Here is a 71,360-nt window from a genome sequence, read left to right as displayed (position 1 = left end):
AAACAAATAGCAGACCAGTTTCAAACACCAAACAGATTTGGCTAAGAGCTAACAGATTTTAGGAGATACAATCATCAAGTTTTAGGAGGTACAAACACCAGTGAACCGCACAAAAACTATACAAACATACACCCACTAACAAATTGAAGGAGATTGGGACTCGAACCTGGATTTTGGAATGTAAGGCTAAGAGCTCAGCACGTTTCTTGCGGAGTTTCTCCATAAATTCCACATCGTCAAGGTACTTCAGAAGATAAACACACAAGAAATAATTAGTCAACTGGTCAATCAATTTCCCACAAAATGGTTCTTTACCACACAATTTATGGCATTACATCAAATGACTTTCTTATCCTTTCCTCCTCTTCTCTCAGTTCTTCTTCTTCATCGTCGTCTTCCTGCACCCGAGGAAAAAACACATAATTAACGTTGGCGCAGCAAAACAAATATGCCACTGCAAAAGATGGACCACAGGTAAGTAACACTGAAGATACTAAAACGCTAGCTATTATATATGTTACCATACCTTGTTCTGGGCGTCGCGACACACCTCGTCGTTACATGTATCATAACCAAGGGAGAGATCAGTGTGGCCGCAATCAAAATGAGTAGGGGGGTGCTTCAGATGAATACTTCCATTGTTCGTACAACCATGGCAGTGAACATCTAAAGGAAGATATGAGTGAGATTTGTCATTTAAGTGCAAGATAACCAGCCTGGCTCAGATACACGAGGATAGCTGAATAAGTGGCAAAAAAAAAGCATGATTGCAGCAGCACATACAACTGGTTGTGTGTGAACCAGTTCGATTGCGATATTACAAACATAAAGCTATGTATGGTAGAAGATGGCACAAAATGGGCAAACAGTCAATAGTAACAGCTCCACAATAACCAGAAACACATTCGCAGTTATATCTATCAGCTAATTTCAAACTGTATTCCAAAACTGCTTAATTAATATAAGAGTGTATACTACCCTTGCCGTCAGGGTTAACCCCGCAGAAACTGTTGAGAAAATATCCTGCCGCAATGTTTTGACCTATATCTAACAGCTAATTTCAAACAGTATTCCAAAAATGCTTAATTTAAGATAAGAGTGTACACCACCCTTGCTGTTAGGGTCGATTCTGCAGAAACTGCTGAGAAAATATCCCGGCGTATCGCTTTGATCAAGTGTGACTTCAGCGAAGAATTGATTGACACTGCCCGCATCATCATCAACTCCTTTAGTTTTCATAGTGATATTGCGATGGTAGTACCATGCATTGGGACCTTCGCAGATTGATTGCCAATGCACAATATCTTTGAGTTCATACTCGAAACCCTAGAATGAGCATGGGTTGGATCAGTAACGTTGCATGCACAAAGCATCAGTTAAGGGACGACTACGAGTAACGTTGCGACTACGAGTATCTTGCATTGTTAGGCGTGAGTGAAGGGACGACTTGTCATTCCGCTCCCTTGTAATTGATCCCTCGCTATCTGCGCCGCGCGCCACTCCGGCGCCGGCGGCCACTGCTCCTGCCGGTCGCCGCTACGGTGCCGGCAGCCACCCCTCCCCCCTCCCTTCCCCCCGCCCCTCCTTCAGCGCCGCGCCATGGCTGAGCGCGTGGCCCTCTCGGGATCTGGTGGATCCAGTTCCAGTTCCCCACCGGCGCCCCCCCCCTCCCCTGCGCTCGCTGCTGGTGCCGGTGGTGGGCTCCGCCTTGGGACCCCTGGGCCCGGGCGGCCCGACGGTGCCGGCAGCCGGCGACGCGCCGTGGCGGACGAAGCGGGGGCGCCGGGAGCGTTGTCGCCTGGCGCGCCCGCGCGCGCAGGGTGCGCGCACTCTTCCGGCCCCTAGGCCGCCGCCGCACTCGCGGCTGCTGGCGCGCTTCTTCGGCTGCTGCTACAACTGCGGAGAAGACGACCACATCTCGCGGGAGTGCACGAACCCAACCAAGTGCGTTCGCTGTGAGGGCACCGGGCACAGCTCCAGGGAGTGCCCGCTGCGACGTGGCTCCTCGTCCGGTGGCAGCTCCCCCAGGCCGCCTGCTCGTCGGCAGCGTTTCTCCTCTCCGCCGACGTCTAGGCCGCTGCTGGGTGCGGTCCCCCCGCCCCCGCCGCTGGGCCCCCCGCCACCCGGGGCCGTCCGGCTTGGGCGCTCTTGGAGCAATGTTGTGCGGGAGGGCTCCAGTGAGGGATCGGTGGATGGCCCGGCTTTCGCCATCCCCTTCGCCGGGCTCCCTCCCGGGTGGAGGTTGTAAGGCTGCCGCCGGCGCAGCGGGTGGAGGAGCCATCCTGCTGCTACCTTGAGCGCTCCGAGGAGATGGAGCGGCTGGAGGCGGAGCTCGCGCGCGCGGTTGTGGTTACCATCGTCGGAAATCGCCCGGCGATGGATCTGGCCAGTGCGGCGGAGGCTCTTCATGCCGCGTTCGACGTCGGGCCGGCGTCCATGTCCATCCGGGCCTTCTTCCCCGAGGACTTCCTGGTGCTCTGCGACTCCATTCACCTCCGGCAGCGCATGGCGGATCGCGGTCGGGCGGACGGCCCGGGCTTCACACTGACGCTCAGGCCCTGGATTAGACAGGCGCAGGCTACGGCGGTAAACCTCCCCTTCCTCATTCCGCTTGACCTCGTCGGAGTGCCGGCCAACGCGTGGACGCGGAGGACGGCGGACGTCATCTTAGACGGCTATGGGTTCGTGGTGGACGTGGCGGAGGAAAAGTCGAGCCGTAACGACATGTCTCACTTCTGCGTCTGGCTTCGCACGGCGGACCTCTGCCGCATTCCGTCCCGCAAGCTCCTCTTCGTGGAGGAGCCGGCCCTGCCGTCCGCGCCGGCGGCGCGTGGCCGCCCGAGGGTTTCCTCTCGGGCTCGCGCTGGTACCCTGCGGTACCCCATCGAGATCCGTCGGGTGGGCGACCTCCCGGCGATGCCTCGCCCGCTGCAGCCTCCCTCCTCACCACGGCCACCGCCGCCACCGCCTCCTTCCCCGCCTTCCGCTGATGGCCATGGCCCCGATGCTGGCTCGTCGGGACGCTGGATGGAGGGTGGCTCGTCTGCGAGGTGCGTGGAGGAGCCCAGCGGTGGATATTTCCGGCGTTCCTACGCCGGGAAGGTGGACGCGGTTCCGGATCATCGTCGGCGGGCGCCTGCCGGCGCTGGCGTTGGTGACATCACGCCGTGTGGGGCTGGCTCTATGTGCATGCCAGGTTGCGCTGCCATGGGGCCCGTTGAGGCCATGCGGGCTTTGACCACGATGGACTCTGGGACCTGGTACCAGGAATCGCGGGTACGGACCGGCCTCGGGCCCGCCTCGGGCGGGTCATCCGGAGTGGATATAGATCGGATGGATGTTGGACGCACTCCCTCTGCATGTAGCGGCTCGTCCGTCCAATCCGCGGAGGTGGGCAGTATGATTGCTGCTCTACGTGGCAGTTCGGCAGGGGCGCGCGGGCGCTCTCGTGATGCTTCTGCTGCCTCCTGGTCGGCCTCCTGGGCGGTCCGCAGCACCGGCTCGGGCGGGGTCCGCCTCTCAGTTGACCTTGGCCCCGCCTTCGAGGCATCGGTCTCCCCGCTGCATGCGCGCTGCTCTCCCCAGGCAGACCCACGCGGGCTTTCACCAATAAGTACCCATGCAGCTCTGGCCCACCCAGCTACACCCCCATGCAGCAGCCCCTTTGATCCCGCTTCGTCACCCCATATGCTGGCCACCCCCGCTCGAGATTCTGCATCCGGCCCGTCCACCCCGCCTACCGTGCTCGAGCAGGTCCTATCTCAGATCCGTGATCACATACAGGCCCCCCTCTTACCGCTCCCTGATGTGTAGCGTGGCCGGCGCAAGAGGCCAATCATTCCGGACGAACTTTGTTGCCGCAGCGCGAGGTTGCAGCAAAGTGCCAAATCCCTGCCGTCGTCGTACATCAAACAGGCCCAACGGGTCTTGATGTCCAAGATGGGCATCTGTGAGCTGGAGGATGAGCCACCGGTGGACTGCCTGCAGAAATATGCGGAGCTGTTTCGGAGCCCGCTGCCTCAACACCGCATCGACGCCCTAGTGAGGCTCTTCTCCTTAGATGTCCCTCTTGAGGAGGCCTCGCTGTCTCTAGAATTCTAGAGGATCGGACTGGTGGATTGTACGCCTTGTAATGGAGATTGCTAATCATAACATTATGGTGTGGAACGTGAGGGGTCTCAACAGCGCAGCTAGGGGGGCTGCCATGAGAAGCTCGGTGGAGGACGCCTCGGCGTCGGTAGTGTGCCTTCTGGAGTCAAAGCTCGAGAGGGTGGATCAGCGCCTGATCCACTCGTTGCTTGGGCTGAAATTTAACGCGTTCGTGGCCCTTCCTGCTCAAGGCACGGCCGGCGGAATCATCATCGCATGGGACTCCACGATGGCCACTGTGCTCGCGTTCCGGATCGACCAGTTCTCTGCCACGGTGGAGATGATTTTTGGGGAGGGCAACCAGTGGACGCTTACCGCAGTTTATGGCCCAACCGACGACACGTTGAAACCTATGTTCCTTGATGAGCTCCGGGCTATCAGGGGGGCTTGTGCGGGACCCTGGGTGGTAGCAGGAGATTTCAATCTCATTGTTGAAGCGGCGGACAAAAACAACAACTTGATCAACAGGCGCATGATGGGGCACTTTCGGCGCCTCCTAAATGACTTGGAGCTTAAGGAAGCATGCCTTATTGGACGAAGATATACGTGGAGCAATGAGAGGACTCGCCCTACCTTGGAAAAGATAGACTGTTGGTTCTCCACGGCAGATTGGGACACCGAGCACCCAGGGCACTTGTTGCAGGCCTTGTCCTCCTCCATCTCCGATCACTGCCTGCTTCTCATGTCAACCAACGTCTCGTTCCATCACAAATCGCGGTTCCACTTCCAAAGTTACTGGCCCTCTCTTCCCGGGTTCCATGATGTCGTCGCAACGAGCTGGAACTCGCTGCCCCCGAAAGCCGACCCCTTCGTGGATCTATTTTTACGGCTAAAGGCCACTGCTAAGGCGCTGACCAGGTGGAATCAGGCCAAGGTTGGCAACATCAAGAGCAGATGCTGCTGGCAAACGAGCTCATCCTGTGCTTCGATCAGGCGATGGACTCCCGACCCTTGTCAAGCGGAGAATCATGACTCCGCAAGCAGCTCAAGAGGAAGGTGCTCGGGCTGGCGTCTCTACAGCGGACCATAGCCCGGCAGAAGTCGCGCATCTCGTGGCTAAAGGCTGGGGAGGCAAGCGAGGCGTTTTTCAGGATCTATGCGAGCCAGCGGCGCCGGAAAAACCACATATTCAGGCTGAAGTGTGGCGCGACAGAGGCAACATCGCGGGCGGACATGTGTGAGATGGCAGGGGACTTTTACGAGGGCCTCCTGGGCAGGCCGGTGCTGCGGCAGCACACGCTCCGCCTGGCTGCTCTCGAGCTGCCGGCGGTCGACACTACGACGCTCGAGGCCCCCCTTTCTGAAACCCTAACCTGGAGCACTATAAAGGCCATGCAGCCTGACAAAGCCCCGGGGCCTGATGGATTCACCACGCGTTTTTACCAGACATGTTGGGCCATTATCAAGGAGGCGGTGATGAAGGCAGTGCAGGCTTTCGATGGTGCGGATGGTAGGGGCCTGGAAAGGCTCAACGAGGCCTTCATCGTCCTGCTGCCCAAAACAGAGGGCGCTACAGACATCAAAGATTTCAGGCCCATAAGCCTCATTCACAGTTTCGCCAGAATCCTCGCAAAGGCATTGTCGACTGAGCTCGCCCCGCTAATCCCAAAGCTGGTTGACCGCAATCAGAGTGCTTTCATCTCCGGTAGGTCTATCCTGGACAACTTCATGCTCGTGCAACAGTCCATCCGCACCCTCCACCGCAAGCGAGCGCCGGCTATCATCTTCAAAATCGACATCGCCAAAGCCTTTGACAGCGTCTCATGGCCGTTCCTCCTTGAGGTGCTATCGCACCGTGGTTTTGGCCCAAGGTGGATCGGACGGATCTCCACTCTCCTCTCGACGGCTAGCACCCAGGTGCTCGTCAATGGCTCGGCCAGCACTAGCTTCTGGCACGGAAAGGGGCTGCGCCAAGGGGATCCTGTCTCTCCAATGCTGTTCATCATCGTCATGGATGTCCTCACTGCCATGTTCAGGAAAGCGGAGGAAGCGGGCGTCTTCTCCTCGCTCCATGCGCTAGGGGTGCGCCATCGCCTATCGCTATACGCTGACGACGCCATCCTACTGCTCAGGCCTTCGGCCGCCGAGATGGACGCGGCAAAGGGAATCCTAGAATGCTTCGGCGAAGCCACGGGACTTCGCTGCAACTTCGCCAAGAGCTCCATCTCCTTGATCCGCTGCAGTGTGGACGACGTGCAGGGCATTGTTCAGGCGGCGGGCTGCGCCGTCAAGGAGTTGTCAATCACCTACCTTGGCCTTCCCCTATTGCTGCGTGCCTTGACCCGTGCAGAGCTCCAACCCCTTGTGGACAGGATTGCTGCCCAGCTGCCTACATGGAAGGCCGGCCTCCTCCGTCGGGTAGGCAGATTGACGCTGGTAAACTGCAAACTCACAGCGATGCCTATCTTTCACCTGATGGCGCTGGACCTCCCACCATGGTTCTTCAAATGCATCGATAAGCTGCGTAGGGGCTTCTTCTGGCGCGGACTCGAGGACGCCAGGGGCGGGTGTTGTCTCGTGGCTTGGCATATTGTTTGCTCCCCGAAGCCTCTGGGTGGACTGGGCGTGCTCAATCTGCGGCTTCTGAACCAAGCGCTGCGGTTGCGCTGGCTTTGGTTTCAGAAAACGGTGATGGATAAGCCTTGGGCAGGCCTGCAAGTGGGCATCTCGGACATGGCCATGTCTCTTGGCCAGGCGGCGCTCAGGTGCACCATCGGGAACGGGCGCGGAGCTAGCTTCTGGCACGACTCTTGGCTCGACGGCCGCGCTCTAGCGCTAAGGGCTCCTCATCTCCTTCATTTTGTCCAGCCGGCCGGCAAAAGGATGAGCGTCGCGGAGGCCCTGCATGATCATGCCTGGGTTCATGCAATTCGTGGGGCACCAACTGTGCCGGCCATCGCCGAATTCCTCGACATCTGGGAGGACGTGCGGCATGTCACTCTTTCGGAAGCGCCAGACATGTTCTCCTGGCGGCTTGGAGTGGCCGGCATGTACTCCTCCCGGGACACTTACGCCGCCTTCTTCCTGGGACGGGAGATCGCGCCATGCGCGGACCACATCTGGCGATCTTGGGCGCCGCTCGAAGTAAAGATCTTTGCATGGCTTGCGGTCAGAGCTAGATTGCGGACGGCCGATCGTCTGGCTCGTAGAAACATGCCGCACACTAGACTGTGCCAGCTGTGTTGCCAACAGGACGAGGATGTCAACCACATGCTCCTGGGCTGCGTGTTCGCGCGCGAGGTCTGGTACCGCGTTCTACTCCCGCTGAGGCTGCACAGATTCACCCCGGACGGTACAAAGCCGCTAGTAGAATGGTGGCCCAACATGGTGGAGACCGCACCGGCGAGCCAACGAAGACATCTCAACACCACTACCCTCGCCACTTTACGCTTCATCTGGCTCGAGCGTAACAGCCGCGTCTTCGAACGCAAGGTCTCTTCGGCCGCCGCCACGGTAGAGCTCATTAGGGCGGAGCTCCGGCTTTGGATTAGCGCTAGGGTTGTAGGTGGATCCCCTTTTCAGGTTCACTAGTACTTGCAGTAGTTGGCCCCTAGGCGGAATTACCTTGTAATGATCCTCTGTCTCGGTTCCTCTCCTTCTATCTTAATGGAAAAGACATGCAGCGCTCTTGCATGTTCTTGAAAAAAAAAACAAAGCATCAGCAATAAAATACGGTAATCCTGGTAGTGGGACTGAGTGAGGGCGAGCGGGGTGGAGAGAGAACGAACCTCATCGTCGTGCTTCTTGTCCAGTAAAGCTTCAACCAGTCTGTGCACATTCTCCGTTTCCCTCTCGGCTATTTTCAAACTTGTGGCGACCTTCCTCGTACCATCTGACCACTCAAGAGATTCACGTATAAGACGCTCCTTTTTTGTTTCCTTGGACCTAATTTTAGATCAGACAGAGCATACGATTAATAGATGTTACGTTCTTCAGAGAAGGTAAGAGATTCTCTTTTTTTTTGAGAGCGAAAAAGAAAGAGAGCTCAGAACATTACGTGTCAGTGCTACTGTCACGAGCATAGGTATGGAGAGCACTTGCAATTGCATCAAAACTCTGGAACGGCCGACCTGGCAGCTCTGGATATGAGTGATACACTCCTGAACGATCCACTCTGACGTAGACTGGTGTAGGCAAACGGAAATGCCTCCAGGCCATAACATGGTCGGTGTTCCAATAAGGATTGGGAACCCTGCAGTGGGAAGGCTCGGTCGATGAGTACAAGAATGATTGTATGTTAGATGTTAGAGCGTCTGCAGGCGCGTCAAAGCCGCCTCATACTCTATCTGGTCGGGAAATTTCAATCTAGACAAACGCCTTAAATGAGCCTCAAATGACCAGGCTTATTGTCTTCCCTTGTATCCAACCAAATATGGGACGGACATGAGGCGTCTGGGCAGCATGAGGCAGCTCGACCCCGCCGCAAATTACACTAAATTCATCAAACCCTTCCTCATCCTCCCGCTACCCTTCAACCTTTCCCGCGCCAGAGCTCTCATCGTCCGCCACCCTCACCCCTCCCATCCTCACCATCGGCCCCGACCCGCCGCCGTAGATGTCATCCAGCTCGACCTCAACCGTCGCGATGGAGACGCAGTCTGCCTCATCCGTAGCCGTCCCTTCCTCGGCTCCGTCTTGCAAGGCGGAGAACGTCGCCCAGAAGATACGGCGGCGGCGGCAGCCGAGAGAGGGAGGCGGCGGCGGCGCAGGGAGGTTCAGACATGGTCGAGCAGCTGTCTCCCCCGCCGTGCCCGGCACCCCACACCCTTTCCATCCGAGCGTCGACGTGGATTACGTCGTCTGACGCCGTTGAGACAGAGGAGGATTCAACGGTCGGCTAGGCTATTCCGGACAGCTTTTCGCCGACGCATAACCTGACAATGGACGTATGTGACTCGCCGCAGCTCGTTCGGGCGCGGATGAGCACGGGCACCAGCGGCACTCAGGCTGCGCTCGACATGTTCGATGGAATGACCGAACAAGAGTCGGTACATTTTTTTTGCTCCTGTCCGATCAAATTTGTGCATAGACCACTAGTTCATTTCGCACATGACCAATGCTTGCAAACCATGATTACGTAGGAGGCGTTCATGTCGAATATGATCAATGACAATGAAGATCCGACCGGAATGGAGTATGAATTGAAGGGCACCACTGCATTTGAAGTTGGGGCAACATCCGATCTCAATCCGAGCAAGAAATAGAAGAAGACCAAGACAGCGATGGTAAGAGGTCCAGCATTCTCAAGATATGAGGACTATCATGGCGTGATGTGACCTGGAACCTTGCCGCGAGAAATCGGACTGAAATTTAGCTACGAATCACCGTCAACAGACAAAACAATTCGATTTCGACAAATTACAAACAGGAAATGATTAAGGACCAAGAGCAAGATCTTACGTGGAAGGTGGCGTCCGCCCTTTCGGCTCAACGGATCTCATCTTTACCGGCGGCGGTGGTGTGAGGTGCCCCATCCTCTCTTTTCGCTGCTGCCTGGCCTCAACAGATCCGAACCTTGCCGGCGAAGGCGTAGCTGGGCCCAGGCTACCAGGGCGTGGGGAAAAAAATTAAGCCTATATGCTACTCCTTCTGTTCATTTTTATAAGTCGTTTCAGACAACTGAAAATAAGCTGTTTTACAAGCTGTCTGAAATGTCCAGAGCGTCTTATAAAAGTGAACAAAGAGAGTAGAAAATTTCAGAAGTGGCTAGGGGCGTAGGCGCGCCCAGCCCAACACTTGGCCCCCTCGTGACCCGATCGAACACGCAACCAGCTGCCGTTCGAGCAGGAGAGAAGAAGCCACCCGCCGATCGCTGCTCAGCCACCCCGTCCATCTGCTCGTCTGATGAGGCGGCTGTTAGGTTGATCTCTATCCCGTTCGAACCCAACGGGTCGAACGGTCCCTTGACTCGCGTCCTGATCGGGGGCGCCCAACCAAACCATGGTTGGTGGGTCCCTGTGACCCGCGCTATATAAATAGAGGTGGGGGCCGGGGCATGACTTACGAGGTTAATCGCTGCCATAATCCCTACCGACACTCCCTTCTGATCTAGGGTTAGCGTGGCGCTCACGGGAAGCTCCACCACTGCCGCCATCTCTCTGCCATCACCGGCCCCTACTTCAGGCCGGCGCTGGATCGAGTTCGTCTGCAGCAGCAGAAGGTAGGTGTACCAGAATGATCTAACCTATCCGATCCAAAGCAATCTATCAATGGTATCAGCCAGATCGGGTTAGATCTTTTTCGGTAGAAAGAATTCAAAGCAAAAGTATCATCCTTCCCCAAAGAACCCTAGAAGGGCAGAGAAAATCAAACAAAAGAACAAAGTTTTCACCGGAGAAGGGCCTCGGGCCTTCGCCGGCAAAGTGCGCCGCCACAAGGCCGCGCCTGTTCCTCTCGATCCCGTCGCGCATCGGCAAGCCGAGGCGACAGGGACGAAGAACCTACCCCGAAAGGGGTAAAGAGCACAGCAGCCACGCCGTTCGACGGCGGCGCGCTTCTGCTAAGGGAAACGCGTCACCGGCGAAGGGGAGGCAACAGCGCCACCATCGTCGAAGGGGAGCAGAGCAGGATGCAATTGTGTGTCTCCCTCTCTCTCTGTGAAAGGTGGCGCGAGGGGAGCAAGGGTGGCTTCGACCTCGCATCTCTCTCTCTCTGTCTAAGGAAGTAAAGAGAAGAAAAGGTGCTCGCGCGACGCCGTGGCGACGCCGTCTCCGGCGGCCGGCTGATAACCCACAAGTATAGGGGATCGCAACAGCTTTCGAGGGTAGAGTATTCAACCCAAATTTATTGATTCGACACAAGGGGAGCCAAATAATATTCTCAAGTATTAGCAGCTGAGTTGTCAATTCAACCACACCTGGAAACTTAGTATCTGCAGCAAAGTGTTTAGTAGCAAAGTAATATGATAGTGGTGGTAGCGGCAACAAAAGTAAAGACAGCAAAAGTAATGTTTTTGGTATTTTGTAGTGATTGTAACAGTAGCAGCGGGAAAGTAAATAAGCGTAAATCAGTATATGGGAAACTCATAGGCACCGGATCAGTGATGGATAATTATGTCGGATGCGGTTCATCATGTAACAGTCATAACATAGGGTGACACAGAACTAGCTCCAATTCATCAATGTAATGTAGGCATGTATTCCGTATATAGTCATACGTGCTTATGAAAAAGAACTTGCATGACATCTTTTGTCCTACCCTCCCGTGGCAGCGGGGTCCTATTGGAAACTAAGGGATATTAAGGCCTCCTTTTAATAGAGAACCGGAACAAATCATTAGCACATAGTGAATACATGAACTCCTCAAACTATGGTCATCACCGGGAGTGGTCCCGATTATTGTCACTTCGGGGTTGCCGGATCATAACACATAGTAGGTGACTATAGACTTGCAAGATAGGATCAAGAACTCACATATATTCATGAAAACATAATAGGTTCAGATCTGAAATCATGGCACTCGGGCCCTAGTGACAAGCATTAAGCATAGCAAAGTCATAGCAACATCAATCTCAGAACATAATGGATACTAGGGATCAAACCCTAACAAAACTAACTCGATTACATGATAAATCTCATCCAACCCATCACCGTCCAGCAAGCCCATGATGGAATTACTCATGCACGGCGGTGAGCATCATGAAATTGGTGATGGAGGATGGTTGATGATGACGACGGCGACGAATCCCCCTCCCCGGAGCCCCGAACGGACTCTAGATCAGCCCTCCCGAGAGGTTTTAGGGCTTGGCAGCGGCTCCGTATCGTAAAACGCGATGATTTCTTCTATCTGATTTTTTTCTCTCCGAAAGCAAATATATAGAGTTGGAGTTGGCGCCGGGGGGCAGCCGGGGGGGCCACGGGGTGGGGGGCGCGCCCTAGGGGGGGGGGGGGCGCCCCCCACCCTCGTGGACAGGGTGTGGGCCCCCTGGTCTTCATCTTTGGCGAGGATTTTTTATTATTTTTGCTAAGATGTTTCGTGGAGTTTCAGGTCATTCCGAGAATATTTGTTTTCTACACATAAAACAACACCATGGCAATTCTGCTGAAAACAGCGTCAGTCCGGGTTAGTTCCATTCAAATCATACAAGTTAGAGTCCAAAACAAGGGCAAAAGTGTTTGGAAAAGTAGATACGACGGAGACGTATCACCGGCGGGGCCCTAACGCGCTGTCACTCGGAGTCTCTCTGTAACAGTAACAGGAGGCGGTTTTAGAAGTGGCAAGAGAAAGGGGAAGGAAGAGGATGCGCGTGCGGTGCGATGGCTTCCGCCGGCGGCGGCGACCGGACAGGGCGGCAGGGGCGCAGCCCCGTGCTCAGCCAGTGGGAGCGGCGAGAACGAACCGAGCGGCGCGTGGGGGAGGAAATGACTAGGGTTCCCCTCGCCCCTCACCGCATCGATCGATTTTGATCAAGCGAAAACGACGCTGGTCCGTCGGATCGCTATGGAAGGGCTTGATTGAAACCCTAGTGCGGTCGCTGGCCATTGGGCTGAAAGAGGAGGCACGAGCTGGGCCGAGGCCACCGGCAGCGGGCGCCGCCGCGCGCACTGGGCCAAGGCCAGTGATACGTCTCCAACGTATCTATAATTTTTGATTGGTCCATGCTATATTATCTACTGTTTTGGACTATATTGGGCTTTATTTTCCACTTTTATATTATTTTTGGGACTAACCTATTAACCAGAGGCCCAGCCCAAAATTGCTGTTTTTTTTGCCTATTTCAGTGTTTCGGAGAAACAGAATATCAAACGGAGTCCAAACGGAACAAAATCTTCAGGAACGTGATTTTCTCACCAAACGTGATCCAGGAGACTTGGACCCTACTCCAAGGAGTCAAAGAGGAGGTCATGAGGGTGGGGGGCGCCCCCCGTCGTGGTTCTAAGTCTGACAGTAATGTAGGGGGGTAGGTATGGAGAGGCAAGATCTTAGCTATAGAGTAGTTGTAAGCACACGAGGTTTACGAGTTCAGGCCCTTCTCGGAGGAAGTAATAGCCCTACGTCTCGGAGCCCGGAGGCGGTCGACTGGATTATGTGTGTATGAATTACAGGGGTCGAACCCTTTACACTGAGGAGGAGGGTGGCTTATAGAGAGTTCGCCAGACCCCTCTGGCCCTCAGTTATGCAGGGTTTCAAATACATTAAGGTCGGGCGTTACTGGTAACGCCCCTAATAAAGTGCTATGATGACCATAAAAGCTACTTAATGACCGACTGTTAGCGTGTGGAGTGACTTTAGGTCTCCTGGCCGTCGAGTGGTTGGATCTTGGTCGAGTGATTGCTTCTTGGTCGAGTGTCTTCGAGTATGTTGAGTGGAACACCTCCAAGTCGATTGAAAAGGTGATTTCTTCTAGAGATGTCCTTGGGTAGGGCAGTTAGGACAGGTCCATGACCCTACCCTAGGTACATAGCTTCATCATTAGCCCCCGAACGGATCGAGGTTTGAGTGGGGAAGGAGTTGAGAACTTCTCCGACTCATTTTTCATGCCATGAGCATATCTTGTTTCGGATCAATGAACCTGAGTGATGACGGCAACTTCCTTTTCAGTCGCCTTGATCCATTCTTAGTTTTTTGTCGAGTGAGTTTCTTTACTTGAAAAGCTCTGAGTGACGGTGTGGAGGAGATCTTTCGTCTGACAAGTTGTTCTGCTGCCCGCAGATTTCGCGGGATTCGAATTTTGGGAAGCGCGCGGGATGGGGGAGGCCGCAGTAATCGGATGGGATAGGGCGGAGCCGCCTCGATCTCCGCGCCACCTTTTTCGCCACGTATCACGCGCGCGATTGTTAGGGGATTTGACAGGATCGTCCGGGCCTACCAGTCAGCCACTCGGAAGCGACCTCATATAAGGCGTCGGACCGGGGTTTCTTGAACAGTGCGTTCTCATTTCCTCCTCTCCTCTTCAGGCTTCTTCGTCGCGCTCGCTCTCGCCCCAGCGCCACCGCTCCATACGCGTCTCGCCGGCGACGATGGGGAAGGAGAAGACGGCGGCTCTGGAGCGGGCGAAGAAGGCGACGGCAAAGGCGAAGGGGAAGGCGATCGGTCGGGGTGGATCTTCCTCACGAGCCGGCCTGCCGAAGGGCTGGATCCAGGGCGACTGGATCCACTCGGTGATCCGCCAAGAAGACCTCGACGACCTAGCCGACGGAGGACTGATCCCCCATGGATCGGCGTGGCTTCCGGGGAAGGAATCCGAGCCGCAACCTCGGGAGGGTGAGCGCATTCTCCTTGCCACCCACATCGACCGTGGATTTTCCTTGCCTCCTCACCCTTTCTTCCGGGGATTTCAGAATTTCTTTGGGGCACAACTCCACCACTCCACTCCCAACACAATCGTGTATCTCACTGCTTTCGTGTCTTTGTGCGAGAATTTCTTGGGTTGTCGGCCTCACCGGGGTCTTTTCAAGCACATTTTCACCTGTCGTTCTCAGACGGTGAAAAAGGCCAATCCGAGTGACGAGAGAACACAAGTGATTCAGATGTGTGGGGGTCTTGGTGTTCAGATGAGAGGGAAAAGTTCCTTTCCGGCCATGATTCTTCCCGACTCGGTCCACGGATGGCAGTCGACCTGGTTTTACTACAAAGACCAGCCGACGCCAGGGCAGTCGACTGGCCTCCCTCCTTTTACCATGGACCGAGTGAGGAAACCCTCTTATTTGAAGGTGCTCCCGGAGGAGAAGGCGCAAGTTAGGGTGCTGGTCGAACGAGTGGTCCAGCTTATCCGTGACGGGGTCACTGGTATGGATCTCTTGGAGGTTTTCCTTCAGCGGCGCATCCAGCCTCTTCAAGCTCGAGACCATCCGATGTGGATGTATTCGGGTCTTGACGACACCACTCAGATTCACCCGGAGGAGGTCGATGATGACACACTGGAGGGGTGGCTGTCGGGCATCATCGGAAACAAGGACAACCCCAGGGGAGCCAGGAGAGTTCCTCCATTCGACCAGTCCCACAAACCAGAAAAGGTCTGATTCTGAGCTTTTGATTATAATCTGAATTCACTCGCGCAGCTGTCTTTACTGCGTCGACTGACTTTATTCTTCCTGCTTTCTTTTAGGCCCTTATCGAAATGTACTCAGTGCCCAACAGAGAGCAAGAGCAAGATCTGGAAGGAGAGGCGAGCGGCGGCGACAGTGGCGAATGGCATTCTGATGGAGAAGAGGACAAAGAAAGCGACGACTCAAGTGACAAAGAAGAAGTCGAGTCGCCTCCTCGCAGGGAGAGGCGATCCAAGCTTGACCAAGAACGACCGAGCGCCCGTGAAAAGGCGATTGCTCAGACTGGTCAGTCTTCAAAGCGTCCTCGGACATCTTCACCAACCCCAACTGAAAAAGTGTCGAAGCATCTCAAATTTGCAGAGTAGAAGCCTCGGAAGGCGTTGCCGAAGATTAAGATCGACATCCCCGTCGCTTCTGCGTGAGTGTCTCCCTTTGTATTCACTCGACGCTCCGTGCTGTTTATTTTTTCTTGATTTAACCAGACGAACTTTGGAACTGGTAGCGCTGCTACTTCCGGGACCTCAGCTTACAGAGATGAGGATGAGGTAATGGAGGATGCAGTCACTTCCAATCTGGGTATGATTTCTGTCATTCTGTCTTTATTTGGTCGACTCAACTGCAATGTGTACCATTGGGTGATGTGATTTTGGCGATTGATCTTTGAACAGCTCCTAACATTATTGACCTCCCCGATGATGATGATGAAGAGCCTGAGAGGCCTTTGACGAGGAAAAATAGGAAAGCTCCTGCAAGCAAGGTGCCACAGTCGACGCCGATGGCGGAACCAGTCGTTCAGGATGCTGGTGATGCCAATCGGGGTTCTGTTACCTTCGCCGTACCATTGTCGAGTGCCCTACCTTCTTCGTCGACTGCTCAAGCTCCTGCCCACCCACCTTCAGTTTTTGCGATCCATCATGTCCCAGAGGACGAAGTGAATGCTGTCAAGGAAGCCATACGCCAGGCGGGCATTATGATGGAGAAGGTGAAGATGGTGCGGGACGCCAGTCAGGCCGCCTATGACGCCAGCTCGGCTCTCCAAAGCAATGTTCAGGTTAGCTGGTCACCGCTTGTTCTTGTTAGGATATGCTATCTGGAGACTCTCTTTTCGAAAATCTTTGCATCTGTACACCCACTGGGTGCGTCGATTGAATTTTTGGACTAGTGGGGGCACGCTGAGTGCACCCATTGGGTGTAGTCCCTGAGACTACGGTGGACTGCTGGCAGTCGACTATAGTCTGTGTATTTTGATTCTTTCGCTCGATCTGGTCTGGCCGTGTCGAGTGTAAACCGAACCGGTGGGGGCACGCAAAGTGCACCCACTGGGTGTAGTCCCCGAGACTACGGTGGACTGCTGGCAGTCGACTGCAGTCTTTGTATTTTGATTCTTTCGCTCGATCTGGTCTGGCCGTGTCGAGTGTAAACTGAACCGGTGGGCGCACGCAAAGTGCACCCACTGGGTGTAGTCCCCGAGACTACGGTGGACTGCTGGCAGTCGACTGTAGTCTTTGTATTTTGATTCTTTCGCTCGATCTGGTCTGGCCATGTCGAGTGTAAACCGAACTGGTGGGGGCACACAAAGTGCACCCACTGGGTGTAGTCCCCGAGACTATGGTGGACTGCGGGCAGTCGACCGTAGTCTTGGTATTGATTGTCTTTGTCGTTTTTCGCTGTAAAATAACTTCCCCTCCCTGTTTGCAGAAATCTTGCGATCTTGGAGCTCGCTTTGCTGACTTGGAGAAACAGCAGATCCAGCTAAACCTTGACTTGGAATTGGCCAAGACAGAGCTGCAAAAGGCCAAGGACGACACCAATGGTAAGACGAGCTTGTCGACTGGTTTGTCTTAGGCTTGAGTACCCTTCTGCTCTTTCTGAATCAAGCACCATTTCTTTGCAGAAAAACTGAACAAAGCTCTGGCGAAGAAGGATCAGGATTTGGCTGCTGCTCAAAAGAAAGCTGATGACAGAATCGCTCTGGCTGAACAGAAACTGGCTTTAATCGGCCAATTGGAAGAAGAGAACGCCAAGATGAAATCTGCCCTGAACGAAGCCAACAAGGAGTGCACGCGCTTGAAGAAGGACAATCTCAACCTGTACGAGAAGATGGAAGGCATCGCTCGCAGGAGGGACGATCTGGAGAGCTATCCGAGGAGCCTTGCCAAGAAGTTGTTCATCAAGCTTGAAGGTATACATTTTGTTCTGACTGATGTTTTTTTTTGACTCAGCATACGAAAATTGACTTATCCTTGGATCGCGAATGCAGAGTTTTGCCAGAACTTTGAGGAGGAGACTGGGCGGATTGAGCCAGGTTTGGACCCCATCAACTCTCCCGTGAAAGATGAAACTGCCATGAATCTGCTCCGACTGGAATCCCGCATCGACGGTGTTGTGGACTACTTGGCTCGACTGAAGGTCGCCACGTCACGGATCGACACGGCACTTTGGCCAGGGGCCATGCTCCAGAATGATCTCGAGTCTCTGATGACTCGACTTAACGAGATCCCTGGTCGAGTGCAGGAGTGGAAGAAATCTTCTGCCCGGTGTGGTGCTGATGTGGCTCTGTCTTTGGTTCGTGTCCACTGCAAGGAGGTGCGACAAGATAAGATGGCAGCAATCAAGTTCGCCAACACCCAGAGGCATGACTTCCGATCTTTTATGGAGACTTTTATTGCTGCAGCAAATCGGATCGCCGACGACGTCGACCTAGACGAGTTCGTCGAGCCTGCCAGTCCTCCTCCTGCGGAGTGAACAAACTTTTATGCCCCACCCACCTTAAATTTGCCTCGGAATGCCGAGTGGTTTTTGTAACCGTTAAACTATTTCGGGCTGAATGCCCGAGCACTTCGATCTGTAGTCTGGAACCTTTAGGATTTATCTGAACTTGGTTTATCATTGAATATCTTCATGAATTCTCCGTCGAGTGGAACTCGTTCTTCACTCGAGACAACTTTTGTATTTGTGGCGCAGCTCCGAAGGAGAAGGTAGCAGTCGACCTGCACCTCGTTGTCCTTGCGGGTCGGGATGGAGCGCACGTTGTATTTGTGGCGAAGCTCCCAAGGAGAAGGTGGCAGTCGACCTGCACCTCGTCGTCCTTGCGGATTGGGATGGAGCGCACGTTGTATTTGTGGCGAAGCTCCCAAGGAGAAGGTGGCAGTCGACCTGCACCTCGCCGTCCTTGCGGATCGGGATGTGTTTCGTACTTAGGCGAGTACTGGACTGCAGCTAAGCCTCCGAGTGGGAGGGTCGCTCTCCACTCGGTAGGATTTTTCGAACTTAGGCGAGTACTGGACTGCAGCTAAGCCCCCGAGTGGGAGGGTTGCTCTCCACTCGGTAGGATTTTTTAAACTTAGGCGAGTACTGGACTGCAGCTAAGCCCCCGAGTGGGAGGGTCGCTCTCCACTCGGTAGGATTTTTCAAATTTAGGCGAGTACTGAACTGCAGCTAAGCCCCCGAGTGGGAGGGTCGCTCTCCACTCGGTAGGATTTTTCAAACTTAGGCGAGTACTGGACTGCAGCTAAGCCCCTGAGTGAGAGGGTCGCTCTCCACTCGGTAGGATTTTTCAAACTTAGGCGAGTACTGGACTGCAGCTAAGCCCCCGAGTGGGACGCTGGCTCACCACTCGGTAGGATTTTCAAATACTTAGGCGAGTACTGGACTGCAGCTAAGCCCCCGAGTGGGAGGCTGGCTCACCACTCGATAGGATTTTCAAATACTTAGGCGAGTACTAGACTGCAGCTAAGCCCCCGAGTGGGGGGCTGGCTCTCCACTCGGTAGGATTTTCAAATACTTAGGCGAGTACTGGACTGCAGCTAAGCCCCCGAGTGGGAGGCTGGCTCTCCACTTGGTAGGATTTTCAAACACTTAGGCGAAACGGGTTCGCAGCTAAGCCCCCGAGTGGGAGGCTGGCTCACCACTCGGTAGGAAATTATTTTTACAAACTTAGGCGAAACGGATTCGCAGCTAAGCCACCCACTGGGGGATTTCTCACGCAAACAAAAACAATAACAATCACTGGGAGAATTGTAACGCTCTTGTCTTTGATAAATAAACTACATAAGTTTTTCTTATTACATCTCATCCGAGTGAGAATTCAAGTATAAAAGGGGCGGAGCAGCTCCGCATTCCAGGCTCGTGGCTCATCAATCTGGCGATTGACATTATAAAGGTGGTACGCTCCATTGTGGAGGACTCTGGTGACTATGAAGGGACCTTCCCAAGTAGGAGCGAGTTTGTGTGGTTTCTGTTGATCCACTCGGAGGACCAAGTCTCCTTCTTGGAAGGCTCGACTCTTCACAGTTCTGGCATGGAATCGACGCAAGTCTTGCTGATAGATGGTCGATCGGATCATGGCCATTTCTCTTTCTTCTTCCAGGAGGTCGACTGCGTCCTGTCAGGCTTGTTCTTCTTCATCTTCAGAGTAGAGCTCGACTCGGGGTGCATTGTGAAGCAGGTCACTCGGTAAAACTGCTTTGGCTCCGTAGACCAGAAAGAATGGGGTTCTTCCAGTCGATCGGTTCGGGGTTGTCCTCAATCCCCAAAGAACTGATGGAAGCTCGTCGACCCATGCACCTGCTGCGTGCTTGAGATCGCGCATCAGTCGGGTTTCAGTCCTTTGAGAATTAAGCTGTTTTCTCTTTCCGCTTGTCCATTCGACTGGGGGTGAGCGACTGAAGCATAGTCGACTCGTGTTCCTTGAGAGGCGCAAAAGGCTCTGAATTTGTCGGAATCGAAGTTTGACCCATTGTCAGTGATGATGCTGTGTGGAACTCCATATCTGAATATCAACTCTCTGATGAAACTGATAGCAGTGCAAGCATCAAGATTCTTGATAGGCTTAGCTTCAATCCATTTGGTGAACTTGTCGACTGCTACTAGCACATGAGTGAAGCCGCTCCTGCCCGTTCTCAATGGTCCAACCATGTCCAATCCCCAAACAGCGAAGGGCCAGACGAGTGGAATGGTTTTCAGGGCTGACGCAGGTTTGTGTGACATATTGGAGTAAAACTGACATCCTTCACATTTGTCGACTATCTCTTTCGCCATTTCATTCGCTCTTGGCCAGTAGAATCCCGCTCGGTATGCTTTAGCCACAATGGTCCGAGAGGACGCATGATGACCACAGGTCCCCGAGTGGATATCATCAAGGATTATCTGACCTTCTTCCGGTGTTATACACTTCTGACTAACTCCAGTCGCGCTTTCTCTATACAACTGTCCCTTTATGACTGTAAAGGCCTTGGATCGACGGACGATCTGTCGAGCCTCTTCTTCGTCCTCTGGGAGTTCTTTCCTTAGGATGTACGCGATGTACGGTACCGTCCAGTCGGGAGTGATGACCAAAACTTCCATGATCAGGTCGACCACAGCTGGAACTTCAACTTCAATCGGATCCGTGGCACTTTTTGGCTGCGGGGCTTCTTCAGTGAAGGGATCCTCCTGAACTGATGGTGCGTGGATGTGTTCCAAAAACACATTGCTGGGAATGGCTTCTCTTTTGGAACCTATTTTCGCCAAATCATCAGCTGCTTGATTTTTCAGTCGGGGTATGTGAAGAAGTTCTAACCCCTCGAATTTCTTCTCCAGCTTTCTCACTGCATTGCAATAACCAGTCATGGCCGGACTTCTGACGTCCCACTCTTTCATCACTTGATTAACCAGCAAATCTGAGTCACCATAGACCATGAGGCGACGGACACCGAGTGAAATGGCCATGCGCAACCCATATAAAAGTGCTTTGTATTCTGCTTCATTATTGGAGGAATCAAAGTGGATTTGAAGAACATATTTGAGCTTATCTCCTCGGGGGGAGACCAATACTACTCCGGCACCGGAACCATTCAGCATTTGGGAACCGTCGAAGAACATGGTCCAATGCTTCGAGTGAACCTGAGTTGGCAGTTGTTGTTCAATCCACTCGGCGACGAAATCTGCTATTGCTTGGGACTTGATAGCTTTCTTTGCCTCAAACTTGATATCTAGAGGAAGGAGTTCAATCGCCCATTTTGCCACTTGACCAGTTGCATCTCTGTTGTGCAAGATCTCTGACAATGGAGCGTCGCTGACGACCGTAATGGAATGATCAGAGAAGTAGTGAGCAACCTTCTTTGTGGTCATATAAATCCCATATACAAGCTTCTGATAATGAGGATATCTTTGCTTCGACGGGGTCAAAACTTCAGAAACATAATATACTGGGCGCTGAACTTTGAAGGCTTTTCCTTCTTCTTCCCGCTCGACCGTAAGTACCGTACTGACGACTTGTCCCGTGGCTGCGATGTAAAGCAGCAAAGGCTCTTTGCTGATTGGAGCAGCAAGCACCGGCTGGGTGGAGAGCAGAGCTTTGAGCTCTACAAACGCTGCATCAGCTTCAGGAGTCCACTCGAACTTGTCTGACTTCTTCATCAATCGGTAAAGAGGCAATGCCTTTTCACCGAGACGAGAGATGAATCGACTTAAAGCGGCCAAGCAACCAGTAAGCTTCTGGACGTCGTGCACTCGCACGGGACGTTTCATCCGGAGTATAGTACCGACTTTTTCTGGATTGGCGTCGATTCCCCGTTCGAAAACGAGAAAACCGAGTAACTTTCCGCCAGGAACTCCGAATGTGCACTTTGATGGATTAAGCTTGATATCATACCTCCTGAGGTTGGCAAAAGTTTCAGCAAGATCAGTCAGCAGGTCGGAACCCTTCCGTGACTTGACCATAATATCATCCATGTATGCTTCCACATTCCGGCTGATTTGAGTGAGCAAACACTTCTGAATCATCCTCATGAATGTGGCTCCGGCATTCTTGAGGCCGAATGGCATGGTAACGTAACAGAAGCACCCGAATGGGGTGATGAAAGCTGTTTTGATCTCGTCAGGTCCATACAGACGGATCTGATGGTACCCGGAATAGGCGTCTAAAAAAGACAGTCGCTCACATCCCGCAGTCGAGTCGACTATCTGGTCGATGCAGGGGAGAGGAAAATGATCTTTCGGGCAGGCCCGATTGATATGTTTAAAGTCAATGCACATGCGAAGTGACTTTTCCTTCTTGGGGACCATGACAACGTTGGCGAGCCACTCGGAGTGGTAAATCTCTCGGATGAACTCCGCTGCTAAGAGCCGAGCCACCTCCTCACCAATAGCCTTTCTCTTCTGGACGGCGAACCGTCAGAGATGTTCTTTGACGGGTTTCACTTTCGAGTCGACTCGTAGGCGGTGCTCAGCCAGCCCCCTGGGAACACCCGGCATGTCAGAAGGCTTCCATGCGAAGATGTCCCAGTTCTCACGGAGGAACTGGATGAGCGCTTCTTCCTATTTGGAGTCGAGTGTTGTTGAGATATGAGTCGGAGCAGCACTGGGATCGGTCGGGTGAATGTGAACCGGCTTCGTTTCACCAGACGACTGAAAAGCTGATTCTGTAGCGGGCTTCTTGGCTCGCAACAAATCACTCGGGTCTGCAGTCTTCTGGTACTCCTGCAGCTCCACCACTGCCATCTGAGCATCAGCGATCTTTGAGCCTTTCTGAAAACACTCTTCTGCTTTCTTCCGATTGCCCATAACAGTGATCACACCTTTGGGACCAGGCATCTTCAATTTGAGATACACATAACATGGTCGAGCCATGAAGCGTGCGTAAGCTGGCCTGCCCAAAATAGCGTGATAAGCACTCTGGAAGTCCACAACTTCGAACGTCAACTTTTCTTTGCGGTAATTCTTGGAATCACCGAAAACCACATCAAGAGCAATTTGGCCGAGTGACTCAGCCTTCTTCCCAGGAATGACTCCATGGAAACTCATGTTGCTGGTACTGAGTCTGGACATCGGAATGCCCATCCCTTTCAACGTCTCAGCATACAGTATGTTCAAACCACTGCCACCATCCATCAAGACTTTGGTCAGTCAAGTGCCTTCAACAACTGGGTCGACCACCAAAGCTTGCCTCCCAGGGGTGGCAATGTGCGTTGGGTGATCGGACTGGTCGAATGTGATGGCAGTCTGAGACCACTTCAGATAACTGGGTGTCGCCAGAGCAACCATATTCACCTCACGGTTGATAACTTTCAGTCGACTTTTGCTTTCAACATCAGCAAAAATCATCAAGGTGGAATTGACCTGGGGGTATCCATCATCATTGTCTTCCTTGTCCTCAACTTTGTCCGACTCCTTTTCCTTATCTTTGGGCTGTTTGCCTTGGAACTGCTGGATCAAGAGCTGACACTGTCGAGTGGTATGTTTCGGGTAAATGAGCTTACCCTCTTCATCTTTCTTGGTGTGAATGTGACATGGCAAATCCAATACATCATTTCCGTCTTGATCTTTAACTTTCTTGGGGTTCCAAGGCCCTTTGGGTTTCCCCTTAAACTTTCCTTGAGTTACAGCCAAGGCTTCCCCAGGAGCGGCTGGCTCGGCTTTCTGCTTCTGTTTTTGATTGGAATTTCCTCCTCCGGTTTCTTGGGCGACTGACTTGTGCTTGCCACTCCGGAGTCGATCCTCATCTTCACCATTAGCGTACTTGGTGGCAATCTCCATCATCCGATTCAGAGACATGTCTCCGGTTCGACCGAATTTCAGATTCAGTTCTCTGTACTTGACGCCTTCTTTGAAGGCACAGACTGCTTGGTGATCAGGCACATTCTCTACCGTGTGATGTAACGTGATCCATCTCTGGATGTCATCCCTCAAGGTTTCATTCGGCTTCTGCACGCAAGACCGCAGTTCCATCAGTCATGTCGGTCGCTTGCATGTTCCTTCAAATGTAGTGACAAACACTCGAGCGAGATCTTCCCAAGTGTAAATGCTGCTGGGTGCTAACTGATTCAGCCACGCTCTGGCCGAGCCCTCCAACATGAGAGGCAGGTGCTTCATGGCCAATTCATCATTGCCACCGCCAATCTGGACAGCCACTTGGTAGTCTTCAAGCCAAGTATCGGGCTTGGACTTGCCAGTGAACTTACTGACTCCAGTCACCAACCTGAAGTTGGGAGGAATCACAGCGGCCCTGATGGCTCTACTAAAGCACTCTGGCCCTGAAACATGTACTCTGCTGCTGGTAGGTGCATCTCTGTCATGACCTTCTCGGTGAGCTCTGTTCCTGTCGACCAAATCTTGAACGAGAATGGATCTCGCATCAAAGCCTGGTTCCCTGGGGTCGAGTGGAATCCTTCGCCCAACACTATGAGGGCGCCTGTCATCCTACTGTCGAGGCACATACGATCCACTCCTCGGGGGAGGGGTGGGCACTCGACGTCAATCGTCACGATCGAATCGGTGATCATACTGCTCACGGTTTCCGTACTAATCACGCCGGTCCCCACGTCCCTCACGCCTTGGGGGCGATCTTGGACTATGAGCCGACTGGACTGTGTCTGCAGCAATGGATCTGCTATGAATCCTGTTCTGCCACTGAGAAACAGCGGAATTCTGGTCTCCTGCTGCCCGGAGTAACGCTCTGATCTGCAGCAAGCCTCTGCCAGCCTCTGATTGGGAAGGCTGGATCGACTCTGCTATACGGGCTACAGTTGCTAAATTCTGAATCGGAGTTTGATATACCTGTGGGGGCGGAAAGAGCTGACGTCGACTGGATTCTGGAACCCGTTGTCACGCACGCTCGTTGAGTGCTCGCTTGAGGTTCTCCAGTCGAGTGCCCTCAGCCAAGTTTGCCAAGCGCGCGTCCTCCAATGCACGAGCCTCGGGGGTTTCTCCAACGATAGGAGTGTGCAGTGCATCCATGTTCCGGCGACGAAGTTCTTCTCTCTGCAGCGACGTGAGGGGCTCGGGGAGATATTCCTCATGGGGATGCGACGGGTCGCCTCCACCTGCGCCTCCGTCGGTGCGGGGAAAACCGGGAGGACTGCGCGGTCCATCGACCATCAGAACCTCCGCAGGCCGGATCACTGCTGTCGCACTCGGATGCGGTCTCTGCGGAGCCAGTCGAACAGGCCGTAGAGGGATTCGCCGGGCTCGATCGCCGTGACTTGAGGGGTGGCCGATTGGCGTGCCACCGTGTGTCTCACCCACCGCTGAAGTCTCGACCGACCGGAGCGCTTGCGCCGGCAGGAAACAGGGAGGGAGGACAACACAGGGGCCGACCGATAATGGGTCGACGGTTGCTGCAAGAGGACGCCGCGAACGCACGCGCGTAAGTGTGTTGCCCCGCGGACAGGGAGGGCGTCGACGTCGAGCGGAGCCTCCTGAAGCCAAGCGGAGTCGTCGGCGATGAACATGAGCGCGCCGAGACGGATCTCGCGGCCCTCCACCAAAACTCCGCCAAAAACCATGATGATTTGGATCGGAAAATATCGCAACTCCTCCAACAAATCGCTAAGACACCGGCCCCGCGGTGGGCGCCAACTGTCGTGGTTCTAAGTCTGACAGTAATGTAGGGGGGTAGGTATGGAGAGGCAAGTAGTTGTAAGCACACGAGGTTTACGAGTTCAGGCCCTTCTCGGAGGAAGTAATAGCCCTACGTCTCGGAGCCCGGAGGCGGTCGACTGGATTATGTGTGTATGAATTACAGGGGTCGAACCCTTTACACTGAGGAGGGGGGTGGCTTATATAGAGTTCGCCAGACCCCTCCGGCCCTCAGTTATGCAGGGTTTCAAATACATTAAGGTCGGGCGTTGCTGGTAACGCCCCTAATAAAGTGCTATGATGACCATAAAAGCTACTTAATGACCGTCCGTTAGCGTGCGGAGTGACTTTAGGTCTCCTGGCCGTCGAGTGGTTGGATCTTGGTCGAGTGTTTGCTTCTTGGTCGAGTGTCTTCGAGTCTGTCGAGTGGAACACCTCCAAGTCGATTGAAAAGGTGATTTCTTCTAGAGATGTCCTTGGGTAGGGCAGTTAGGACAGGTCCATGACCCTACCATAGGTGCATAGCTTCATCACCCCCCTAGGGCGCTCCCCCTGCCTCGTGGGCCCGTCGGTGCTCCACCGACGTACTCCTTCCTCCTATATATACCTACGTACCCCCAAACGATCAGAAGAGGAGCCAAAAACCTAATTTCACCGCCGCAACTTTCTGTATCCACGAGATCCCATCTTGGGGCATGTTCCGGAGCTCCGTCGGAAGAGGGCCGTCATCACGGAGGGCTTCTACATCATCCTAGCCCCTCCGATGAAGTGTGAGTAGTTTACCTCAGACCTTCGGGTCCATAGTTAGTAGCTAGATGGCTTCTTCTCTCTCTCTGAATCTCAATACAAAGTTCTCCCCCTCTCTTGTGGAGATCTATTTGATGTAATCTTCTTTTTGCGGTGTGTTTATTGAGGCCGATGAATTGTGGTTTTATGATCAAGTCTATCTATGAATAATATTTGAATCTTCTCTGAATTATTTTATGTATGATTGGTTATCTTTGCAAGTCTCTTCGAATTATCCGTTTGGTATGGCCAACTAGATTGTTAGTTCTTGCCATGGGAGAAGTGCTTAGCTTTGGGTTCGATCTTGCGGTGTCCTTTCCCAGTGATAGAAGGGGCAGCAAGGCACGTATTGCATCGTTGCCATCGAGGATAACAAGATGGGGTTTATTTCATATTGCATGAATTTATCTCTCTACATCATGTCATCTTGCTTAAGGCGTTACTCTGTTTTAACTTAATACTCTAGATGCATGCTGGATAGCGGTCGATGAGTGGAGTAATAGTAGTAGATGCAGAATCGTTTCGGTCTACTTGTCACGGACGTGATGCCTATATACATGATCATGCCTAGATATTCTCATAACTATGCTCAATTCTGTCAATTGCTCAACAGTAATTTGTTCACCCACCGTAGAATACTTATGCTCTTGAGAGAAGCCACTAGTGAAACCTATGGCCCCCGGGTCTATTCTCATCATATCAATCTCCATCACTTTAATCTTGCTTTGCCTTTTACTTTGCTTTTACTTTTTACTTTGCATCTTTATACCAAAAATACCAAAAATATTATATCTATCAGATCTCACTCTCGTAAGTGACCGTGAAGGGATTGACAACCCCTAATCGCGTTGGTTGCGAGTAGCTATCGTTTTGTGCAGGTACGAGGGACTTGAGCGTGGCCTCCTACTGGATTGATACCTTGGTTCTCAAAAACTGAGGGAAATACTTACGCTACTCTGCTGCATCATCCCTTCCTCTTCGGGGAAAACCAATGCAAGCTCAAGACGTAGCAAGAAGGATTTCTGGCGCCGTTGTCGGGGAGTCTACGCAAAAAGTCAACATACCAAGTACCCATCACAATCCCTATCTCTCGCATTACATTAGTTGCCATTTGCCTCTCGTTTTCCTCTCCCCCACTTCACCCTTGCCGTTTTATTCGCCCTCTCTCTCTATCCTCCCGCTCTTTCTCTATTTGCCGCTTTTGCCCGTTTCTTGTTTGCTCGTATGGTTGGAATAGTTAATTATTTATTACTAAACAGAGAACCTAAGATCTATGGATCCTCATCCACTTGCTAATCATTTTAATTGATCCAATTATAATGAACCAATTGCTAGTGAGTTTTGTGCACTAGATTATCTTTATGAAGTTTTGCTTGAAATTCGTGAATCTGAAAATTGTGATAAAGTACCTTATGGAGTGATTCCCGATGGATCTTTGAATAAAAAGCATGATTGCAATGATGATAGTATAAATTCTATTGATATAAATTGTGCTAATAATATGCAAAACCCTAAGCTTGGGGATGCTAGTTTTGCTATGACCTCTACTTGTTGCAATGATCATAATTGGGGTGATTCTTCTTACAATCTTGAAAATTTATTTAAGCCCCATGATGAATATGATATTGATAATAGTGTTTGCAATATTATTGAAAGTGGGTTTGGAAGAGTGTCAAATTTAGATCCCACATATTTGGAGAATGTTCAATCTTATGAAATTTTTGATAAAAGTGGGTTTGGAAAGGTCATGACTTTAGTTAATGTTAATCCCACTATTTTGGAAGAGTGTCAACTTTGCATGCATATGGACCGTGTTGAAAATATTTTGTGTGATAGATATTTTGTTGAATTTTCTTATGATCCCTCATGCAATTATTATGAGATAGGAAAATATGGTGGTAGAAATTTTCATGTTACTAAATTACCTCTCGTTATGTTGAGATTGCTATTGTTTCTTTCCGCTTCCTTACATATGCCAGTTTTTGCTTGCCTTGAAAATTTGTTTGCCTATAGAATGCCTATGCATAGGAAGTATGTTAGACTTAGATGTGTTTTTCACTTGTTTTATGATGCTCTCTTTGTGCTTCAATTCTTGTCTTTCATGTGAGCATCATTAAAATTATCAATGCCTAGCTTTAAGGATTTAAAGAAAAGCGCTTGTTGGGGACAACCCAATATTTATCCTTACTGTTATTTAATAAATAAATCATTTAGCCTCTGTTTTGGTTGTGTTTTTTGTGTTTAATTAGTGTTTGTGCCAAGTAGAACCGTTGGGAAGACTTGGGGAAAGTCTTGTTGAACTTGCTGTAAAAAACAGAAACTTTAGCGCTCACGAGAACTGCTGTCATTTTTATTTGGGAGTGCTATTTAGTTAATTCTTTTTTCAGATGATTAATAGATATATTCCTCACGTCCAGCAATTTATTTTAGAATTTTTGGGGTTCCAAATCTTGCGCTAGCTACAGATTACTACAGACTGTTCTGATTTTGACAGATTCTATTTTTCGTGTGTTGATTGCTTATTTTGATGAATCTATGGCTAGTAAAATAGTTTATAAGCCATAGAGAGGTTGGAATACAGTAGGTTTAACACCAATATAAAAAAATAATGAGTTCATTACAGTACCTTGAAGTGGTCTTTTGTTTTCTTTCGCTAACGGAGCTCACGAGTTTTCTATTTTGAGTTTTGTGTTGTGAAGTTTTCAAGTTTTGGGTGAATTCTTTTGATGGGTCACGGAACAAGGAGTGGCAAGAGCCTAAGCTTGGGTATGCCCATGGCACCCCCAATATAATCCAAGGACACCAAAAAGTCAAAGATCGGGGATGCCCCGGAAGGCATCCCCTCTTTCGTCCACTTCCATCTGTAATTTACTTGGAGCTATATTTTTATTCACGAACATGATATGTGTTTTGCTTGGAGCGTCTTGTATTATTTGTGTCTTTGTGTCTTAGTATGCCACAATCATCCTTGCTGTACACACCTTTTGAGAGAGCCATACATGAATTAAAATTTGATAGAATACTCTATGTGCTTCACTTATATCTTTTGAGCTAAGTAGTTTTGCTCTATGTGCTTCACTTATATCTTTTGAGCTATGTAGTTTGCTCTATGTGCTTCACTTATATCTTTTGAGAGTTATAATTTTGCTCTATGTGCTTAACTTAGATCTTTTAGAGCACGGTGGTGGATTTGTTTTAAAGAAACTATTGATCTCTCATGCTTCACTTAAATTATTTTGAGAGTCTCTTAATAGCATGGTAATTTGCTTAATAATAATATGCTTGGTATTCAAGATTTGTGAAACTTCCTTTTGAGTGTGTTGAATACTAAGAAAAGATTGAAGCATGATAATTGTTTTGAGATATGGAGGTGATAATATTAAAAGTCATGCTAGTTGAGTAGTTGTGAATTTAAAGAATACTTGTGTTAAAGTTTGTGATTCCCGTAGCATGCACGTATGGCGAACCGTTATGTGATGAAGTCGGAGCATGCTTTATTTATTGATTGTCTTCCTTATGAGTGGCGGTCGGGAACGAGCGATGGTCTTTTCCTACCAATCTATCCCCCTAGGAGCATGCGCGTAATACTTTGCTTTGATAACTTCTAGATTTTTGCAATAAGTATATGAGTTCTTTATGACTAATGTTGAGTCCATGGATCATACGCACTCTCACCCTTCCACCTTTGCTAGCCTCTCTAATACCGCGCACCTTTCGCCGGTATCATACACCTACCATATACCTTCCTCAAAACAGCCACCATACCTACCTATTATGGCATTTCCATAGCCATTCCGAGATATATTGCCATGCAACTTTCCACCGTTCCGTTTATCATGACACACTCCATCATTGTCATATTGCATATCCCAGTACACCGCCGCAGGCATTCATATAGAGTCATATTTTGTTATAAGTATTGAGTTGTAAGAAAAATAAAAGTGTGATGATCATCATTATTAGAGCATTGTCCAGTGAGGAAAGAATGATGGAGACTATGATTCCTCCATAAGTCGGGATGAGACTCCGGACAAAAAAAAAAGAGGCCAAAGAAGCCCAAATAAAAAGAGGCCATAAAAAAAGAGAAAAGGCCCAAATAAAAAAATGATGAGAGAAAAAGAGAGAAGGGACAATGTTACTATCCTTTTACCACACTTGTGCTTCAAAGTAGCACCATGATCTTCATAGTAGAGAGTCTCTCATGTTATCACTTTCATATACTAGTGAGAATTTTTCATTATAGAACTTGGCTTGTATATTCCAATGATGGGCTTCCTCAAATTGCCCTAGGTATTCATGAGCAAGCAAGTTGGATGCACACCCACTTAGTTTCTTTTTGAGCTTTCATATACTTATAGCTCTAGTGCATCCATTGCATGGCAATCCCTACTCACTCACATTGATATCTATTGATGGGCATCTCCATAGCCCGTTGATACGCCTAGTTGATGTGAGATTATCTTCTCCTTTTTGTCTTCTCCACAACCACCATTCTATTCCACCTATAGTGCTATATCCATGGCTCGCGCTCATGTATTGTGTGAAGATTGAAAAAGTTTTGAAAAAGTTAGAGTATGAAACAATTGCTTGGCTTGTCATCGGGGTCGGGCATGATTTAAATATTTTGTGTGGTGAAGATAGAGCATAGCCAGACTATATGATTTTGTAGGGATAACTTTCTTTGGCCATGTTATTTTGAGAAGACATAATTTCTTTGTTAGTATGCTTGAAGTATTATTCATATAAACTTTTGTCTTGAATCTTTCAAATCTGAATATTCATATCACAATTAAGAAGATTTGCATTGAAATTATGCCAAGTAGCACTCCGCATCAAAAATTCTCTTTTTATCATTTACCTACTCGAGGACGAGCATGAATTAAGCTTGGGGATGCCTGATACGTCTCCAACGTATCTATAATTTTTGATTGCTCCATGCTATATTATCTACTGTTTTGGACTATATTGGGCTTTATTTTCCACTTTTATATTATTTTTGGGACTAACCTATTAACCGGAGGCCCAACCCAGAATTGCTGTTTTTGCCTATTTCAGTGTTTTGGAGAAACAGAATATCAAACGGAGTCCAAACGGAACAAAATCTTCGGGAACGTGATTTTCTCACCAAACGTGATCCAGGAGACTTGGACCCTACTCCAAGGAGTCGAAGAGGAGGTCACGAGGGTGGGGGGCACGCCCCCCCTGCCTCGTGGGCCCCTAGGTGCTCCAACGACGTACTCCTTCCTCCTATATATACCTACGTACCCCCAAACGATCAGAAGAGGAGCCAAAAACTTAATTCGACTGCCGCAACTTTCTGTATCCACGAGATCCCATCTTGGGTCCTGTTCCGGAGCTCCGCCGGAAGAGGGTCGTCATCACGGAGGGCTTCTACATCATCCTATCCCCTCCGATGAAGTGTGAGTAGTTTACCTCAGGCCTTCGGGTCCATAGTTAGTAACTAGATGGCTTCTTCTCTCTCTTTGAATCTCAATACAAAGTTCTCCCCCTCTCTTGTGGAGATCTATTTGATGTAATCTTCCTTTTGCGGTGTGTTTGTTGAGACCGATGAATTGTGGGTTTATGATCAAGTCTATCTATGAATAATATTTGAATCTTCTCTGAATTCTTTTATGTATGATTGGTTATCTTTGCAAGTCTCTTCGAATTATCCGTTTGGTTTGGCCAACTAGATTGGTAGTTCTTGCCATGGGAGAAGTGCTTAGCTTTGGGTTCGATCTTGCGGTGTCCTTTCCCAATGATAGAAGGGACAGCAAGGCACGTATTGCATCGTTGCCATCGAGGATAACAGGATGGGGTTTATTTCATATTGCGTGAATTTATCTCTCTACGTCATGTCATCTTGCTTAAGGCGTTACTCTGTTTTTAACTTAATACTCTAGATGCATGCTGGATAGCGGTCGATGAGTGGAGTAATAGTAGTAGATGCAGAATCGTTTCGGTCTACTTGTCACGGACGTGATGCCTATATACATGATCATGCCTAGATGTTCTCATAACTATGCTCAATTCTGTCAATTGCTCAACAGTAATTTGTTCGCCCACCGTAGAATACTTATGCTCTTGAGAGAAGCCACTAGTGAAACCTATGGCCCCCGGGTCTATTCTCATCATATCAATCTCCATCACTTTAATCTTGCTTTGCCTTTTACTTTGCTTTTACTTTTTACTTTGCATCTTTATACCAAAAAAAAATACCAAAAATATTATATCTATCAGATCTCACTCTCGTAAGTGACCGTGAAGGGATTGACAACCCCTAATCGCGTTGGTTGCGAGTAGCTATCGTTTTGTGCAGGTACGAGGGACTTGAGTGTGGCCTCCTACTGGATTGATACCTTGGTTCTCAAAAACTGAGGGAAATACTTACGCTACTCTGCTGCATCATCCCTTCCTCTTCGGGGAAAACCAACGCAAGCTCAAGACGTAGCAGCCAGCACCCGCGGGCGCTGCCGCGCGAGCTGGGCTGAGGCCGGCTGTGCTGCAGTTTTATTTATTCTCTGTCATTTTCTTTTATACAGTTTTATTCAAGAGTGACAGAAAAAAGTTTCTGAAAATGCAAACAGAAAAATTTCAGAAAAGAAATGTTCATGAATTTTATAAAGAAAATTAAAAGAAGTTCATGATTTCTTATTCGGTCAAGGAAAAGTTTTTGTAAAATAGTAAAAAGTTCATGAATTTTTTATTCATGTTTTTCCGCTGCGTAAATAATTAGTGCTTTTTTACATAGAAAATAAAAGTTTACATAGTATGTTTTTAAGAGCATGTTAAAGTGATTATTAAAATGAATATGATTATGTTATTTTTATGACCATCATTGTTAATAACATGATCATGTTTTATTATTGAAATTTAAAGGTGCATTTATTTCTAATTTTTGCCCAATGGAAATATAGATTTAATTGCATAGGCAATTATATGTTTAATTTGACCAACGTTAGATTAATGCATATGATTGTTATATTGATGTCACTTAAATTGTGATTTCAGGAGGCTTTCACTTGATGAGTTGTCTAAAAGAAGTTCTGACACTCAGAGGTGACAATCACACTGAGTGGAGGAAGAAAGTTGAACTGGCATTTGTTTGTGCTGATCTGGACTGGGTTCTGGATGAACCACAGCCGGTCAGACTTACAGAGCCAGTAAGAGAGACCACTGATGATGATGCTGCATGGGCTAAAAAGAGGGGGATTATGCTCCTTTGGAGATGTCCTACATCATAGACAACCAAAAGTGGGTCAATGCAAACAAAAAGTGCATGGCCTTTATAAAGAATACAATTGAGAGCACCATTGTGGGCTCCATTGCAGAGTGCACTTCCGCAGGGAAGTTGCTCACAAAGATAAAGAGCCAGTTCACTGGCTCTTCAAAGATATATGCAACCCAGGTGTTAAAATAATTGCTGACATAACAATACACAGGTGGTGGAATAAGAGAGCACATCCTCAGGATGAGCAATATGGCAGCAAAGTTAAAGCCCATTGTCGGTGTACTAGAGTAGGGGTACCCTAGTATCCCGAACTTGTGCACGGGCAGTCGCAGCATCCCCGCGGCAAGGCTTGCCGGGTGACCGCCAAGACCCTCCGCGGCTACTTCAAAGACCATTCAAGAACAAAGTACTCAAAACAAGGCCCCGGCAAGAGGAGCTTGCCGGGAAGGCAAACCAAGGCCCCGGCAAGAGGAGCTTGCCGGGAAGGCTATCAAAGGCACCCCGAGACCCCGGCAAGAGGAGCTTGCCGGGAAGTCCACTCGAGGCATTTCAAGGAACTCGCCACGGCGCGCTACGCGCCCGGGCAAGACCCGGCGAGCGACAAGCTCCCGGGCGCGACAAGACGACGAACGCGGCAAGGCGCTGGCCGCGGCGAACCGCCTCTCCGAGCCCGCGCTCCAGCACACCCGCCCACGTGTCGCTCTCCCGAGCACACGTGGCGGGAGGCCGTGCAGCTAGGGGCGCATGGTGGCGAGCAGGCGCTGGCAAGATAACCATCGTGGCAAACGGTGGCGTCCCTAGCGGTCCCTCTCGGTACTGTTTAGGCGACACAGACGGGCATTTAATGCCCTTGTCCCCTGCCGTCAGGGTTAGGTTCGATAACACTGTAGCGGGTAGCTGTGCCTACTACAGCACCTAGCTGTGCCTATCCTCGGCACCTTTTCCATTTTTGCCCTTCACCTCCATTGCTATGTCGGTAACCCCTTGAGCATATAAAAGGAGGCCCGAGTGCAACGAGGGGGGGGAGAGCCACTTCGAACACTCACGCTCGGTCTTGCTAGCCGCCGGTGTGTACTGTAGCACTCCGCGCTCCCGAGCTAGAAATCAATACCAAACCACAAAGCAGGAGTAGGGTTTTACGCATCCGTGCGGCCCGAACCTGGGTAAATCACCCGCATGCTTTGCCTCGATTTGCCATTCGCACGACCAACCGCCCGCGTGTTTCGCCTCGATCTGCTCTTTGCGCAACCTCCGCCCCCCCCCCCCGAACCAAAAGGGACCCGGTCCGCCGGTCCCATAGGTGTCCGTGGATCAGAAACCCCGGGCGACACTCCTCGGCAGCCGGGCACACCGCAGCCGCAGCGAGTCAGCAATGCACGAGCCGGTGACGACGAGGCTGGCGAGGGTGCGACCACCGTGCACTCTCCGCCCCGAAGTCCAAGATCGCCGACTCGCCGGATCCACCTCGACAGCGACTCCACCGCGTCGTCGGATCCGCGAGCTCGTCGCGATCAGCGCCAAGTTCTTCAAGAACGACAGCAGGAAGACGCTCGTACTCGCATCGAGCGCCGGAGAGAAGCGCGACGTCAATCAGACCAGCGCGCTGGGCCCTCTGTTGACATGCATGCGCCAGGGGAACCAGGCGACTTGCCGTACACGGTAGGTTGCCCTGCGTTCACCCGTGAGCTGCGGCAAGTCCAGTGGCCCAGTACGAAGAACTTCAAGCCCGATGTACCAGAGAAGTACGACGGCAAGTTGCATCCGTCGGAGTTCCTCAGCATCACCATCGCGGTGCGGGCTGCTGGGGGACGGGATGACAAAATCCTTGCCAACTACTTCCTGCTGGTGCTTAAGCCCAACGTCAGGTCCTGGCTCATGCACTTGCTGGACAACTCCGTATCCTCCTGGGCAGACTTGTGCCATCAGTTTGTTGGCGCCTTCACAGGCGGCCACAAACCCCATGGCCAAGAGAGTGATCTACATCTGCTCGTCCAGAAGGAAGGAGAGCCCCTGCGCCAGTATATCCAGAGGTTCAGCCGTGTACACCACAACATCCCAAACATCCACCCTGCCGCGGTAATCAGTGCGTTCCATCAGAACGTGCGTAACCGCAGGATGCGGGAGGAGATGGCGATGTGCAAGATTTGGGACGTCAGCGAGCTATATGCCCTGGCCGACAAGTGTGCGCGCGCTGAGGAAGGGAGGAAATTCCCCGGAGAAAGCACTGGAGCAGAGGGATCTGACAGTGAGGATGCTGCCCCGGCAAAGAAAGGCCGGCGGCGCAACAGGAAGAAGAGAGGCAAAGAGGTGCTGGTCGTTGAGCAGTCCGGCGACGAAGGTGACGCCAAGAAGGCTGCGGTTGGTAGCTCCGGCAAGGAAGTTGCCGCGTGCACCAACTGCCAGGCTGTGGCGGTCGCCGAAAAGCGGGACGGCTCCGGCAAGCAATATTGCAAGATTCACCGCACCAAGGGCCATGATCTCCAAAACTGCAAGAAGGTCGAGCAGCTTGTCCAGCAACAGAGGGCTGAGTACGAGTGGCGCGACAAGGAGAGAGCCCAAGGGGGTGCCGAGAAATCTGGCCAGAAGCGTACCGGCCAGGAAGGACGCCGCGGCAAGGCCAAGCAGCGGCAAGGAGACAGACCTCCCCGCAGCCGCGACAACAATGAAGACGACGATGACGACGAAGACATGGATGACGTTGAGACCAGTGAGCAGGAGTTTCAGAAAGCCACAGAGGTCTTGTGCGTTGACGGTGGTGCTTCTCTGCATACTTCGCACCGCCAACTCAAACAGTGGGTGCGGGAAGTCAATGCAGCAGAACCACCCATCGAATCGCGCAAGCTTCTGAAGTGGTCCAGCACGCCTATCGTCTTTGACATTGAGGACCACCCTGACCGCACGACTGCGGTCGGGTGTTTGCCGATGTTGGTATCACCAACTATCCGCAACCTCAAGGTCACCAAGATGCTAGTTGACGGCGGGGCCGGCTTGAACCTGATCTCCTCCGCTGTACTCCGAAAACTCCAGATCCCTGACAGCGAGCTCGAAGAGACCGGCACATTCCAAGGAATCAATCCGGGAAGGAGCAAGCCGAAGGGGAAAGTCACGCTGCCGGTGACATTTGGCAGCGAGCTCAACTTCAGGAATGAGAAGGTCATATTCGACGTTGCCGATATCCCATTGCCCTACAATGGGATACTTGGCCGTCCAGCACTCGCCAAGTTCATGGCGGCCTCTCACTACGCCTATAACATACTGAAGATGCCAGGCCCGATAAGCGTCATTTCTGTCCCTGGTGACAAGAAGGATGCTCTTATCTGTGCCGACAAGATCTACCGGGAAGCAGCAGCCACGGCAGACCGCAACCCACTTGCCGCTGAAGCTCCCGGGGGGAAGAAGACCAAGTCCGGCAAGAGTTCTGGTGCCCACTCCGGCAAGCGCACCTCTTCGGAGTGCTGCGCCGTCGTCGAGGACGCACCATCGAGCTCCACCGGCAAGACCAAGCCCGGCAAGAGCTCTGATGCCCACTCCGGCAAACGCACCTCTTCGGAGTGCTGCGCTGCCGTCGAGGACGCACCATCGAGCTCCACCGGCAAGTGCAAGAAGACGATGGCGGCTCCGCCAGAGACGAAGAGGGTATCCGCCAAGGTGGACAGCGCTGGTGGTACCTTCACCATCAGTGCCACGCTTGACCCTAAATAGGAAAGCGCGCTCGTTACTTTCCTGCGGGCGAATGTCGACGTGTTTGCATGGCAGCCGTCTGACATCCCCGGTGTTCCCAGGAAAGTGATTGAGCACCACCTTGCCGTTTGTCCCCATGCGCGGCCCGTTAAGCAGAAAGTCAGGAAGCAGGCGGTGGAGCGCCAAGAGTTTGTTGCAGAAGAAATCAAGAAACTAGAAGCAGCAGGCCTTGTCAGAGGAGTGCTCCATCCCACGTGGTTGGCAAATCCTGTAGTCGTGCGCAAGGCAAACGGGAAATGGAGGCTTTGTATCGATTTTACCGATGTTAACAAAGCTTGTCCCAAGGACCCATTTCCTTTGCCGCGCATCGACCAGATTGTTGACTCCACAGCCGGATGTGATTTGCTTTCATTTCTTGACGCATACTCAGGATATCATCAGATCTTCATGGCAGAAGAGGATGAGGAGAAGACCGCATTTATTACTCCATGTGGCACGTACTGTTTCGTACGGATGCCTTTCGGATTAAAAAATGCTGGTTCGACATTTGCAAGAGTAGTCCATATTGCTCTTGAGCCACAAATACACAGAAATGTGGAGGCCTACATGGATGATATAGTGGTCAAGAGCAAGGACAGAGCAACCCTGATTCAAGATCTAGACGAGACCTTTGCAAATCTGCGCAAGATCAGCCTCAAGCTCAACCCAGAGAAGTGTGTGTTTGGAGTTCCCTCCGGCAAGCTTCTCGGGTTCTTCGTGTCTCAGCGGGGAATTGAAGCCAATCCCGACAAGATCAAGGCCATCGAGCAGATTGAAGCACCAAGGCGCGTCAAGGATGTGCAGAAACTTGCCGGTTGCGTGGCTGCTCTCAGCAGGTTTATCTCTCGGTCGGCTGAGCGCGCCCTGCCTTTTTCAAACTATTGAAAAAGGCGGGTCCAATGAAATGGACTCCGGAGGCGGAGGCTGCGCTGCAAGACCTGAAGAGATACCTGTCCTCCCCTCCAATACTTGTCGCACCTAGGCCACAAGAGAAGTTGTTGTTGTACATAGCGGCGACCAATCAAGTGGTTAGTGCTGCGCTAGTAGCAGAGAGGGAGGCGGATGATGAGCCAGCAACCGCGGCAAGCGCACCCGGCGACAAGCAGGGGGCTTCCCCGACAAGCTCTAGTCCCGACAAAGATGGATCTGCGCAGATGCCCGAGGAGACACGGAAGAGAATGGTGCAGCGCCCAGTTTACTTTGTCAGTTCCCTCCTGCAGGGGGCTAGGTCAAGGTATTCTGGTGTGCAGAAATTGCTTTTCGGCCTTCTCATGGCCTCGAGAAAGCTGCGCCATTACTTCCAAGCACATGAGATCACAGTCGTCACTCGCTTTCCCCTGAAGAGGATACTGCAGAATCCCGAAGCGACAGGCAGGATTGTTGAGTGGGCACTGGAACTGTCAAGCTTTGGCCTCAAGTTCGAAAGCACTTCAACTATCCAGAGCCGAGCATTGGCAGAATTCATAGCAGAGTGGACGCCAACGCCAAATGAAGAAATTCCAGAAACGAGCATCCCCAACAAGGAAGCAAGAAGAGAGTGGCTGATGTACTTTGATGGTGCCTTTTCGCTGCAAGGCGCCGGCGCTGGTGTGCTGCTTATTGCACCCACCGGAGAGCACCTCAAGTACATAGTCCAGATGCACTTTCCCAAGGAGCAAGCAACAAACAATACTGCAGAGTATGAGGGATTGCTTGCCGGTCTCCGGATCGCGGCAGACCTTGGGATCAAGAAGCTCATTATCAGGGGTGACTCACAGCTTGTCGTCCGCCAAGTAAACAAGAATTATCAGAGTCCGTTGATGGAAGCTTACGTTGACGAAGTGAGAAAGCTGGAAGAGCGCTTTAACGGCCTGCAAATGGAGCACGTTCCAAGAACTCGGAACGCCATTGCAAATAGCCTGTCGAAGTGCGCCGCACTTAAGTTACCTGTGGAACCAGGGACCTTTGTGCTCAATCTGACTCAACCGTCCGTAACACCATCAACTGGACAGAGCAAGAAGAGGAAGTTGATTCCTGGTGACCGTCTGCCGGCAGAGCTTCCCGAAGCCGCCGCCAGGAAGGCCCCTAAGATCAACGTCGAAGGCGCTGAGGAGCAGTCTGCTCCGGCAAGCCTTGGGGCTTGTTCCGTTGAAGCAGAAGCTCTCGACAAGTCTTGCCCCGACAAGCTTGTCGGGGAACGTCAAGCTCCGGCAGAGACACAACTTCTCGCCGTAGAAGCGGATGTTCCCGCAGCAGCGGATTTGCCTTTAGTCCTTGTTGTCGAGCCACAGGCTCCAACATGGGCGCAGCAGATTGTCCGTTTCCTTCAGACAGGAGAACTTCCCGAAGAGCCAGAAGAAGCCGAAAGAGTAGCCCGACAGTCAAGTATGTACCAGTTCGTCGACAAGACACTGTACATAAGAAGACTCAACGGTGTGAAATTGAGGTGTATTCCCCGGGAAGACGGATAAGAGCTGTTGGCAGAGATACACGGAGGCATATGTGGTCACCACATTGGCGCAAGAGCACTTGTCGGCAAAGCGTTCCGGCAAGGTTTCTTCTGGCCAACAGCCCTCCAGGATGCAACTGCACAAGTAACCAAGTGTGAAGCGTGCCAGTTCCATTCCAAGCAGATACACCAGCCAGCTCAAGCTCTCCAGACGATCCCTTTATCCTGGCCATTTTTGGTCTGGGGGCTCGACATCCTCGGCCCCTTCCCCCGAGCTGTCGGGGGCTTTGAGTACTTGTACGTGGCAATCGACAAGTTCACAAAGTGGCCGGAAGTGGAACCAGTGAGGAAGGTGACCGCACAGTCAGCCGTCAAGTTCCTCAGGTCGATTGTTTGCCGCTTCGGGATCCCTAACCGGATAATCACCGACAACGGCACGCAATTCACGAGCCACACCTTCATGCAGTACGTCCAAGATCTCGGCACCAAGGTCTGCTTCGCTTCTGTTGCTCTCCCGAAAAGCAACGGTCAAGCGGAGAGGGCAAACGCCGAGGTATTGCGCGACCTCAAGACCAGAACTTTCGACAGGCTGCACAAGTGCGGAAGAAACTGGATCGAGGAGCTACCGGTGGTTCTTTGGTCGATCAGAACGACGCCAAATCGAGCCACTGGACAGACACCCTTTGCTCTAGTCTATGGAGCAGAGGCAGTTACCCCCACGGAACTCGTATACGGGTCACCTCGAGTGCTCGCTTACGATGAGCTTGAGCAAGAGCGGCTGTGGCAAGATGACGCGCTGCTCCTTGAGGAAGATCGTCTCCAGGCTGCTGTGCGAGCTGCTCGCTACCAGCAAGCTCTGCGCCGCTACCATAGCCGCAGAGTCAATGCCAGGAGTCTCGAGGAAGGCGACCTTGTTCTTCAGCGCGTTCAGTCGGCCAAGAATTCCAACAAGTTGACGCCGAAGTGGGAAAGCCCTTACCGGGTGAAGCGAGTCACAAGGCCTGGCGCTGCCCGCCTTGAGACCGAAGATGGCCTACCAGTGAGCAACTCCTGGAACATCGAGCATCTTCGTAAGTTTTACCCGTAAGGCGCGGTTGTCGGGCCCTGCCCGGCAACCACCTTTCTGTACAAGTCTTGCCGCTGTTGCATGTAATCCTTTGTACAGAGCCAGGCGCAGACCCTGAGCACCAGTAAATGAAGCGCTGATCACCCCGGGGTTATAGCATGCATGCTAGGTTGAGTCCCGTCCTTGGTTAGGGTCGATAGTGCCTAACAGCGCCTAACCCCTAGCTTAGAGGTTGAGTGTCCGTCCCTTTGCTTTTCCTTCGTTCGCAGGGCTCGCATATTCTGGCCAGACCGCTTGAGGACGAAAAGGAGAAGAAGGGCGCGCCGGCACCTGAGCCCCGGCAAGCCAGTATTGCCGGAGGCCGCGAGTACCAAGATTCACCACGGCGAAGCCAGAGTTGCCGGGGGTTGCGGTATCAGATAAGTTTTTCATCCCTCATCATGCACCCTCTTATGGACTGGGGAATGCGAAACCGCGTTTCTTCCCGAAAACTGCCGTACTCCCTCGACTCTAGGCCCTGGAGCGCGTTCCCAGGGCCAGGCTTGGTCGTAGTCGCGGCAGCAAAGGGATGAAACGAGGGGGCCGCACCCACCTCGTTCCCGCCTCCGCCAAAGGCGTGAGAAAGGTCGATCGACGTGGGAAGGCGGCAGGGCCTGTTGCCGGGTGAAGAAATGTCTGTCCGATGGATTCCAAGGATTCGCTCCTTGGCGTGGGTTCAACCCGCGAGACAAATAACCCGGCAAACATCCCCCTTTCATTAAAAAACATCCCAGTCAGGTACAGTCCAAAGAGGATGAAAAACATGAATGAGAGGATTACAAGTTTTAAATGCAGCTAAGGCCCGAGGGCTTACAAATTAAAAAGATAAGGTGCCCGTAATCCCTTTCCTGTCCCTCTTTTCAGGAGGTAGGTCAAGGAGGCGAAAAGGGGGAAAGGGGCGCCTAGGCGAGCTACAGGTGCCAGAAGACACCAAGAGAACACCCCGGGGGGCCGACCGAGGGCTTGACGGTGATGGCGACGCCGGAAGCGGGGCTCGAAGACGGGGCGGCAGGACGTCAGCACGCTGTCGAGGGCACCACGCCCTCGTACTCCGACCTGACGGCCTTGTCGCCAGCCCTCTTCCCCTTCCGCAGCCTCCCTACGCCAGCCGCCCAAGGAGACGCCCCCGGGGAGTTCAAGGAGCCGGCGACACGGATGACGGGGTCACCGGTGCCGCGCGGAGCGGCGCCCGACACCTAGTCGGACCCGCCATCCCGCCGCCCGCTACCCTCATCGTCGCTGTCGCTCCCCTCCTCGTCACTCTCGCTCGAGGGGGAGCCTTCGCTATCGGAGGAGCTGTCCACGCAGCACTTCGCCCGAGTGCCGAAGCACCCGAAGACCTTGACGGAGAGGAGATCGCCCTCCAACAACTTAAAATGGAGGGTGAGCCCCCCCGTCAGGCTGTGGATACGTGCGAACGTCTTCCACCCTCGATCAAGATACATCACATTAGGGGCTAGGAATACAACGCGGACCCGCGTGCCGCTGATCCCACAGCCCCTCATGTGCAGCCTCAGTGTCTCGGGCGGGTCCGACTCCATCGCACTTGCAAATGGAGCTGGAAGCCGGAGGCGACGACGAGGCGCCCGACGTAGCTTGACGAAGAACTCGCAAGGGTCGTCCCCTATATGGACCGCCGTGGGGAGGGGAGCCGCCGGTGGAGGCGGAGCTGGCGCGCCGCCCCGTCCGCCTCTTCCCCGAGCGCCTCGACCTCGTCCTCGACCTCGTCCACGACCTCGCCCCCTCCCTCTTCCCCTTGTGGCCGGCCCTGCCACCACGGGTGCGGGAGAGGAAGGGGTGCGCTGTCTGGCGGCGACCCTCGCCGCCACAGATGAAGGGCCAGGATTCCCTTTCTCCATGGCGGATGAGAGAAAGGGGAGCAGAAGCTGAAGAAAGGAGGAGATGGGAGAGTGCGGGCTTCCGTGCTCCCCTCCCGCTCTTTATAAAGGAGCGAGGTGGGGGCCCGGCCGCCCCGCTCGGTGAATCAAGGCACGAGGAGGGCAAGGAGTCGGGGCCAACCCGCTGCCCCTGCTCCCGGCGGCCCAGTTTCCCACTTCCACCGTCCGCGATCCCAAGCGCATGGGAGCTGCGTGGCGAGAATGCGGGACCGAAGCGACGAATGAGACGGCCTCACCCTACCCCGTGATCGCGGGGAGTGGGCACCTCGGAAACCGCGCACCGGCCCCGTCCAGTAAATGCACCACGCCCTCCCGCCTACCTCCGTTTGAGGAGGAGGGCGTGAACCATCCCCTTCATCATGGCCTGAAACAGGCTCGCGGGGCTTAGCCCCACGCACACCGCCCACGTCGCCCACGACGCCGCGTTTGACGCGTGCCGTTCTGGGCGTGCGCGGTGGAAGCGGAGAGATATGCGGCGTGACCTAGGCCGCGCGTGCCCGTGCACTGTTTTGGGCCTGGCCCAACAGCGCTCGGCACCGTGTCTGGCCCAGGCCCGGGGGCTCCTATCGGTGTACTAGAGTAGGGGTACCCTAGTATCCCGAACTTGTGCACGGGCAGTCGCAGCATCCCCGCGGCAAGGCTTGCCGGGTGACCGCCAAGACCCTCCGCGGCTACTTCAAAGACCATTCAAGAACAAAGTACTCAAAACAAGGCCCCGGCAAGAGGAGCTTGCCGGGAAGGCAAACCAAGGCCCCGGCAAGAGGAGCTTGCCGGGAAGGCTATCAAAGGCACCCCGAGACCCCGGCAAGAGGAGCTTGCCGGGAAGTCCACTCGAGGCATTTCAAGGAACTCGCCACGGCGCGCTACGCGCCCCGGCAAGACCCGGCGAGCGACAAGCTCCCGGGCGTGACAAGAGGACGAACGCGGCAAGGCGCTGGCCGCGGCGAACCGCCTCTCCGAGCCCGCGCTCCAGCACACCCGCCCACGTGTCGCTCTCCCGAGCACACGTGGAGGGAGGCCGTGCAGCTAGGGGCGCGTGGTGGCGAGCAGGCGCTGGCAAGATAACCATCGTGGCAAACGGTGGCGTCCCTAGCGGTCCCTCTCGGTACTGTTTAGGCGACACAGACGGGCATTTAATGCCCTTGTCCCCTGCCGTCAGGGTTAGGTTCGATAACACTGTAGCGGGTAGCTGTGCCTATCCTCGGCACCTTTTCCATTTTTGCCCTTCACCTCCGTTGCTATGTCGGTAACCCCTTGAGCATATAAAAGGAGGCCCGAGTGCAACGAGGGGGGGGGGAGAGCCACTTCGAACACTCACGCTCGGTCTTGCTAGCCGCCGGTGTGTACTGTAGCACTCCGCGCTCCCGAGCTAGAAATCAATACCAAACCACAAAGCAGGAGTAGGGTTTTACGCATCCGTGCGGCCCGAACCTGGGTAAATCGCCCGCGTGCTTTGCCTCGATTTGCCCTTCGCACGACCAACCGCCCGCGTGTTTCGCCTCGATTTGCTCTTTGCGCAACCTCCGCCCCCCGCCGAACCAAAAGGGACCCGGTCCGCCGGTCCCATAGGTGTCCGTGGATCAGAAACCCCGGCACCCATGGATGAGGATCTGGAGATCAAACCAAAGCTCCTGGTCCACCTGGTCATGGCTTCACTGCCAAAGGAGTTTGAAACTTTTGTTGTGAACTACAATATGTCACCTGGAACATGGGACATTGGAAAGACAATAGCGATGTGTGTCCAAGAAGAGGACAGACTAAAAGCCTCACATGGTGGTTCACTCAACTATGTGAAGGATCACAAGAAAAAGAACTACAATCAAAACAACAAAAGTTCTCCTTCAAAGCCATAAGGAAAAGCTCCCTATCAGCATCAGCGTCAGCAACAGCCTTTCCCAGTGGACAAAGACACCTGTCTCCACTGTAAGCAGACCGGGCATTACAAGAAAGACTGCCCTGTTTGGCTGAAGTCCTTAATGGCAAAGCAAGGTAACACCATTGTTTCCTTAGTTAATGAATCCTTGTACACACAGTTTTCGAAATCTACTTGGTGGATTGACTCAGGGGCAACTGTTCATGTTGCAAATTGTTTACAAGGATTCCATTCGACCCGGACTACGCTAAGAATAGAAAGAGTCATTGAAGTAGCCAATGGAATTCAAGCGGAAGTTGAAGTTGTCGGCGACATCTCCTTGGAGTTAGCTAATGGATTCAAGCTTCTACTTAGAGATGTTCTTTATGTTCCTTCATGTAATAGAAACTTAATTAGCGTTTCATGTTTGGACAAAGAAAATTATGAGTGTTATTTTGGACATGGCAAGTGTGCCATATGGTATAATAATGCTTATGTGGGTAATGCTTTACTACACGATGAGCTTTATTTGTTATCACTTCGTGAAAAAGTGCATTCTGTATGCAATGTGAATGAACATGTTTCCGCGTCGAATAAAGAACAAAAGAAAAGAAAGAGAACATTCGACTCATCGAAATTATGGCACTGTTGCTTGGGCCATATTTCAAAGGGGAGAATTGAAAGATTAGTCAAAAGGGGAATTCTTCCTCCGTTAGAATTCTCAAACTTAGAACAATGCGTAGATTGCATTAAAGGAAAGTATATAAAACAAATAAAAAAAGGTGCAATCCATAGCACTAACATTTGTGGACCATTTCCGGTGAAAAGTGTGGATGGATATGACTCGTTCATAACATTCACAGATGATTACTCTCGCTATGGTTATATTTATCCAATCAAAGAAAGATCTGAAGCGTTGGATAAATTTAAAATATTCAAAGCTGAAGTTGAAAATCGCCATGATAAAAGAATAAAGATAGTAAGGTCCGACCGTGGGGGAGAGTACTACGGTCGGCACACTCCATATGGCCAAGTCCCTGGACCTTTTGCAAAGTTCTTGCAGGAGACTGGCATAGTAGCCCAGTATTCAATGCCCGGCGAGCCTCGGCAAAATGGAGTAGCTGAAAGGCGCAACCGTACACTTATGGACATGGTGCGCAGCATGACGAGTTATTCCAACTTGCCATTGGGGTTATGGATGGAGGCTCTTAAAACCGCCATTCACATTCCCAATAGAGTACCAAGCAAGTCGGTGCCCAAAACACCGTACGAGCTATGGACAGGAAGGGTGCCCTCCCTACAACACTTCAGGGTATGGGGGTGCCCTGCTAAGGCCAAAATGTTTAATCCAAACATTGCAAAGTTAGATCCCAAAACAGTAAGTTGCCACTTCATTGGCTATCCATACAGATCAAAAGGTTTTCGTTTCTACTGCCCAGACAGATATACAAAGTTTGTAGAAACGAGACATGCAGTCTTCTTTGAGGACGAAATGATGAGGGGGAGCTTGGTAGCTCGGAAAATTGATCTTGAGGAGAAGAGGGTGCATGCACCTAATCCGATGATCCAGGAGCCATTTTTCTCACTACCAGTTGCAACTCCACCCATGACAACTATGGGGGTAGACCCGGAGCCTATCCGTCAGGAGCCGACTGAACCCGTTGTTGAGCATGAAAGGGAGGTGCAACAGCAAATATTAGAAGAAGTGCCAGGAGTTGAGGCACAGAATGTGCCAGAAACTGAGGCCCTTAGAAGGTCTACAAGACTAAGAAAGTCAGCTATTTCTACTGACTTTAAAGTTTATAACACAGAAATGGTTCATATGGAAAAAGATCCCACCTCATATGAAGAAGCCATGAGAAGCCCTCATTCATCGAAGTGGATGAAGGCAATGGAAGACGAGATGAAATTGATGAGTTCCAAAGATGTTTGGGACATAGAGGAAATTCCTAAAGGAGCCAAAACAGTAGGCTATAAATGGGTCTACAAAATTAAGTATGACTCTAAAGGGAATATAGAAAAGTATAAAGCATGACTCGTGGCAAAAGGATTTACACAAAGAAAAGGGATAGATTACAATGAGACATTTTCTCCAGTCTCATGTAAGGATTCCTTTAGAATCATAATGGCATTAGTTGCTCATTTTGATCTAGAGTTACATGAAATGGATGTTAAGACGGTATTTCTCAATGGGGATTTAAAAGAAAATGTCTACATGAAACAGCCTAAGGGTTTTATCATGGAAGGCAAGGAAAATATGGGATGCCGCCTGAAGAAATCCATTTATGGATTAAGACAAGCCTCTCGGCAGTGGTATCTAAAGTTTAATCAAACGATTAAAAGTTTTGGATTTAAAGAAAATATTGAGGATAATTGCATTTATACAAAGTTTAAAAATGGGAAATATATTTTCCTAATCTTATATGTGGATGATATCCTGCTTGCTAGCAGTGATGTTAGTCTACGACAAGAAACAAAGAAATACTTATCCTCAAATTTTGACATAACAAATCTTGGTGAAGCATCATATGTTTTGGGCATAGAAATTTACCGAGATAGGAACAATGGAGTCTTAGGACTATCGCAGAAAGCATATTTAGAAAAGGTTCTTAAAAAGTATAATATGCATGCGAGTAAAGCCACACCTGCTCCTATAGTCAAGGGCGATAGTTTTGGGAAATTCCAATGTCCCAAGAACCAGTACGAGATCAATCAAATGAAAGCAGTACCATATGCTTCAGCAGTTGGCAGCTTACAGTATGCACAAGTGAGCACTCGTCCTGACTTAGCTTTTATCACCGGGGTACTCGGTAGATATCGAGAGAATCCAGGCATGGAGCACTGGAAGATGGTAAAGAAAGCATTGTGTTATGCGGAAGGCACGAATGACTACATGCTAATATACAGGAGAAGTGATTCCCTAGAGATAAAAGGGTATTCAGACGCAGATTTTGCGGGGGACAGAGATGATAGAAAATCCACGTCAGGATACGTCTTCACTCTCGCTAGGGGAGCTATTTCGTGGAAAAGCTCCAAACAGTCAATAGTTGCATCATCCACGATGTATGCAGAATTCATAGCATGCTTCAAAGCCACAGGGCAGGCGATATGGCTAAAGAAATTTGTACCCGACTTGAAAGTGGTAGATTGTATTCACAAACCACTAAAGATGTACTGTGACAACCAACCCGCAGTATTTTACGCTCACAACAACAAGTCGAGTAATGCTGCCAAAACAATAGAGATAAGGTATTATATTGTGAGAGATAAAATTCAGGATCAAACTATAAGTCTCGAGCATATAAGGACAAAGGATATGCTTGCGGATCCGCTAACGAAAGGCTTACCACCCAATGTGTTCAAGGAACACTTAGATGACATCGGTTTAAGGGAAAGCCTTATGATTTCTGGATAGGCCCAAAAGGAACAGAATTTGCTTCTAATCATAACGTATGTTGTAGCTGTATGATTCTAACGGCAATTAAGCTGTGACGATGAAACATGCTCTATGTACCAATATGTGATGAAACAAATACACTAGAAAGTATAAAGTTAAAAGTAAAGTTGAGATCAAAGGGGAGAAAATTGATAGATTGCTTTGGATCGGATAGGTTAGATCATTCCGGTACACCTACCTTCTGCTGCTGCAGACGAACTCGATCCAGCGTCGGCCATGGTGAAGTAGGGGTCGGTGATGGCAGAGAGATGGCGGCGGTGGTGGAGCTTCCCGTGAGCGCCGTGCTAACCCTAGATCGGAAGGGAGTGTCGGTGGGGATTGTGGCAGCGATTAACCTCGTAAGTCGTGCCCCGGTCCCACCTCTGTTTATATAGCGCGGGTCACAGGGGCCCACCAACCATGGTTTGGTTGGGCGCCCCCGATCAGGCGCGAGTCAAGGGCCCGTTCGATCCGTTGGGTTCGAACGGGATAGAGATCAACCTAACAGCGGCGACCCTTGCCATCTGCCCGTCCGGCGACCTCGTGTGCACGGCTGCACCCCGCCGCTCGTCCGGCGACCTAGCCCGGCCTCTCGTCCAGCCGTCCAGGTCCAGCAACGCTGCACCGAGTGCTCCTCCGGCGACTTCGCCCTGCCTCCGACCTCCCGCCATATTCCAGCCATCCGGCCAGATATTTCCCCTCTGCCCAGGGCGGCCACTCCCAAATCCTAATTTCCTTTAAGTTTGAGAAAGGAGGCAGTAGGGTATCTGAACCTAATGCTTCAAATTAGATGTTTTTGCTCTCTGAACTTAATGCTTCAAATTACCACAAAGCACTGATTCCTAATTTATGTTCCAATTAACAGGAAGATCGAAGACAAGATGAACAAAAACATTGAGCGATTTCAGGGTTATCTCACACGTAAAGGCATTTTACCTCGTCCTAGAGGTAATGTTTCTTATTTTGCATCCAGTAGCAAATTTTTTTTACTTGCTTTCTATGCACTGACTTGCATACCAAATTTTATACTTGAAGATGAATCATCTGTTACTATTGAATATGTAACCGCGGGAAGCTAAAATCAAACAACTCTTCGATTTGGTACCCTCTTTTGTATTATTTATCCTTCATATTGTCTTTTGTTATGTGTTACATTATCAGATGAAGCACTATTAAATATTGTCTTCAGATTTTGATCAGTTGCAAATGAGCGTTCCTTTTGGTATGCCTTAAAACTGTAGTAGTTTTTGAGAAAAAAATTGGCCCTTCGGCATCGGCCAATCCTGGCTACACCGTTGCTTACCGACACGGGTTGCATGGGGAGAGGCACTTCGCTGAGGTTGTTGTCAGTTGCCATTAGTTGGCTAAGGCTAGCGGCCGGGAGGAAGACAAAGATAAGAGCAACTTCGACGCGCTGATCCAATTCGTCCGCGGGTGCTGTTTGGGTTGAAACGGGCAGAAAAGATGACCCAATGCGACGATTTAAATGAACACGCGTCTGTTTTTATCTGACTTATTTGTAAAATTGTTCATGTATTATTTTAAAAGTATTCATATATTTCAATATTTTTTTGAATTATGAAAATGTTTGAAAATTTTAAATATATATAATACAATTCAAAATATTATTTAATTATACAATCATTTCAATAATTATATGCACATTTGCATATTTCAATATTATTATATTTACAAATATTCATAATTTAAGATTTAAACTATCGACATGAATATTCAATCTTGTCTAATATTTAAATTATCTTTTTTCAATATAAGGTATGTGTACAAATTATACCCAGATGAATATTCATAAATATTTTTAATATAAGGCATGTGTACTTTTTCTATTAAAGAAAAAATGGTTAAAATATGCAAGCATACAAGGATGAAATGTATATGTGTGTGCAATTCAAGATGAAATACCTTGAAATGTGACATGTACAAAAAAAATCATGGACTTCGAGGACGTAAAGTATCATGTGTTGAAAAGCCCCTGGGTTTTTTTCCACAGCCCTCATTACAATGTATTTGTTCCGAAAATTTACACACATGTGCATTCTGCCTCCATATATATTGACATTTTTTTCTGAATTTTTTAAAACGTAATTTTTTTTGATGAATTTTGCAAATGGAGGTCTCCATGGAGCTCGACCTCCAAAAGCTATCTATATAAGTCATTCCAACAGAAGGGTGAAGTATACCTTTTGTGTTAGCCATCGGTAAAAAATGCCACATCCATAGGGGTTTTTGTGAGGAAGAAGAAAATCCAACGAGTTTGTCCAAAAACTGAGGCCACACAATCCTTCTCCCGGTCCTGTGGCTGACAGCCGGCCTCATGGGCTTGGTCATTGCAGATTTTTTGTATACAAACACGGTAAGCAAAGTATTTGCATGTCCGTTACTCGAAAAAAAAATATTTGTATGTCCGAGCCAGGTTTTACCACTGTGATGTATACCGGAACTTTTAACACCAAAGTAACCATTTCTCCCATTATGTATACCGCAACTTTTAACACCAAAGTAACCATTTACCCTATTAGTGTAATTTAGTTTTTTTTTAAAAAAATTAATAGGCGCCTAACGAAGGGTAAATGATATTAGGCGTCGGTTGGAAAATGCCAAATACTCGTGAAACTGATGGAGGATGTACGAATCATTACTCAGGTTTGTCTCGGTAGGCATATTGTTTTGCAAAGTACAAGAACACGACCACCTCTAAAGTGCCGAGGCCGGCCAGGATCCAATAGAAGTAATCGAGGTGCGCACGGTTGAGGTTGTCGGAGAACCAGCTCTCTCCCCCGCCCCTCGTCGTGGCCCAGTCGATCGCCCACACGAGCATGCCGCTAGCGTAGCTCCCCATGCCGAAGATGCTCAGGGACAGTGCCAGCCCCACGCTGCGGAGCGCGTCCGGCACCTCGTCGTAGAAGAACTCCTCCAGTCCGATGTAGCTGAACACCTCCGCGAGGCCGATAAGGACGTACTGCGGTACCAGCCAGCATAGGCTCATCGGCACCGCCACGTCCGGCAGGTCGAGCAGGCCCGCGTCCTTGGCCACACGGAGGCGCTTGGCTTCCACGAGCGCCGCGACGACCATGGTGATGCAGGCCGTGACCATCCCGGCGCCGATGCGCTGGAGCATGGTGATTCCACCGGGGTGCCCGGTGAGGCGGCTCACGAACGGTACAATTGCACGGTCGTAGACAGGGACCATGGCGATGAATGTGAAGCTGATGCAGCACCGCAGCGCCGCGGGCGGCACGACGAGGCCCGTGGCCCCGCCTAGACGCCGGTCCATCGTGCTGCCCTGCTTGGTGAATAGGGTGGTGATCTGCGAGATGCACGCGGCAAACACTAAGCTTGACAGCCAGATAGGAAGCAGCTTAACGAGGAACCCGTCCTGATTTGTCTCCAAAAGCCTGCACAAGTAGACACAGCCGTCAGTGCTCACTGTGATGCCATCTGCCAGTCAACAGGTCAATTTGCACTCGCACGCGCTCACCGTTGGGTGTCAATGGTGGCATCACGTCGAGAAAAGACGAACTTCTCGGCGAGCCGCCCGAAGGAACTGCCGTCCACGGGCCGCTCTACCCGGTACGTCCGCTTGCCAAGCAAGAAGACAACGAGGTACACCACCATGATGGCCCAGCACGCGGCGAACCCTACCGTCCAGCCGACGTTCTCTTCGACATAGGTGACCGCGGTCGCCGCGATGGCGTAGCCCCACGAGATGGAGAAGTGGAACCAGTTGAAGTAGGAGCTCCGGGACGCGCCCGCGCGGGAATCGAACTGGTCCGCGCCCATGGCTTCTGAGCACGGCTTGTGGAAGCCCTGCGCGAGGGCCAGCAGGTAGAGCGCGGTGTAGAAGAAGCCGAGCTGAGCAGGTGATGATGATGTCGAAGGCGGCGAGCAGGTGGTGGCTGTGCCATGGCAGTCGGCCGGACGAAGTTGTCGCGTTTGCAGCATGGATGAGACGGTCAGCATTCCCAGGCTCTGCTCATCCTCAGACACCAACATTAGTAACGCGATGTCAAATATGCACGCGAAAACGTTACAAGCGAGTGTACAAACTGCAACACCTTCAAAGCAAAACATCTCTAGCCGGTCCTTTAAAAACTTTTAACTTGTCAAAAATTTCTATTTTGAGGAGTTAACCATGTCTAGCAGAACCCTCAAACGGACTTGGGTGATTCACAGATGGGGCCATCTCGACATCGCCCTACGTGCGTGCTGCTGCCGCTGCTGCGTGTGTGCTGCTGTTGCTGCTGCGTGTGCGCGCGAATTGCGTGTTGCTAGAACTTAAACTGCACGGCTTGATTACTTTCCTCGTCTCATTTCTTCTCTCAGCGGGCATTGCTTGACTACTACTAGCACTATTTTATTGGTCTCAGCGTGACTAGCTGCCTCATCACATGGATGGCTCCGTCCCCTTCCCATTGCAAGAGGTCTGGATGGCAATGGAATCAAGGCACGTCGTGGGTATGAATATGATGCTTGGAACAGAGGAGGGAGCGGAGTTCTACTACTGACCAGCAGGTAGAGCGCGCCGGCGAGCAGGACCGCCCGGTTGCGCCCCAGGCGCGAGTCGGCGGCGAGCGCGCCGACGAGCGGCAGCACCAGCACGGTCCCGGACCAGGCGTTCACGCCGGCGGCGCCGGCCGCGGTAGACATGCCCAGCGGGCCGGTGAGGTACGTGATCAGGTTGCCCTCCACGCCGTTGAACCCGATGCGCTCCAAGAAGCCGACGACTGCACGCACGGAGCAGACATGGCAGTTCAGACTTCACGTATATATCATCCATGGCAAGTCAACGCGGTGAATGATCGGCGAGATTACCGACGATGAAGCGCGCGGCGCGCCAGCCGCCGCGGCCGTCGCGACGTGGGACTGAACGTGAGAGTGGCCCGCCTGACTCCATCCTTCGTGCCTTGGCTACCGGCCGGAGGTGGTGCCGGTGCGTGATCTATTCAGTTTGTTCCGTCTGCGGGGCGTCCTGGCTAGATATTACAGCGGCCCATCGTAGTACTACTATTTATTAGCACCATGTGGCTCGCGTGATTAAGATGGGGCCTGTCTAAATCAAACCAGTAACTATTTTTGTATTATTAGAATGAAGTACAGATCAAGAAATGTTCCGCCAAGTGAAGCATGAGATGCAGCCCGATTGTTTCTTCCGGGATGAGACGCATTTCTACGTTACAAGCTCGCGTTTGTCAGTGTAGTCGTATCTCCGGGAGAAATACAAAAAAACGAGCACCTCCAGAGCGGCGACCCCGGCCAGAACCCAGTAGAAATAGTCGAGGTGCGCGCGGTTGAGGTTGTCCGAGAACCAGCTCTCCCCGGTGCGCCTCGTCGCCCAGTCGATCGCCGAGACGAGCATGCCGCTGGCGTAGTTCCCCACGCCCATGATGCTCATGCAGAGCGCGAGCCCCACGCTCCGGAGCGCGTCGGGCACCTGGTCGTAGAAGAACTCCTCCAGGCCCACCATGGTGAACACGTTGGCGAGGCCCAGCAGCACGTACTGCGGCACCATCCACCACAGGCTCATCGGCACCGCCATCCCCGGACTGTCGACCAGGCCGGCGTCCCTCGCCGCGCGGAGGCGCGCGGCTTCCACGAGCGCTGCCACGGCCATGGCGACGGACGCGATGGCCATGCCGGCGCCGATGCGCTGGAGCATGGTGATCCCGGAGGGGTGCTTGGTGACGCGCCGAGCGAGGGGCACGAAGGCGCGGTCGTAGATGGGGACGGAGGCGATGATGGCGAGGCCGACGAAGCTCTGCAGCGCCGCCGGGGGCACGACTAGGCCTGTGGCCGCGCCGATGCGCCGGTCCATGGTGCTGCCCTGCTTGGTGAACAGAGTGGACACCTGCACGACCACCATTGCGTACACGACGCTGGTCATCCATATCGGAAGCAGCTTCACCATGACCCCCTTGCCTTCCTGCTCTTTTGGCCTCAGTAAACTGCACCGGCATAAAACGTAGGTTAATTACGGTAATGGCACCTGCAGCGTGGCATCATATAATAAATGGACATCGAACTTACCATTCACCGTCCATGGCGCCGTCGCTGCGGCGAAAGACCATGTCCGTCCATGTACGCGCCGTGGCAGCCAACGTTTTCGTGAGCCGCGCGAGAGCACGGCGGTCGCGCGGCTGCTCCGTGACACGGTACGTGCCCGTGCCGAGCAAGAACATGGACAGGGACACGAGCATCATGGCCCAGCACACGCCGAACCCGGCGGCCCAGCCGACGTTGTCCTGCACGTAGCTCAGCGCGACGACGGCGACGATGAAGCCCCACGACATGGAGAAGTGGAGCCAGTTGAAGAAAGAGCTCCCGGACGCGATGCTGTCCGGGGAGCTCCGGGGGAACTGGTCCGCGCCTAGGGCCTGCGCGTTGGGCTTGTGGAAGCCCTGCGCCAGCGCCACCACGTAGATCGTGGCGTAGAAGAACGCCGCGCGGGGAGGGGATGCCGCTGGTTGAGGTTGACGTGGTGGCACCATGGATGAGACCGTCAGCATCCCAAAGCTCTGTCCATAACGTAGTTTATACTGTTTTGAGCTGCTGGTATGTACAATTATTCACTGAACTGTGCTGAACTGAATAACTAGGTTCAGACAATGTCGATTTCAGGACAAGCGTATGCTTTTGTCATTTTAGGCCTAAAATGTTAGGAACAGATCCAATCTCGTCATATAAAGATGCCACCATGATCCTAAATTCCTTGTGTAAAGAATTAAAGATCCAATTCGACAACACAAATGATTAACATCACAGTCGCGCATAAAAGCGACGTAGCAGTGATGTCACACGCACTGAAAATTAAGAAAACGATGCTAAACCTACCGTTTCAACCTATAATATTTCAGAAATGAAACAGACGGCAAATGGACGATCGTGGAGGGAGCTAAAAAACAGACAAAACGTCAAAAAACTGAGAGCGGGTTCACCAACCAACCACGAGGTAGAGGACGCCGGCGGCCACGATGGCCCGGTACCGGCCGATCCAGGAGTCGGCGGCGAGCGCGCCGAGCAGCGGCAGCATCGACGCGGTGCCGGCCCAGGCGTTCACGCCGGCCGCGGCCGACGCGGTGGACAGACCCAGCGGGCCGGTGAGGTACGTGATCAGGTTGCCCTGCACGCCGTAGAAGCCGACGCGCTCCACGAACTCCACCACTGCAGGGCCATGGCGCGGGGGAACAGCTAGCTGTGGTCATTGTTGGAGTTTGACTGCTTGAGAGTTGAATATAATTCAGACGGAGGAGTACCTATCAGGAAGAGTGCGGCTGGCCATCCGCCGCGGCCGCCGGATTTGCCGTTGGTTGACGGCTCACCCGGAGGCAGGAGCGCGCCGGAGTCCATTCCTTCCCCGTCTGAGAGGGAATTTTGCGAAGTGCTACGTTCGGCAGGCCTTAAACACACTCCTGCCGGCCAATGGAAACGTTAACAGAGCTGCTGCTTGCATCATGTATTAGCATTATTAGTTTTTCTTTCTTTTGGGATATAAGTGCACTCACTAGTAGGCCTTCAGTACTCACCAGTACTACCAGTTAGACTTTTACTTTCCTAAAACCAAAGAATCTATCCTTTATTTTTAATTTCGCAGAATAATGGACGAGGTTCTTTTGTCCGAGACAATTTTCTAATGGACGAGGTTCTTTTTAAGAAACATCTGTAACTTTATTCATACTCATAACAATTACAAATACATTAATTTGGACCTAACATCCAAAAAAATACAAAGTAACTCTTATGACTAAGAATTACAATAAAATCTCTTGAAAACACCTTTGCGGTATCAATCTCTTCTCGAAGAAATACTCCAAAGACTTCAGTAACAAAGCTGTAATTGGATTGGAGCAACGATGATGTCACTTTTTCACTCGCACGAACATTACTAATAATGGTTTTTAAAAGCGCCATGAGTCGTCCATCCAAAAAGATGGGAAGCCTTTATCGATGAACGTACTTGGACGGGGGATGACCCCCTACAAGTGCAGACCGTCGAATCACTACATCTTCACCATGGTGTCGATGCAAGATTTCATCTCCACGAAGAACCAGGCCAACAAAAAAAACTTGACACAACAACATAAACTCATCAAATCCGGCTAATCAGATATGCGAGGACATAAAACTCTTTAACTCATGACACTGCCAAAAGGATGATAGCAAATTTACTCTCGCAAAACTATAATGATCACTAGACGTTGGCAAAGAACATAAAGATCCTGAAGATCTGAGGTCCCCCCCCCCCACCTCTCAGCGTCAAGATGACAACCGTAAGCGAGGGGACCTAAATTTCTCAGATGATGGCGACGACAACGGCATGAGAAAACCCTAGCAGATGAACTGACGGTCGGAGGCAAGGAGACCTAAATTTCTCAGAAGATGACGACGACGGGCACGAGAAAACCCTAGCATATGAACGTGACGGTCATCCAACTAACTTTTTAGTGGACGGGGTGAGCTCTAGGGTTTTGTCCATGCCCGGGAACACCACGAGCCGTTTTTTCTTCTGGGATCGGCTATATGTCTTTTTTTTGCGAGGGGACCTAAATTTCTCAGAAGATGGCGACGACGGCGGTATGAGAAAACCCTAGCATATGAACGTGACGGTCATCCAACCAGCTTTTTAGTGGATGAGGTGAGCTCCAGGGTTTTGTCCATGCCCGGGAACACCACGAGCCGTTTTTTCTTCTGGGATTGGCTATATGTCGCTTACTGCGACCCAGAAGGAGGTCCCGCCTCAAGCAAAACTGTCTTCCCATTGTTATGGGGCGGCCCAGGTAAGTTTATTTTCTTCTTTTTTTTCATTTGCTCACATTTTCATATTTTTCTTTTTTCATATTTTCAAACAGTATTCTAAAGTGCATATAGTCCAAAACATCAATCTTTTTTACAAAAACATGATTTAAAATAATAACGTAGTATAAAACATTGTTAGTGTAGTTTAGAAAAATGATGTTAGCAATAAGAAAGATGTTCACAAGTTTCAAAAAAATTGTTTATACAATGTAAAACAAATCTTTCCATAGTTTAAAAAATGTTTTATCATGTACTTGAAGAAATTTAACACGTATTTGAAAAATTGTTCAAAAACATGTGTTTGGAAAAAATCATGCTTTTGTAAAAATTTAAACATATATAAAATATATTTTGTGTGCATAAAAATGTACAATATGTATAAAAAATAGACATCAAAACATATATTTTAAATTATTTTTTTGCGGGGAATATATTTTAAAATGTTAATCATGCATAAAAATGGTAAAGGCATTTAAAACGTTTGAAAAATGTAAACGTCAAGACATTGTCTTATTTTGTTGAAATCTTATTTCTTATTGGCATAGCGGCCCGGCCCAAGCCGAAGCTTCCGACCGGCCAATGTACACCTATTGCTCGGACTTACACCGTTTGACTTCAAATAAAATTTATACACCTTTTTCCAGCACGGAGGGAGTAGCATTTTTGTATGCCCATATACATATGGGAAGTCCAATGATGGTCTAAAGGAAGTCGAATGATTCATTCAGGTTTGAAAAGATTCCTTCTGAGTTATTTTACAAGATTCAGTGTTCTCTTGAATGCACCATATTGACAGGCTAAAAAAATTAAATGGTTCATTCGGGTTCAGTTAAGAAAAAATCCGTTCCGGGTTTTTTTTATGAGATTCAGAGCTTTCTTGGGTGCATAATATTGTCACGCAAAAGACAAGTCCTCAGCTATTGCCATGTAAGCGGGCCTGCCATTGTGCTTGCTCTTACTAATTTTTCCTACAAACTTACTCAAATTTTATACCGTTTGACTTTGGACCAAATATATACCCCTTATTTTTGGACGGAGTGCTAGTTCTGTATTCCCACATGGGAAGTCCAATGATGTTCTAGAAAAATGTCGAATGATTCATTCAGGTTCGAAAAGATCCCTTCAGAGTTTTTTTTTTTATGAGATGCAGTGTTCTCTTGGATGCACAGTATTATCAGGCTAACAAATGTCGAATGATCCATCCAGGTTCAGTTAAGAAAAGATCCCTTGCGATTTGTTTTTATGAGACTTGGATGCATATTATTGTCAGATGAAACAAAGGACGAATGATTCATTCATGTTCGGTTAAACAAAGGACGAACCAAACTTGTGCTTTTGTATGCCCATATCCATATGGGAAGCCCAAGCCCAATGACGTTCTAAAAAAAGTCGAATTATTCATTCAGGTTCAAAAAGAGCCCTTCAGAGTTTATTTTTACGAGATTCGGTGTTCTCTTGGATGCGCCATATTGTCAGGCTACAGAAAAATCGAACGATTCATTCAGGATTCAGTTAAGGAAAGATCCCTTCCGAGTTTGTTTTTATGAGGTTCAGAGTTCTCTGGGTGCATAATGCTGTCAGGCCAAAGAAAAGTCGAATGATTCATTCAGGTTCAGTTAAGAAAAGATCCGTTTTGAGTGTGTTTTTAAACCCCAAAATTTATGACAATCTACCGCGAGCGCACTCTATAACAAACAATCTGAAAATTCTGTACTGTAGTTGTTTTGAAAATTTTGCACTTGCTACACCTCCGGCGTAGTACTAACCCGAATTAATAAGTTACACCAATGTAGCATCAGCATCACCTCCCCTGTAATCGCCATCGTCGCTCTTCTTCTTGTAGACATAGGCTCGCGAGAAGAAGAAGAAGGCGACGAGCTCGACGACGCAGAGCCCGGCGAGCAGCCAGTAGAAGTAGTCGAGGTGCGCGCGGTTGAGGTTGTTGGAGAACCAGCTGGCGCCGCGCCTGGCCGTGGCCCTGTCGATGACGGAGATGAGGAAGCTGCTGAGGAGGTGGCCGACGCCGAAGATGCTGAGGAAGAGCGCGAGGCCGAGGCTGCGCACGGCGTCGGGGACCTGGTCGTAGAAGAACTCCTGGAGGCCGATCATGGCGAACACGTCGGAGACGCCGATGAGGACGTACTGCGGCACCATCCACCAGAGCGTCATGGGCAGGTGAGAAGCCTTGGGGGCGTCCAGCAGGCCGGCGTCCCTGGCGACGGCGAGCCGCTTCATCTCCACGAGCGCCGAGAGCACGACGGCGACGAGGGAGAGGGAGAGGCCGGCGCCGACCCTCTGCAGCATGGTGATGCCCGTGGGCCGCCCCGTGTAGCGGCGCGCGAGCGGCACGAAGAGACGGTCGTAGACCGGGATGAAGGCCACGATGCTGACGCTGATGAAGGTCTGCAGCGCCGCCGGCGGCACCTTGAAGTTGGGGCCGATCCGGCGGTCCAGCGTGGCCGCCTGCTTGGTGAAGAAGGTGGAGGTCTGGGAGAAGATGATGGCGTAGATTATGCAGGAGGCCCAGATGGGCAGCAGGCGGAAGACGCTCCTCACCTCCTCCACGAGGTCCTCGTCGGAGTTCTTATGGGCCTCCACCTTGCCGCTCGCCGGACTGCACCAACGGTCATCACGTCACGTCAGAGGATGCACGATATATACATGAGCAAAGTTCATTAACCATGGACGCGTACATACTTGGTGCGGTGCTTCGATCTCCAGCTCTTGATCAGCACCAGGAGCGCCTTGCCGACGCGGGCGACGGGGCTGGGCTCCTTGGTGGTGTAGTAGCGGTAGGAGGGGGTGCCAATGAGGAAGACGGCGAGGGAGACGAGGATGACGATGCAGGGGATACCGAAGCCGAGGCCCCAGCCGACGTTGTCCTGGACGTAGCTGGAGACCATGGTGGTGACGGCGGTGCCGGCGCACATGCCGAAGTACCACCAGTTGAAGAAGGAGCTCCTTGCCACGTTCTCCTTGGGGTCCTTCTCGTCGAACTGGTCGGCCGCGAACGCCTGCGCGCAGGGCTTGTGCGCGCCCTCGCCCAGCGCCACCAGGTAGAGCGCGACGTAGAAGACGGCCACGTGGCCGCCGGAGCGGAAGATGTGGAACGCCGACGACAGCGACAGCGTGCCCATGCTCTGGATTGAATCGAACGCAACAAGCAGACAGAGTTGGAGATCAGTCCCATCTAAACTGGAGTGCTTCTCATGGACTCTTGTGGTTGGATTGGATCATTGGAAATTTGACTGACCACGACGAAGAGGATGGAGGCGAGGACGATGGCCCGGTAGCGGCCGAGCCAGGCGTCGGCGACGCAGGCCACCGGCAGCGGCAGCATCTGGGAGACGCCCTTCCACGCGTCGATGGACGCCGCCGCGCGCGCCATGGGCTGGCCCAGCGGCCCCGTGAGGTACGTGATGAGGTTCGCCGCCACGCCCTTGTACGCGAACCGCTCGGCGATCTCCATTGCTGCATGCCAACAAAACAGCAGCACGAAATAAAAAACAAACCTACCGGTCAGCACTCGAGCACCAAATAGTTTCGTGCTAGTACAGGAGATCGGCGCGCGCGCGCACGTACCCATGACGAACACCGAGGACTTCCAGCCGCCGGTGGCGGCGCGGGAGGCGGGCCGGCCGCGGTAGTCGACGGCGCCAGCGACGGCGTCCCCCATGGCGGCGTCTGCGTCGTCTTCCGAGTGTGCGCGGGCGAGCAGGCTCCGATGAGGCATGGTGTATGTCAGCTCGCCGCTTTATGTAGGCTGATCGATCGGGACGTGGTGCCGGCGCCAGGCGTCGCGTGCAAGGCGAGACGTGTCCGGCTGATCGCGAGCGAGCAGTGCCCGGATCGATGAACAGCATTTATGACCCGATTTTTGCCGAAAGGCGCCCCTCCTTCCTCCGGATATCTTTGTTTTGCTATTTGGTCCAAATTTAGGGCAGACGGCGCAGCTTCCTTCCAAATCACGATTCGCTCTCATCAAAATTCATCCCCGTCCTTCAAATTTCACGAGATCTCACGTCCTGCCTTGTAATAGTACGAATTTATGTCCTGCCTTGTTTGACGCGAGGCGTGGCGCGCCCGTGCGCGCCCGCCAGCGCCATGCGGAGGCCACGAGCGCGGGGATTCCCGGCATGCGCGAGCTGGGTGCGCCGGGGTCCTGCTGGATCGGATGGGCGGCTGGGATTCACCCAGCTCGAAAGGGGTGGGCACGTATACGCAAGTGCTGAAGTGCACCCCCCCGTTTCCCCGATTCGAAACTGATGGCAACTAGCAGCTGCTATAGCTACAGGAGGCGCTTACTTCCGGCGAGAGAACTTTTGGAAAAGCAACGGCCAGGAATGTTGGCAACCGGATCACGGTGTGGCCTCCGCCGGGAATGTTATACTCCGCCACGATTCGATCGTGTGTGGCTAGCTAGAAAATGACTTGGGCTCCTCGATCGATTCATGGCGATCAACATCAACTGATCTTCCTTGCTGGGTCTTGAGCTTGAATGGTCGTTCAGCACAGCACGCCTGAAAGTAGGAGGAATCTAGCTTTTTGTTTGGCATCCAATGGTTACGCAACTGGCTAGTAGCTAGTAGCTCAATACTACAACTATACAAGCCGATCGATGTCGCTCACCCTCTGCCGCAGCTGCCGGTCAGCTATGCCGGCCTGCCTAGAACCCTACCCTCATCGCCGTTTTCTTTTTCTTTCTTTTCTTGGAGATTCAATTCAATGGCGTGCGAGAAAGCAAGAGATATTTGTGCGTGCATATCTTGGATCAAGTCGCCGATTACATATCCTCTGTGCCTGTCACGTGCTGAGAGCCGGAGAAGTTTGTTCTATGTCCACCCGTTCGGGAATGCCGGCACTGCACGCTTTTCATCAGGATCGGTCCTCTACAGAGGACAGATGCACCGAACACTTTGGCGTGCATGCGTGCGTGCTTTTGCATATCGCCCCTGCTTTTTATATTCGTGTATGTATGTTCGGTTTTTAATCTTGAAATCGCAACTGCCTCACCAACCATGATTAGGCTAAAAAGTGTCAAGTGCTCTCAAAGCTAGTACTCCCTCCGTTCCGAATTATTTGTCTTAGAGTTGTCTAGATACGGAGGTGTCTAGCACTAAAATGGGTCTAGATACATCCGTATATAGACAAATCCAAAACAAATAATTCGAAATGAAGGAAGTACAATATAAGGCACACATCATATTCTTTCATGGAATCATAGTCATTAGATGTTTAGATTTGTGTAATAGATGTGGTACAACTTTGCTTTTTCAAGCACAAACGTACTACTCCCTATTATTTAGATTCGTGTATCTGTGTCTCAACTACACATAGTGCGGTAGGGGACTAGGGGCATAATGTTGCACAACAGTGGACAATTCTTTCACCGTCGAGATCGTGCCGATGCCTCGACGATTCCAACACATTTTTTCTTTCAAAAAGAATGTTGAAATCTCGGCCTCTACATCATGATGATGCACACATCCATTCTTATTAATTATTAAAAAGAGTACACAACAAAGGCAACCTCAACAAAATCATTGCAAGAAGTGCTTTTATCATTTATGCCACTAGTTGCGTCCCACTATTCAATTTTGCCATCAGAAGTTACAACTGCTCAAAAATGCCATTGTTCCATGAGATACTTGCTTAAAAATGCTATTAGATATCTCAAAAAATGCCATCGTTTCATTAGATATTTGCTAAAAAATGTCATTAGACATCGTTATTATCAGGTCAAACTTGTTGACCATGTTATATGATGAAAATACCCCTATGCCCGCATGTCAGCTCTCACAATGATAAGTGTGGATCCCACTTGTTAGGAGTAAGCTAGCGATTTTTTTTTAAAAAAATAAGAACATTTTTGTGAACAAACATGACCCACATTTTATTGTAGTGAGATAGAGGGAGAGCTCACATGTTGGTCTATAAGTATTTTTGTCATTATAACATGGCAAACAAGATTTGAGTTGACGGTAATGGCTTTCAGTGGCATTTTTGAGTATGCGCCTAACGAAGCAATGCCATGTTTGAGCAATTGAAATTCCTAGCGACAAAACTGAGTAGTGAGAAATAACCAATGGCATAAATGATAAAACACTATGACTAGGTCGACTTCTTTCTCATCAGCTCCTTCAAAAGAGGGGTACACGCCCTCTCGTCATCATCGTCACGTCTGCCCAGTGAGTGTCAGGACAAGAATTTTCATCCTAGTTGTCCAAACCAACCACTTAAGGCCATTACATCAAACAACAGAGACAACACCTTCAACAAGGCAACATTGCAAGTTTATCGCTGTTGAGCCCGACCAATAAAGGGAACATAAGTTTTCACCAGGACATGAAGTGGTGTTCCAAACATCCTCTTGAAGACGGATGGTTTGAAAGTTACCCCAGCAAGTACCCTGTCACAGTTCTAGTAGATGGGTGGGACAATTCCAACACATAGCGCTCAATGATCCCTACGGCCCTCTGTCGGGGAGGCCGCTAAAGATTTGTCGTTTTGGTTTTCTTCTCTGGCATGACACTGTTCTACGCCTTCTTTTTCTCATGTTGAGGAATACAAGCTGGGGGTTGAGGACGAACTTGCCAACGGTCGGGTCCGTCGCTAACCAGCCAAAAGCTCTGGTCAAAGAAAATAAGAAAAATGAGGGTGGGGAAGAAGATATGTTGGGGAAGAGCATAGATGACATCCTGGTCGTGATGGTGGCACTGCTAGAGTCGCGGATTCATTTTGTGAAGCTCGATAACTTAGACTGAAGGCCGTCTCGACAAAGATCAAAACACTGCTCATGAAGAGCTCATTTGGTTTGCAGGATTTAAGAAACACGGGAATAGGAAATGATACATGAATGTCAAAGGAGTGCATGTGCAAAATAGTGGATTTATAAACACATGAATTTTGTTAACTTTGGTGTTTGGTTCGCAGGAATTGTAAAAACAAATGGATCCTAATAAGCATGGTGAAATCAAAGTCAAACGACATAAATTTATAGTTAGAATGCGGAAATTGGCAATGGATCCTAAGTGCATACGCACCCATTGTTTAAATACACATTTTGAAATTTTGAAAAAAATCAAACAAAAATCCCGCGTGTATATCCAGACATTCTATGTGTGTGCACAAAATTTTTGAATAGTTATAATGAAGCATCATAAATTGTCTTTTTTACACAAGCCATAAAAAAGTCTTTTTCACCGAAACTTTGTGCATGCACATAGAATGTCCGGATGTACCCGTGGGATTTTTGTTCCGATTTTTTCAACCTTTTAGAATGTGTAGTTAGACAATGGGCGCATATGCACTTAGGAGCCAAAACACCGCGTCCGTTAGAATGCTATTATGTCGCAAAGGATTATAGTCTCATTTTTTCTGCATAGATATTTGGAAATAAGGTCCAAGAGGATGTTAGAATTCCTACACTTTTTCATTGAAACTGAGATAAAAAAATATTCTTCATTTTTCGTTTGCCTCATTCCTTTGAGCGAAAGGTATGAATACTTGAATAGTATGACCATAGGAGCAAAAAGTTACATCGCTATATTATTTTTCTCTACTTTTACTTTGAAGCAAAGGATCCCTAAGCATTGAACATGCAAAAGTCACCTTTAGCCATAGCCCAAGCACACAACCCCTCCTTTCCAGCTGGAGAGTGGCGTTTTGGCATATGAGAGCAGCGCTTCTGGTTTTTAATATGTGTTTTAAATATATTTTAAAATGTCAAAAAAATCCAAACAAAAACTTGACGCGTACATCCCGATATTGTACATACTCATAAAGTCGTTTCACGAAAAACCGACAACTTATGTATCGCGTGTGAAAAAGGACAAAATCCGGTGTTAAAAAATGCTTTTCACAAGACATCTTTTTGTCTTTTTTACACAAGCCTAAAGAAATGCCGGTTTTCTCCGAAACTTGAATGTGCGCACATATAATGTTAAGATGTATGCGCCAAATTTTTTGTTTGGATTTTTTTCACACTTTAAAATATATTTTTCGCGTGCAGGAGCGCGCGTTCCCAGAAGCACCAATGGATTTTCGTGGCATCACCTTGATCCCTTCCGTAACATAATAGGCTTTGGAATTGTCGTGACCTTGTAACCTAGCACCAGTGGCCCATGGGTTTTCCCACATTTGGTGCCACCTATCATTTTCTTGTGAGAGCTATAGTGGTCGTACTGATTCCTACAACCGTCTGCCTTAGGAGATTTCACAAATGGACCGACCCAGCAATTGGTTTCAAGTCAGTGTGTCGCTCCGTGAGGGTCGCTTCTCGCTCGGTTTGAAGTCCGGTTTTATTCAAAAACTTCCCTTTTCATATTTTTTGGGTTTTTAGTTTTCTGTGTTTCTTCACCGTTTTACTTCCGTTTTCATTGATTTCTTTGGTGTAACTTTGGTTTCATTTTTTTTATCATCTTCTTCTTTCAGTTTTTCTTTGTTCCTTTATTGATTTTCATCAGGGTTTTTATTTAATTTTTCACACATGGCAGCTTTTTACTATATACATTGTATATTTTTTATACATCAAGAATATTTTAATTTTTAAACACATGATTAACATTTTTCAAAAATATATGTTTTGGTGTCTATTATTTTTCATAAACATAGTACAATTTTTGTATACACCAGGAACAATTTTTATACTAGTCAAACATTTTTCAAATACATGCTTAGCATTTTTTTTAAATAAATATTTTGATGTATACTGTTTTCCTACACATTTTACATTTTTGGTATACATAGGGAACATTTTTTATACACGTTTAATATAATTTTAAATATAAGACAAATATTTTCTTCAGATATTTGTTTTTGATGTCTATTTTTTCATTCATAATGTGCATTTTCCGTATAGATGGAACGTTTTTCTATACACGTTAAACATTTTTCCTAATACATGTTTATTATTTTTTTCTCAAATATATAGTTTGATGCCTAATTATTTTCATACACATTGTACATTTTTTGTATACATTAGAAAAATTTCTTATACATGTTTACATTTTTAATATATATTTTTTATTTCTAATTTTTCATTCATGTTGTACATTTCTCTATAGATCCAAAATATTTTTTATACATGTTTACCATTATTTTTGCACTGCTACAACATTTTTTAAATATGCAATGAATGATTTTAAAAAACTGAAAATTTGAATGTCAAGAAAAACGTGGAGAAAAATTGAGAAGAAACGAGAACCCCGTAAGGAAAACGATCTTAAAAAACTGGCCTGGCCCATTTACGGGAGCTCTGCAGACGATTTCACCTTCAGGGTCGCGTCCCCATTTTCCTACTTCCATCACCCTATCACTTTGTACTATAGCTAGGCCCAAGCACATGAATCACGTAGGGCGTGCTTGGTTGCCGTGCGCTACAGCACCCGCATTGCATACACTTCTCCACCCAACCTGGCTATGCAAATGCAGTCTCAAATGCACCATCTGTATGTTGTTTGGTTTCCTGCATGCCCTCTTGCCTGCATGGGTAGAACCACACTGCCTGGTGTTTGGTTGCATACATGTTAGTGGACAAACCCAAGGCATGGTGTTTGGTTGTATGCAACGCCTGGTGTGTGGTAACCTCTTTGGTTAGTTGGTGAGGTTACCAGCACACTTCGGCACAACCAATAGCACACATCATAAGCAGAGCACAGTATAAACAGAGGATCAACTACTTAAGAGCATATTTCAGATAAGTAGTACCACACTTCATAACAGTTCTACGCATAAACCATAAACATACACAGTTCAAAGCAGACTCGATAGTACTTAGGGAGGCCCCGACCTACTCCTTGGCGGCGAAGGCTTCGTCATGCTTCCCACACTTGTTGACGACCTCAATGCCATCGTCGTCGAAGATGATGACCTTGAGGGCGTCAGGAGTGAGAGCTTGAATGTCACCATGTAGCCGATCTTGATCTGATGAACGGCTGCGTAGGTGGCCCAACCCTGATCTAGGGTCACCCTACCGTTCATCAGCTTCACCGTCACCTTTCAGGAGCAGTCGGTGTTGTTCCTGAGCTTGAACTCCGTCGGCACCGTGACGAAGTGCTTGGTGAAGTCCAGGGGCATGGTGATGCACTCAAGCTTCGGTGCAAGTATGACCTTGCAGAAGTGAGTCAGGCCATCCTCCTGATGGTAGTGGCCGTAGTTGCGGCGCTTGTTGCTGGGGGGCTCCTCCATGCCCTTGTCGTCGCCACCCTCAGGCGTCTTCGTGTCTTCCTCGGCGGTGGGCGGCAGCACAACCTCGTCGGGCATTGGGTGAAGGGGCTGCTTGCCCTTGTTGTCAACCTTCGTCCCCATCTCATTGCTCTCCTCGATCTGCACACAATTCATGGAGTCAAGCACAGCACAGAGTGCATGGCTAATTGAAGAGCATGTAGTTAAAATGGCATGACTGTCACTCTTCTCCTCCTCTCCATCCCCCTATATTTACTCACCCTGCCCATCACTACTTACCCACCCCCTCTCTTCTCACACTGTCAACCTTCCTCCTACCCATCGCCATGAGCTCTAGCTCCAGCTCCAACTCCAACCCCTTCCCTTGGGGTATTGGGTGGAGGGACTTCTTCCTTGCGTGGTCGGCTTGTGACCGCACCAAGTTCGAGAATACCATGAAGGTGTGCTCGAACTTCGGCTCCATGCATGACATGCAGAACAAATCTAATGCAGTGCTCATGAAGGCCAGTAAAGTAGAGCTAAAGACGCTGATTCCTGACCCAGCGAAGGGCGCGATGGCAGTTGACATCATTCGCTGGGCCATGAATCAGGCCGTCTCCGATGATGCTAAACAGAGGAAGAAGTGGTGCAAGTACAAGACCTACTGGGCTCCTAATGACCGCTGTGTTGCAGTGTACTGGGAGACGGCTATCGCGCCGCTGGCGGTCATCTATGGGGAGCCTAAGGAGGAGGAAGAAGAAGCGGTGTAGATGCCAGCGAGGGCGCCGGAGCCAGGCCGTCGTACCTAGCAAATCGACATCGACTCCGCCGAGGACGATGACGACGACCCGCCAGCCCACACGGTGATGAAGAAGAAGATGAAGGCCAGCGGCTCGACCAGCCGCTCTGCACGCCGATGACGGCCACCGCGGTCAGCCGGTGTCCGTTGTGCACCCCCTATCCCCCAATCCCCCTTCTGCATTCCGATCTTGCATCTATGAACTCGTATGAACTGCTATGAACTAGTATGAACTACCCCTACGCTTATCTACCTCTATTCCCCATTCCCCTCCACCGTGGATCAAATATATCACCGTGGATCGAATCTAGCGTGATGTCGAAGAGAGAGAAGTGCTTACCACCATTGTCGCGGGCCAACTGCTGATCCGCTCGCCGGCGATGGAGTCCGGTGGTCTTCTTCCTCTGCTCCGATCCACCGCCGCCGGTGAGAGTTGGGAGAGTGGGGAAGAGTGGGGAGAGGGAGTGCTGAGGGGCAGTGAGGCTATAACTGCCGGCTCTTCGGGAAGCAACGTGACTTCTCGAGCGTGGCCGCGCGCGTGTAGCCACCACTGCCCACGAGTAAAGAGACTTGTCGGTAACGAGATTGAACTAGGTATTGAGATACCGACGATCGAACCTCGGGCTAGTAACATACCGATGACAAAGGGAACAACGTATGTTGTTATGCGGTTTGACCAATAAAGATCTTCGTAGAATATGTAGGAGCCAATATGAACATCCAGGTTCCGCTATTGGTTATTGACCGGAGACGTGTCTCGGTCATGTCTACATAGTTCTCGAACCCGCAGGGTCCGCACGCTTAACGTTCGGTGACGATCGGTATTATGAGTTTATGTGATTTGATGTACCAAAGGTAGTTCAGAGTCCCGGATGAGATCGGGGACATGACGAGGAGTCTCGAAATGGCCGAGACGTAAAGATCGATATATTGGATGACTATATTCGGACATCGGAAAGGTTCCGAGTGATTTGGGTATTTTTTGGAGCACCGGGGAGTTACGGGAATACGGGGAAGAAGTTTTGGGCCTCATGGGCCAAGTGGTGGAAGAGAGGAGGCAGGGCGCGTGCCCCCCCTAGCCCAAACCGAATTGGACTAGGGGGCCGGCCCCCCTTTCCTCCTTTCCTCCCTCTCCTTCCTTCCCCCTTCCCCCTTCCTTTCCTCCTCCTAGTAGGAGTAGGAAAGGGGAGTCCTACTCCTACTAGGAGGAGGACTCCTCCTCCTGGCGCGCCCTACAGGGGCCGGCCGGCCTCCCCCCTTGCTCCTTTATATACGGGGGCAGGGGGGTACCATAGGACACACAAGTTGATCTGTTGATCTCTCCCAACCGTGTGCGGTGCCCCCTCCACCATAATCCACCTCGATCATATCGTAGTGGTGCTTAGGCGAAGCCCTGCGTCGGTAGCATCATCATCACCGTCATCACGCCATCGTGCTGACGAACCTCTCCTGCGAAGCTTTGCTGGATCGGATCTCGCGGGACATCATCGAGTTGGACGTGTGCTGAACTCGGAGGTGCCGTGCGTTTGGTACTTTGGTTCGGCGATATTGTTGGATGAAGCGGCCCGGACGACATTACGCGTACGCTTACGCGAGACTGGTTCTACCGACGTGCTTTGCACACAGGTGGCTGGCAGGTGTCAGTTTCTCCAACTTTAGTTGAACCGAGTGTGCCTACGCCTGGTCCTTGAGAAGGTTAAGACATCACTAACTTGACGAACTATCGTTGTGGTTTTGATGCGTAGGTAAGAACGGTTCTTGCTCAGCCCGTAGCAGCCATGTAAAACTTGCAAAAACAAAGTATAGGACGTCTAACTTGTTTTTGCAGGGCTTGTTGTGATGTGATATGGTCAAGACGTGATGAGATATAAGTTGTTGTATGAGATGATCATGTTTTGTTGAAGTTATCCGCAACTGGCAGAAGCCTTATGGTTGTCTCTTTATTGCATAAGATGCAAGAGCCAAATAATTGCTTTACTTTATCGCTATGCGATAGCAATAGTTGCAAGAGCAATAGTTGGCGAGACGACCATGTGATGGCACGTTGATAGAGATCAAGATGATGGAGATCATGGTGTCATGCTGGTGACGATAGAGATCATGACGGTACTTTGGAGATGGAGATCAAAGGCGCAAGATGATCATGGCCATATCATGTCACATATTTTGATTGCATGTGATGTTTATCCTTTATGCATCTTATTTTGCTTACTTCGGCGATAGCATTATAAGATGATCTCTCACTAAATTTCAAGGTAAAAGTGTTCTCCCTGAGTATGCACCGTTGCCAAAGTTCATCATGCCGAGACACCACGTGATGATCGGGTGTGATAAGCTCAACGTTCATCTACAACGGGTGTAAGACAGTTTTGCACACGCAAAATACTCGGGTTAAACTTGACGAGCCTAGCATATGCACATATGGCCTTGGAACACTGAGACCGAAAGGTCGAGCGTGAATCATATAGTAGATATGATCAACATAGTGGTGTTCACCATTGAAAACTACTCCATTTCACGTGATGATCGGTCATGGTTTAGTTGATTTGGATCACGTGATCATTTAGATGATTAGAGGGATGTCTGTCTAAGTGGGAGTTCTTAAGTAATATGATTAATTGAACTTTAATTTATCATGAACTTAGTCCTGATAGTATTTGCATATCTATGTTGTAGATCAATAGCTTGCGATGTAGCTCCCCATTTATTTTTGATATGTTCCTAGAGAAAACTAAATTGAAAGATGTTAGTAGTAATGATGCAGATTGGATCCATGATCTGAGGACTATCCTCGTTGCTGCACAGAAGAATTATGTCCTTGATGCACCGCTAGGTGACAAACCGATTGCAGGAGTAGATGCAAAAGTTATGAACGTTTGGCGAGCTTGATATGATGACTACTTGATAGTTTAGTGCACCATGCTTTACGACTTAGAATCGGGGCTTCAAAGACGTTTTGAATGCCATAGAGCATATTAGATGTTCCAAGAGTTGAAATTAGTATTTCAGACTCATGCCCATGTCGAAAGGTATGAGACCTTTGACAAGCACTTTGCCTACAAGATGGAGGAGAATAGCTCAGCTAGTGAGCATGTGCTCAGAATGTCTGAGCACTACAATCACTTGAATCAAGTGGGAGTTAATCTTACAGATAAGATAGTGATTGACAGAGTTCTTTAGTCACTATCACCAAGTTACTAGAACTTCGTGATGAACTATAATATGCAAGGGATAACGGAAATGATTCCCAAGCTTTTCGTGATGCTGAAATCAACGAAGGTAGAAATCAAGAAAAACACCAAGTGTTGATGGTTGACAAGATCACTAGTTTCAAGAAAAAGGCAAAGGGAAGAAGGGGAACTTTAAGAAGAACGGCAACCAGTTGCTGCTCAAGTGAAGAAGCCCAAGTCTAGACCTAAGCCTGAGACTAAGTGCTTCTACTGCAAAGGGACTCGTCACTGGAAGCAGAACTGCCCCAAGTATTTGGCATATAAGAAGGATGGCAAAGTGAACAAAGGTATATTTGATATACATGTTATTGATGTGTACTTTACTAGTGTTTATAGCAACCCCTCAGTATTTGATACTAGTTCAGTTGCTGAGATTAGTAACTCGAAACGGGAGTTGCAGAATGAAGAGAGACTAGTTAAGGGTG

The 71,360-nt window shown here is 50.3% G+C and overlaps 2 protein-coding genes across 2 annotated transcripts; both read right to left on the bottom strand.

The window, feature by feature from the left end:
- Window positions 1-50,541: 50,541 nt before the first annotated feature.
- Window positions 50,542-52,940, bottom strand: LOC125545406 (protein NRT1/ PTR FAMILY 5.10-like). The gene is made up of 4 exons (XM_048709331.1): window positions 52,765-52,940; window positions 52,459-52,676; window positions 51,431-51,921; window positions 50,542-51,347 (listed from the first exon to the last, which is right to left on the bottom strand). The coding sequence occupies exons 1-4, from the start codon at window positions 52,844-52,846 to the stop codon at window positions 50,588-50,590; spliced, it is 1,551 nt and encodes a 516-aa protein (XP_048565288.1). The 5' UTR covers window positions 52,847-52,940; the 3' UTR covers window positions 50,542-50,587.
- A 63-nt stretch (window positions 52,941-53,003) lies between these two features.
- LOC125547032 lies at window positions 53,004-60,734 on the bottom strand. The gene is made up of 9 exons (XM_048711075.1): window positions 60,325-60,734; window positions 59,996-60,213; window positions 59,440-59,882; window positions 58,528-59,356; window positions 55,473-55,500; window positions 55,203-55,358; window positions 54,893-55,110; window positions 53,977-54,464; window positions 53,004-53,894 (listed from the first exon to the last, which is right to left on the bottom strand). The coding sequence occupies exons 1-9, from the start codon at window positions 60,473-60,475 to the stop codon at window positions 53,120-53,122; spliced, it is 3,306 nt and encodes a 1,101-aa protein (XP_048567032.1). The 5' UTR covers window positions 60,476-60,734; the 3' UTR covers window positions 53,004-53,119.
- Between the last annotated feature and the right edge of the window lie 10,626 nt (window positions 60,735-71,360).

The sequence above is a fragment of the Triticum urartu genome, chromosome 3 (assembly GCF_003073215.2).
Source record: "Triticum urartu cultivar G1812 chromosome 3, Tu2.1, whole genome shotgun sequence".
Classification (NCBI taxonomy): Eukaryota; Viridiplantae; Streptophyta; class Magnoliopsida; order Poales; family Poaceae; genus Triticum; species Triticum urartu.
The sequence above is the reverse complement of the archived record's forward strand: the minus strand, read 5'-3'. Positions and strand labels throughout refer to the sequence as shown.

Coding starts and splice junctions, on each gene's coding strand:
- LOC125547032 (XM_048711075.1), bottom strand. CDS start 60,475: ATGCCTCATCGGAGCCTGCTCGCCCGCGCACACTCGGAAGACGACGCA. Junction 59,883..59,995: donor CCTCCATCCTCTTCGTCGTG/GTCAGTCAAATT, acceptor GATTCAATCCAG/AGCATGGGCACGCTGTCGCT. Junction 55,501..58,527: donor GTGATGCTGATGCTACATTG/GTGTAACTTATT, acceptor CTTTGGTTTTAG/GAAAGTAAAAGTCTAACTGG.
- LOC125545406 (XM_048709331.1), bottom strand. CDS start 52,846: ATGGAGTCAGGCGGGCCACTCTCACGTTCAGTCCCACGTCGCGACGGC. Junction 52,677..52,764: donor CGCCGCGCGCTTCATCGTCG/GTAATCTCGCCG, acceptor CCGTGCGTGCAG/TCGTCGGCTTCTTGGAGCGC. Junction 51,348..51,430: donor GCCACCATTGACACCCAACG/GTGAGCGCGTGC, acceptor CTACTTGTGCAG/GCTTTTGGAGACAAATCAGG.